This window comes from Thalassophryne amazonica, chromosome 3 (genome assembly GCF_902500255.1).
Source record: "Thalassophryne amazonica chromosome 3, fThaAma1.1, whole genome shotgun sequence".
Classification (NCBI taxonomy): Eukaryota; Metazoa; Chordata; class Actinopteri; order Batrachoidiformes; family Batrachoididae; genus Thalassophryne; species Thalassophryne amazonica.
In genome coordinates, this window is record NC_047105.1 from 100,676,112 (window position 1) to 100,748,200 (window position 72,089).

Here is a 72,089-nt window from a genome sequence, read left to right on the forward strand (position 1 = left end):
GGTTCAAGCATGTCTGACGTAAAAACATATGAATGAAATCCATATAGTTTTTGAAAAAAATAAAAAAGACCTATACTTTATTGAGAGACCTCGTAGTTGAGGGTTTAATACGACGCTGCAGTAGTAGACAAGGTTGTTGTTCCACTAAACGTGGCAGCGTAAATGTAAACCTGATAAGTGAATGGTCAGAGACTATAGATGCGAGAGGCAAAATGTCAATATTTGTGACAGCAAACCCACGTGCAAGAACCAGATCCAGGGTATTTCCACAAATGTGTGTCGGGTCCTGAATGCATTGCTGGAATCCTAAAGCATCCACAATTGCATAAATTATTTGCTAAGGGGATCAGAGGGCTTATTTATATGAATGTTAAAGTCACCAATAATCAAAATGTTGTCTGCACTAGTTGACAAACTAGAGATGAATGCACCAAATTCATCTAAGAAGTCAGAATATGGGCCAGGGGGCCTATAAACAGTGACAAAATAACATAGCTGAGCTCCAGTTTTATGACCCTGACAGTACTCAGCATCATGGGCGTAACGGAGAGTCAGATGCTCAAAGGAATTATATTTGTGACCCCCAACAGCTAATAAAGAAAACCTAGATTTGTAAATAAAAGCCACACCCCCGCCTTGCTTCACACCATGAGACACGTGACTAAATGTGTACGCTGGTGGACAGGCCTCATTCAAAGGAAGGAGAGTTGTGGGTTTGAGCCAGGTTTCACATAAGCCAATCGTATCTAAATGATGATCCATGATTAAATCATTAATCAACAATGATTTCGAGGACAGTGATCTGATGTTCAGGAGACCCAGGGTGAGGACCTCAGTGGGGATGACAGTCTCACTATTTGGAACCCGGCGAAGCAAGCCCAGGTTCTTAGAGCGCCACTGGCGCACATCAATCCGGTGAAGACGTGAACGGCCGGGCCGACAGTCCTCAGAGCCGACCAGCGGCACCACACAGACTCTAACCGGATCCACAAGGCGCCAGGGCAGCACAGATCCTGCCAGAATTTTGTGCACAGCTCGTCCGGAAGCCAAACAGCAGGCCAAACAGAGCTTCAGCTTCACCAGATGTCCACTCCGTCTCCTGCGGCGAAAACTGCGCTTTCGGCCTCAAGGCAGCGCAGGAGCACGGCACAGAAAAGCCGGCACCTCTGATAAAAATGGGGCCGGAAAGTTCTGTCCACCCGCCGATAACCACACCACACCACGAACCAGGGGCTGGAGATCCAGCAGAGTTGGGCGATCATACACCCACAGTGCCTCTGATTCAAAAACAGCATAACTTAAAAACAATAAAAATAACAAACAGACTGGAGAGCAGCAGACAAGCAGCCAGACACAATGGCGCAATCTTGGCTCTCCCTCCAAGATACAATACAATACGAATAATAATAGTAATAATAATAATAGTCAATAATAATAGACTAATAATGTTATAATACAGTTTTAGAGAAAGAGACAAAAAGAACCTGATGAAACAAAACACAACAGAAAAGATAAAACCATGTAACAATGAAAATAAATAAATACATATAGAAATAAATAACTGTTTCCTGTGAACACCTAGTGAGTATCCTACTCTTGTTTAGGTTTTGAAACCTTGTTTCTGAAGTGTTTTTGTGTGATGTGCACAATTTTCAGTATCTTGACTAATACTACCAGTCATTTACAAGCCTGGATAAAATTTTATTAAAAAAAAAAAAAATCAGTCCGTTTTTGATTATTAACATTTACTTGTACTTTTACTTTCAATACTTGAGAACATTTAGTTGTACATTGCTTGTCATACTTAAGTACAATAAATACTAGATACTTTAAGACTTTTACTTGAGTAGTATGTAAATCAGTGACTTGAACTACCAAAGTCATTTTTTTAATGGGTATCCGTACATTTACTTAAGTGTGATTTTCCGGTACTTTATACAACACTGCACTTTAGTATTTCTTCTGTTTTTCTTGTTGTTTAATGCTGGCAAATTATACTGTATTTCTTGTCTTTCTGACGCCTGATTCTGTTTCTCTGTTTAAGGTGCAGCTCCACCCAGAGATGGGAGTTGTATTTGTGCTGGTGATCCTCCTGTCCTGTGCACCAACAGTGTCTTCTTTTTGTGAATTGTTCTGTGAATTGTTCTGTAATTTATGTCTATAGCATAGCCCAAGTAGAGGGTCACCCCTTTGAGTCTGGTCTGCTTGAGGTTTCTTCCTCAGAGGGAGTTTTTCCTTACCACTGTTGCTCTGGGGGTTAGTAAGGTTAGACCTTACTTGTGTGAAGCACCTTGAGGCAACTCTGTTGTGATTTGGCGCCATATAAATGAAAATAAATTGAAATTTACAGCACTAATGAGAAGTCCACCCATTATGTTTCCCATGGTAATGTTTGTCAATATATTGTCAATAAGTGTTGATGAATTCCTAGTTATCCTCGATGGGTGAGTAATTACTGGATACAATCCCATACAAAATACAGAATTGATAAATTTATCTATATGTGATTGACTATGAGGATTGAGGAAATCCATATTAAAGTCTCCACAGATAAACAAAAGCTTTATTTTTAAAGGTGTTGTATGTCTGTCTTTTTGTCTCTTCTTGAAACTGAATGGCAATCAGCAATATCAGTACTATTAATGTGGATGTCCTTGTAAGAAAAAAACTGAACAACCTGTTGCTCCAGGGAATGAGTTTCTTCTCAGCAGCGGCCCGAGCGTATGTCCAATGCTTAATGTTCAGTCCTGAAACAATTACTTCCTCCATCCTCATTTGTTGCTCAAGGTCATCAACATGATTTTCCAATGATCTAATTTTATGTTTTTTCTCTTGCAAGATTTTTTTTGAGAACACAAACCTCCTTCAATAAACCAAGCAGTTCAGTTATTTTTTTAATGACCCCATTGAGTTCTTCTGACATGAAATCAGGGAGCTTTTGATCTCATACAGATCTTCACTACTTAATGGCCCGGTCCCACTGGGGAGAGGATTAATTGCGCATGAATTGAGTATCCAAATTTTGGGAGTTCGTTGTCATCCGCAACAAAATTGGCCAAAAATGACAAATTTCTCAGTATGAATTACGGATTTATTAATAATGTATAGCAAATATATAATGAACAATCACAGATGTATAACGCATGTTTTGAGGAAACGGATCGGACGCATTGCGATTATCACATAAGTATTACGGATGTATTGAGAATGCGTTGCGCATGTGTTGCGGAAACAACGGTTGCATTGCGCATGTGCAGCATCCGCACTGCGGTCATAAAAGAAGCGCACTTGGGCCACTATTCACACCAACACCACAGCGGCATGTTTACACGACCGGCATCAAAGAAGCAGGGGAGGAAGAAGCAGAAGGCTGCTGCTGATGCAGAAGAGAGGGCTCCATCTCCCACCCCACCACCTCCAGCAACAGATAGGCTCCATAACTACATCTGTACTTCTCCACAGCTGGACTGGCAGTGACTGGCAAATATGTCGATTTCTGCCGCATTTATATAGTACTTTGGGTTGACGTGAAGTGTTTGTTATGTATTTGCAAATTGTTTGCAAATCAGATACAAAGCACACGTAATACAAACACTGTATTCATGGCCAATCTGTATGCATTTGCTAAAATTATTTTAGTTCGTGATGTGGACGTCTTATTGGCACATTATATATCCATTTTGCACACTGTCCCAGTCCGCTGCCAGGCCGCCATACCCCGTCAGTTGCGGATATCAGTGGATAACAGCGGATATACAGCGCATAGATCGAGTATGTATTGAGTATGTATTGAGTATGTATTGCATATGTAAGGCGGATGTCATCCACAACCAAAATTTTGTGCAGCTCAAAAATCCTGGCAATGTGCCTCTGTGGATAATTGCAGATGTGTGCAAATGTTGGCCGACACATACAAGCATGTTTCAAGAATATTGTAGATGTTTAGCAAATATAAACCAATTTTGTGCGCAATTCATACGCAAATCTTCCTAAACACCAGTGGGACCAGGCCTTAAGGTTTTTTTGGCATTCTGTACAGTTAGGAAAAGAAGGTTGTACCTTATAGGCAGTAACTCCACTGATTAACTGCGGGGGGCTCGTCCCCGATGTTGCGCCGCCTCTGGATAGTGGCTGTACAAACCTAGCCAGAGCCCAGGCCTGCCGGTAGATGAGTGCAGCCACTGTCGGCGCTCGTCCACTCCGCGGCTGATGCTTCAGGAAGCCCCTCCATCAGCACTCGTCAGTTCACCGTCGAGGCCCATCTGCTCCGTGGCTGCTGCTGCTGGAAGCCCTCTGTCTGCGCTCGTCAGCCCACCTTCGAGGCCCGTCAGCTCCGCGGCTGCTGCTACTGGAACCCCTCCGTCGGCGCTCGTTAGCCCGCTGTCGCGGCCCATCCGCTCCGTGGCTGCTGCTGCTGGAACCCCTCTGTCGGCACTCGTCAGCCCGCCTTCGAGGCACGTCAGCTCCGCGGCTGCCGCTGCAGCTGGAAACCCCTCCGTCTGCGTTCGTCAGTCCACCGTCGAGGCCTGTCCTCTCCGCGGACTGATTAACATCACTTTGTGCAGATGGGATGAGTTAATCAGTGAAATCACCTGCTGGAGTCAGTGGTTGCAAAGAAAACCTGTACACTCTTGGCCCTTTCTGGAATGTCTTTGGAGACCACTGGGTTAGAGTTAAAAAATGACATATCCAACACTCAAGAAGAAATGTCATCACAAAAAGTACACTAAACTATTGGTTTGTGATACTGTCACAAAAAGCACCACATTTTCATGATGGCAGCATGAATTCCTTTCGTGATGGAAGCATGAAATGCAGGGTGATGCAGGGGGGACTGTGAGTGTTATGGTTAGGGGCAGGCTTAGAAATAGTAAAATAATAATAATAACTAGGACTGCAAGCAGTCATATACGGGCCCTCGTTCCGCGTGACCGCCTACCCAGGCCAGTGGGTGCCATTGTGACTACATATGGGTATGTGCATGCAGGGGCAACCAACCTATGACAAAACCAAAGCCGTCAAAAGGAAGAACGTTATTTCATGGCGATTGGGCAATATTCGGCACGCCACCACACGGATGCTGTTACTCCTAACTTCACGGCGATCATCGCCTACGTTCACCAAGTTGATCTGCATGTTTTAGAAGTGGAAGGAAGTTGATGGGGTTAAATATGTGACTTCAGTACCTGTTTAAGTATAATGTTCATATGGCGAAGGGTCAAAATGGCGGCACCATAGCGGCCACACCCTTCGACATACAGAAAAGCTTTCGATAAGTTTTGGTCAGTATCATCTCTGGGTGATCTGGATGAAATTTGAAGTGCATTGGACAAAATCCCTAGGAGGAGTTCGTTCAAATACAACATGTGGAAATCACGCCAAAATGAGAAGAAAATTCAAAATGGCCGACTTCCTGTTTGGAGTAGACCCATGTTGCAAGAGACTTTTTTGTACGGCTATGCAAGTCACACATGTGTCCCAATTTTCATCTCCCTACTCCAAAAAAACCCCTATGGGGAGGGGGTTTTGAAAGTTTCAAGGGGGCGCTATTGAGGCATTTTGCCCCGCCCATGGGTGACGCCCCTATGAATTGTAAGAGGTTGTCGTGCTCGACCTGTGTATCAATTTTCATGATGATGTGCCAAAATTAAAGCCATCAAAAGGAAGAATGTAATTACATGGCGAAAGGGCAATATTCGGTACGCCGCCACACGGACGCCGTTACTCGTAACTTCACGGCGTTTATCACCTATGTTCACCAATTTGTTTTGCATGTTTTAAAAGTGGAATGAAGTTGATTGGGTTAAGTATGTGACATCAGGACCTCTTAAAGTAAAAATAGGACATTTCCCGCCACCACCAGGGGGCGCTATGGCGCAGGTGGGAACTTAGATATGTAAGAGGCCGAAATTTCGATTTCAAGAGTGAGAATAATAATAATAATAATAATAATAATAAACAGCGCAATTACAATAGGGTCCTCGTAGGACGTTGCCTACTCTGGCCCTAATAATAATAATAATAATAAATAATAATAATAATAATAATAATAATAATAAACAGCGCAATTACAATAGGGTCCTCATAGGACGTTGCCTACTCGGGCCCTAATAATAATAATAATAATAAATAATAATAATAATAATAAACAGCGCAATTACAATAGGGTCCTCGTAGGACGTTGCCTACTCGGGCCCTAATAATAATAATAATAATAATAATAATAAACAGCGCAATTACAATAGGGTCCTCGTAGGACGTTGCCTACTCGGGCCCTAATAATAATAAACAGCGCAATTACAATAGGGTCCTCGTAGGACGTTGCCTACTCGGGCCCTAATAATAATAATAATAATAATAATAATAAACAGCGCAATTACAATAGGGTCTTCGTAGGACGTTGCCTACTCGGGCCCTAATAATAATAATAATAATAATAATAATAATAAACAGCGCAATTACAATAGGGTCCTTGTAGGACGTTGCCTACTCGGGCCCTAATAATAATAAACAGCGCAATTACAATAGGGTCCTCGTAGGACGTTGCCTACTCGGGCCCTAATAATAATAATAATAATAATAATAAACAGCGCAATTACAATAGGGTCCTCGTAGGACGTTGCCTACTCGGGCCCTAATAATAATAATAACAATAATAATAATAATAAACAGCGCAATTACAATAGGGTCTTCGTAGGACGTTGCCTACTCGGGCCCTAATAAAAGTATCACAAAAATGTGACTCAATTCATTACGAGAGCATGAACAAAAGCATGAGACTGGGCTGATAGGGGCAGGCTTACAGAGAGCAGACAGGCTGCTTAGTGCTGGAGATCTGTGGCGGGCTGATAATGAGTCACAGAGTGAACAGTTTTTAATACACTCTGTGACTCCTGCAACTCGAAAATTTGGCAAGGTTGGAGGGAAAAACATAGATTGTCAGGAGAAATATGGCATATCAAGAAAAAGAGAGGAGCAGCTCTGGTACTGAAATCTGGAAAGCAGTCCTTGTAAAGCACATCCTACATACAAAAACAGACTTTTCTTTTAATCTGCATTCAGAGCTGTGGAACACTTGCTCACAACGATGTAGATGAGGCAAAGATGCAAATTGTGCTTATCAAACGGATCTTTTTACTCACTTCCGTGACAGGTCATAAGCAGCGGAAAATTTCTTTTACAAAGACACTTATTCACTCATTACCATCATCACCAAAAGCACCTCACTGCACAGCTCTCCACTAGATTTACAGAGTCACACGGCCTCATCATTAAGTGGGTGCAATTTGTTGAAAGACATTGCAGAACTTGAAACTGTAAAACAGGCTGCCGGAGAAAAAGCTGGTAAAACTCTGAAAAGCAAATCTCAACCACTTGTCCACCTCAGCTGAGTGTGAGAGGATTTTCGGCATGAATGTTACTGACAACAAGCATCATAACATATTATGTGAACAAAGCCTCTCCTCGCTTTTGTCCGTAGACTTAAGTGACCTTTGCTGAGTGATTTGAACCTCTGCATTTTGTTTCATCAGGATTAAATCCGGCCACTGACCCTCAACATCATGAGTGACAGAAAGGAGAACAGCAAAGGCAATAGACCCCAGGCTGTTGTGGTCACTCCTGACTTAAGGTCAGAATCAGTGAAATAATTGTTTGAGTTGAGTGTTTGTGAGGACTGGCCCTTGTCCTATTTGTGACTTGTGTTTTTTTATGATTTACTGACATGAGTATGTTTCCAAACTAAGTTCCAACTGATCCATAAAGGGCTGTTCTGCAGGGCACCGCTTCACTCAGCTCGCCCACGATCCAAAAAACTGCAAAACACTTTCCTTTAATTCTCATATTAAGGAGGTCAATAGAATCAGCTTGTTTCATTTGAGAAAGATTGCTAAGGGCCCCTTCACACATAACACGATTGAAGCCGACTGGCACACAAAGGAGGAATCGTATGCCACTTGTGAAAAATTGGAGCCACCTCGAATGCCTTGTACAGTAGTCGCCACAACCATTCGGGCATAGCACATGCACTTTACATTTGTGTGCCATTCATGGCAGAAACCCATTTGAATGGCTTGCAAGATGAGGTCACACTGCCATCTGATTGTGTTTGCAGCAGTCGCACGGCGTGTTGAACGCACTGGCCGGACATGGCCTCGACGAACGGCACGATCGAGGCAGTCTTCTCACCTGAGGCCAAATGTTGGCACATCCCGGATGAATGGCCATTTGACCCACTCTCGGCCGGATTTGGCCAAAGTTCAGGTGTCACCCATGAACATCCAACACCACTCGCGGGGCACACAGAAAAGGTGGGGCTATTCCCGCAGCTGGCATGAGAGTAGAGTGCAGGTGACCACATTCAACCTGGCTGTGCAAATGGCCCCACATTTTCTAAGTGCTCCAGGTGTGTACTGTTACCAAGCAACACATATGTCATGCAAGTGTGCTCCCCTGCAACACGTGGCATGCAAGTGTGTCACGCCCGCCCCCACAACACAAATGGTGTGAGGAGTGTGTTGCTCCCACCCCCCCCCCCCACACCATGATCCAACATTGTCAGATGCGCCTGAGGTCACCGGAGTGCACATCTGGACATCTGTAATGTCCAGCTGGAACAGCTGACCGCTGTGTACTCGCAACTCAGCTGGAGAACATATGTTGTGCCATGAACAACACTCCACGCAATGCACATGTGTGTGCGTGCTGTCATGCTCTCATGACATGCTGATAATTACGGTCACATAGGGACCGGCCAGCCATGTCTGAGTGCGCATGGCACAGTGTGAACTTTGTCAGCCGGCCAGCCAGGCTAATGAACCTTCCACAATGTAAATTGTAGTCCACATGACAGACAGAAAGAGTGGAAAATAAATAAAACACGGGGAAAGGCGTGAACTCATTCATATGTGATTGCTTTGCTCTTAGCGTTGTTGTCGCACGGTGCCTCTCAGCTGATCACCGGCCAGCAACTCACTGTCAGTGGCTCAGTGCACACAATGTGTTAAATTAAAAGCACAGAGAACAGAGTCAGGACAAACTACATACATAATTACATAACAAATACATAAATAATCACAGAACAAAGGAATAGAGAATAAGACTTTTTACTTTGAGCTGAGTTCGTTCGCTGAGGTGGGCATGTTGGCTGCAAGCAGCAGCTGTTGGGATCTGTGGGCTCGCAAGTCACAGCTGGAGAACACATACATGCCATGAAGGATATCACCTGACAACACTCCATCATGAGGCACGTGCATGGGCATACTGTCCTCATGTGGAATTACAATAAAACACATACTGCCTTCTCTACATGGCCAGCGGCGAGCGCGTCAGAGTACAAATCATCAGCAGCTGCCACATGTGAACATATCAGTCCGACCATGTGAACAAGCAGCTGGCAATCAGACTGTCGCGTCCACCATGTTTGGTTATGGGCCACATGACGCGGTGTCCTTCAGTTGCCACTCGCTGGACACGCAGCACCGGCTGATGTGTCTACGATATGAGTGCACTACTTCATTCATGTCAGTCCATCAGTGTGTTTTTTCCAAGATGGCCACCAATCGAACTGGTTTTTAAGCTTGTTTTACCTATATATTAATTGAATAACCATATCTGGAAGATGTAGCAATGGAAATATATGATTGGAGCCTAGAAAATACAATTATGCAGTCAAAAAAAACAAAAAATATTGAAAAATCAGGTAATTTTATATAAATGAACACTCGTTCAGGGCAGCACGGTGGCTTAGTTGTTAACACTGTTGCCTCACAGCGAGAAGGTCGTGGGTTCAATTCCCGTGGCCTTTCCATGTGGAGTTTGCATGTTCTCCCCGTGTTTGCGTGGGTTTCCTCTGGGTGCTCCGGTTTCCTCCCACATCCAAAGACATGCGGGTTAGGTGGATTGGAATCTTTAAAAAATTGTCCGTAGGTGTATGTGTGGGTGTGTCTGTGTTTGTTTGTCTATTTGTGGCCCTGCGACAGACTGGCGTCCTGTCCTGGTGTACCCCGCCTCACGCTCTATGACTGCTGGGATAGGCTCCAGCCCCCTGCGACCCTTAATTGGACTAAGCGGTAGAAGATGAATGAATGAATGAATGAACACTCGTTCAATGATGTTTGCAATCTGCTAAATTTCCAAAAACATAACACCAATGATTACATGTTTGTTGCTTGGTATGAACAAAGTCTCTGTTGATGTACAGTTTGCATAAGTTCTTTTCCGTCATCACATTGCAGGACATAACTGTGTACACTGAGGCTGAAGCGACAGCATTTGCAACTTCTTCGGCAGTCCAGTCTTGCATACACATTTGTCAATTGCTGGCAACTCTCTGCAATTGCGGAAGCTTTGACCACAGAAACTTTCCAGATCTCACCATCTTTTATCCAACCCCAGTTGGCAGGGCTTTCAATTTGCATTTCACACACAGTAGCCTGGCCCCATATACAGGCAGCTTGGAAGGCAGACCGTTTTACATGCTCGAAGAGGGATGCACTTGTCGGTGGAATGGCATCATACAGTCTCTGTTTCCAAGCAAACAAGTCCAGTCTTGCCTTGTTTGCAGTGCTGTTCTTGTCATACATAATGATGACAAACTTCTCAAGAATGTTCAAGTCAACATCTTCTATGACTGGTGGATATTTACTGAGCTTATTAAAGACATGGGTCACTTCAGGACAAAAGTACCATGCTTGCCACACTGTTTTCTTGCCTTTGCCACGGAAAGATGATACAACATCGCAGCCAGTGAAGGCATAGAAGAACAGCATACCATTGGACTTCTCTGGGCCAAGATTCAACACAATGTCATGGATTGGCAACCACCTGATGGAATGACCATGGCCAAACTCAATCCACAGCATTTCAAATCCTGCATCCTGGAGAGTTGCAAAATTGCTGACTGCAACAATAAGAATATCTGTATCACTTGCCTTAACTAACACAGATTTTGCCTTTTGCTTGGCTGCATCAAGAGCATGTGTGAAGATTCTGGTGTCAGCTTCTTCATGGTTGCATGGGCTCAAGCTCTCCAGACTGATGGGTTTGTTGGACAGAGCATCTTTGCCTTTGGTCACAATTACAACAATTACAATTCTGGCATGATCTAGTTTGCAATTACTGAACATTTGATGACAATTTGGGTGATATTTTGCACTGTTTTGCCTTAGTGTGTCCTCAATACCACCTCCTTCATCCAATCTTGATTAATCTAACTGATAGGCAGCAGGTTGATTTCTTGAAAGAGTGGTATGTTTGTGGCTATCATGGAATAGCCATCAGAACTACACTTATAATGAGTAGGGGGAGATTTCAGCTTCTCTTTTGTATCTGTCTGACAGAGGCAGCACTTCTTCCAGTCTGTTCTAGTACTGCAACTCAATGGATTTTTTGTAGACATCTTGCGTAATACGGTTAAAGGCCGAGGGGCTATCCTTTTACCACCCAACCGTACGAAATATCAAAGCACATTGAGGTATGGGATACAACAAGGTTCAGGCATCTTGTGCCCTACACCTAGCCCGATCATTCATCCAGTGCCATTTAAGTCCCGTGCGATCTGTACACCATCCGGGTAACTGATGCCCCATTACCCTTGGCTCGGCTCTCCCGCACTGGCACATCCTGTCGATTCAGGTGCAGCTATCTAACTATTATTCTACAACTAACAAAATTTCTAGTTAAGCTATATACAGGGGCTTATTAGATAGCATTTGGGACACTGAAATACTGAAAACTGTAGTGAGTATACTACTACAATAGTTAGTAAACTACAACTACGGCTACTGTACTACAAGCCGACACTGAATCCCATGCTGAGTCTCACAGCAGTGATGCCACCAGTGTGCCCTGGTTGTGCTATGGCATCACTCTGATTCATAATATTGAAAACAAGAGCTAGTTAACACTGTATTACAACAATGATGGCAAGGTTTTGTATGTAATATGTAATAACGTGATCAGACAGCTGGATGTGTCATAAATATGCATTTTCAGTCATGAAATGGCTGCCATTTTTAAAAATGGTGGCCATTTTGGAATGACATTGATACTGTTAACTTCTCTTGGTCAGAATACATACATTTTGATATTTTCATTACTCAGATGTTTTGATTCCTTGACATTCTGAGCTGAAAACACCCTTTTTCACCTTTAATGTGGTGGCCATCTTGAAAAAATGTCGGCCATTTTGTTTTTTCACCTGGATAGCGACCTTTTCTAAGAGAGTAGATCCTGAAGTAGTTATGTACCAAATTTGGTGCTTGTATCACCAAGTGAAAGCTAGAGAACTGACGGGGACTAAAAGGAGAGAGCATATCTCACCCATATTGGCCTCTCTTCATTGGCTTCCTGTTAATTCTAGAATAGAATTTAAAATTCTTCTTCTTACTTATAAGGTTTTGAATAATCAGGTCCCATCTTATCTTAGGGACCTCGTAGTACCATATCACCCCAATACAGCGCTTCGCTCTCAGACTGCAGGCTTACTTGTAGTTCCTAGGGTTTGTAAGAGTAGAATGGGAGGCAGAGCCTTCAGCTTTCAGGCTCCTCTCCTGTGGAACCAGCTCCCAATTCAGATCAGGGAGACAGACACCCTCTCTACTTTTAAGATTAGGCTTAAAACTTTCCTTTTTGCTAAAGCTTATAGTTAGGGCTGGATCAGGTGACCCTGAACCATCCCTTAGTTATGCTGCTATAGACGTAGACTGCTGGGGGGTTCCCATGATGCACTGTTTCTTTCTCTTTTTGCTCTGTATGCACCACTCTGCATTTAATCATTAGTGATCGATCTCTGCTCCCCTCCACAGCATGTCTTTTTCCTGGTTCTCTCCCTCAGCCCCAACCAGTCCCAGCAGAAGACTGCCCCTCCCTGAGCCTGGTTCTGCTGGAGGTTTCTTCCTGTTAAAAGGGAGTTTTTCCTTCCCACTGTAGCCAAGTGCTTGCTCACAGGGGGTCGTTTTGACCGTTGGGGTTTTACATAATTATTGTATGGCCTTGCCTTACAATATAAAGCGCCTTGGGGCAACTGTTTGTTGTGATTTGGCGCTATATAAAAAAATTGATTGATTGATTGATTGATTGATTGAAAGATTCTTATGTTATATTGACTTAAGCTGCCTCACTATGATTTTAACTTTGCTCTTAACTTATTTTGAATTATTTGTTGTCCCTCACTTTAATAGAAGGTGCAGTACAAATAAATTATTGGTATTATTAAAAATGGGATGAAATGGCTTAATCCATCTTACATCCTAACAAAGTGCAAACTTGGCAACTGGCTGAGTTCTAAAATGCAGACCTGTCAACCTGCCTGAAAATTTAAAAAAGGAGCTGCACCCTCAGCCAGACATGAACAATCCGAAACAATCACTGCTTCGGCTTCAACTTTTACCCGATGGAGCATGATCAAACACGTTTCAATCCGTAGTCACTAGGAATATCCTGTTTAAAGAAGTTTGAAGATGATTGAACCCATTAAGACTACAAATACCTGGAAATTATCACATACTGTCAATGATTTGAGAATCAGGATAACAATAGGATTAACAAATGGAATAGTTCTAACTGTGCTGAATGTTTGGTCTCCAAAGTAAAGGTCAAACAATGTCGACGTCCACATGTGACATATGTTACCTGTAACATCATAACTAACCATGACACATGGCACAATCTATTCCTTTTTAAAATACTACTAACTCAACCAATAATTTGCATCATGTTTTACCATAATTGGAGTTTTTATGTTCGTTAACTCTGAGAAGGCGGCGACCATTTCAGGTGCAGCAAGGAAAAGTTGATTGTGTGCCGCTTGCTCTTGCAAAAATGTGCTGCTTGCTCTGCATGCCTGGACTGCCCATGAACTGAAAAAATAAGTCCTGAATTTTAAACAAAAACTCTGCCTTGTTCTCTAGTGATGATTCCTCTATTTCAGATGAACACTCATCCTCCAGATCTTCCCACTCAGTGTCATTGTCTAGTGGCGTGCGAGAGGGTTGCAGTTATTGCTCAGGGTGCTTCAACCAGTCAGACAACCTCTCTGCAGCAAATAAGTTGTCTAGCTCTTCAAGGTCCGGGAAAAGGCTGTAAAGCCAGGTGTTTGCGTCTATCACTTCCCAAGCCTGATCAAGGTATTCAAATTTCTCTCTTGGGGAGTAGGTGTGGTGGAAACAGCTAAAAAAGAAGGAGATGTCGGTGAATACCTCTTTAATTGCTGACATATTCAGTTCTGGATCTGAGACCGCGGCCTCCTGGTACTGGCCAATTGTTCTGTCAGGGCTCGTGATGGACTGACACAGGAAACAAGTGGAGACCAATGCAGACTCTTAGACATGGTAGGTTGTGATGAATAAAAGGCTTTATCTTGTAACCAGGCAGTAGATTCGGTACACAGGTAGTCAGATAATGAAGCAGAGGTATCAGACTATGAAGGGTCAAAGTGATCAAAATTAATTGAAATATTGAATGTGGTAAATATGAACGCAGTAAAACAGATTGTGGTAAAAATGAAAGCAGTAAAACTTTGAATGTGGTAAAAATGAAAGCAGTAAAACTTTGAATGTGGTAAAAATGAAAGCAGTAAAACAGATTGTGGTAAAAATGAAAGCAGTAAAACAATTAATGTGGTTAAAAGTGAAAGCAGTAAATATTGAATATGGTTAAAAAATCAAAGGGGTAAAACTGGACTCGATAAAAAATGGAAGGTATGAAGTGCTAAACATAAAAATGAGTGACGTAAAAAACATCTGATTAATAATGGCCCTTTGAAACTTAGAATCGTTAAATTTGGATGCCATTAAAATCACATTATGGTAAATATTAATCTTACAAATATTATGTCTTAAAAATATAACATTGGCTAATTTAATTCACTGTCTCGATTTTAGTACCTCTACTTTACACACTTCAATTGTATCATTTGCTGTACAGTACTCGATTTAATGTTGAATGTTTTCATTCACTGCCTCAATTTTAGCAGGTCCGCTTTACACACTTCAGTTTTATCATTCACCGCATCAACTGTGCAATTTTGCTCACTTCCGCTGGATCGGAATACGGCAGCAGCCACTGTTGTGACAGTGGAAATTTGTAGTCCAGAGCCACTGCGCATGTCACTGACGTGGGGTGGCGCCATTGGGAGTTGCACGTGAAGAGCACCCAAATCTAAAAGCGCTTTTCTACTTCACAAAAGTAGCACTACTCGGCTCGACTCTACTCGGTTTTTTGCTTTTCTATTAGGATTAGTACCTGGTACTGAGTGCTTTTTTTAGTACCTGCTCAGAAGCGGTTCCAAGCGAGCTGAGCCGATACTAAAATGTGACGTCAACAGGCTGCTGATTGGACAGAGAATGTCGTCACTGGACAAGGGGGCGGCGCAAGATCGCGACTCCGTAAGACATCTGCACTCGAGCTCCACTGGAAAATTCAAATTTTAAGCCAATTACAAGGTCTTTTTCATTGAAAAAATACATTACGTACTCTTTTTGCCATCATGCCTAAACCTGATACCAAGAGGAAGGAGCGTGAATCGTCCTCTGTAACCCATATGGAGATTCACAACTATGCTAGCTCCTCGGCTAACATGGAAGGGCTCATGGAGGCAGGAGATTTCGCACTCACTCCGCTGCCGGACTCTCCGCTTCATTCTCCAGTCTCCAAGAAAGGCAAGCCCGTGGTTGACGGTGAGGACTCAAACGGTATTGTAGCCAAACTTTCTGCCCTTATCAACTCCCGAGCTGATTCACTGGAGAAAATGGTCACTATGAAAATCGAGGGGCTCAAGAAAACTATTGACTTTGTGTCGGAGGAGGTGAAAGATATGAAAACCAAGTTAAAGGAGGTTGACGCTAAATCCAAAATGGAGGAAAATCTTGTGAAGAGCTATGAAACCCGCATCGCTGAGCTTGAACGTTACTCTTGTAGATGGAACCTGAGGTTGGCTGGAGTCCCTGAAAATGACGTGGAGAATATTAAAGCCAAGGTTATTGACATCTGTCAGAAACTGGTTGCTAATGAGAACATAAAAGTGGCTGAGGGCATTGATATAGTGCATCGGCTGGGGAAACAGGACCACAAGAAGAGATCACTGCGAAACGTCATTATCAGGTTTCTGTCTCGCTCCCTGAGAGATACAGTGTGGAGAGCTGCTAAAAACTCTGCATTCCTGAGAAACAACCTCCTGCACTTTGCTGAAGATATCACCACCAAAGATGAAGAGAAACGTCACATTCTTTGGCCAAAAGTACAAGAGGCTCGCGCACAACAGAAAGTGGCTTATTTCGTCGCTGGACTTGCTTTTGTCAGCGGAGCTGAAATCTTCCCACCCTCTGCACCATGATCACCTCGGCTGACTTCAGGTCAGAGAAGGCCCCCTGACCACCCTGTCTCCTTTGGAAATGGTTTCTTCGTCTTCAGGGAGTCAACATTGGCTCTTCTTTCTTTGTTATAAATAGTGTTCTGAAATGCCATTTGGTATACAGTTACTTTTTTTGGCTTAATTAGTTATTGCTTCAATTGGTGGAGCTTGAGTTCAATTCAGTCTTTACTCAAGACCTTCTACTGTCTTTGTAATTGTTCTCTGTTGAGAATTTGTTCCTTTTTGCATGTCTCTTTCATTTCTTACATTCAGTGCCTGGGGTCTAAGAAACAACTTGAAGCGTAAAGCTGTTTTTTTGTTTATTAAGAAATTTAAATGTGATTTTTATTTTATACAGGAGTCTCACAGTACTAAAGAAGATTTGTCCTTTTGGAAAAGTCAGTGGGGTAAGGAATTATGGGCAGCACATGGTTCTGAGAAAACGGCTGGTGTCTTAGTACTTATAGACCAATTTGATGGAAAAGTCTTGAGCTCTTATTGTGACCCCCAAAGGGCACTTAATTATTATGGTTTTGTCGATCTCTCACTGTATAGTGATTTTAACTAATATTTATGGCTATAACTCTCATTCTGACAACCGAAAGCTTTTTGATCAATGGGATGAAAAAATATCATTTTGGTTAGCTAAATATCCTGACGCTTACTTAATATTTGGTGGTGACTTCAGTGTTGTATATGACAATAACTTAGATCGTTATCCGGGTAGTGTGAACATTTCTAACAGTTATTTATCCGATTTTACAGATAAATTTGATGTTGTGGATGTCTTTAGGCGTAAATTCCCTGCACTAATCCTTTACTTGGAGCACAAGTGATCTATCTAAAATGTCTCGTATTGACTATTGGTTGGTTTCTAATAAGATTAATCATAACAATTCAAATGTGGTTATTCACACAGCACCTTTCTCAGATCGCAAAATTGTGAGCCTTGAGTTGAGGCTTCTGCCTAAAATTAACATCCCCAGAGCTATATGTTGGAAGATCAATAACAGCCTTTTGTACACATGTCTCTGTTACTGAAACTATTAGAAGTCTTATTTCCTCACACTGGCATGACGCATGTAAAAACAATTCTTTCGGTCCATCCTAGGGAATTACTGAAATACAACATTGGGAAGTTTATGAGATCTTACAGTAGTAACCTAGCAAAGCTCAGAAGACAAGAAGAAGATGATCTCTGCTCTCAGACTGCATCTTTATCTATTATGAATTGTGAGAATATGTCTGAGGATGAGGTACTCCACCTTGTGGATTGCCAAAACAAACTTGATGACATTATAAGAGGAAAGCTCATGGTGCAGTTTGTCAGATCATGAGCAAGATGGTTAGAGGAGGGTGAGCAATGCTCTTCTTACTTTTTTGGTTTAGAAAAATCAAAACTTATCAGTACCTTAGACTCAATCAAAATTAACAATGAAATCGTAACCGATTTCCAATCTGTAGCTTCTTTTTGTTCAGATTTTTACAACAATCTCTACTCGTCTAGCTATTCTGATCAAAAAAAGTAGTCAGTTTTTGAATTATATTACCAACTGCAAAATTATCTCTGAAGCTGATAAGAATTTTTGTGATTCATATTTATCCTTAAGGAAGTGCAAGAAGCTATAAGGTGTCTAAAAAATAATAAGTCCCCTGGCAGTGATGGATTATCAAGTGAATTTTATAAGACATTTGAAAGTGAACTCTCCCACTTTATTCTAAAAACTCTTTCTGAAAGCATTGCGCTAGGCAAATTGCCAACTACCCTTACACAAGGCATTATTACCCTTATCCCAAAGTCTAATAAGGATCATCTGTTTATTGAGAACTGGCGACCAATTTGTTTACTTAATAATGATTCCAAAATCTTAGCTATAATTTTGGCAAATAGAATAAAAAACACTCTATCTACAATTATTGATGAATCACAGTCAGGGATTTATTAACCCATAGACACATAACGAACAATATACGGCTTGTTTTGGACATGCTTGACTATTCTGACCTCATAAATGAAGACAGCTTTTATCATGTTCTTGGATTTCTATAAGGCATTTGACACTTTGGAACACAGGGTTCATTTTCCAATCCTTGGAGAAATTTGGTTTTGGTCATTTCTTTGTGAAATCAATTCAAACACTTTTTGCTAACGCAAACTGTTGTCTTAAACTTAAATATGGGACTACTCCGAGATTTCAACTGGCCAGGGGAGTGCGCCAGGGGTGTCCAGTTTCTCCGTATCTTTTCTTGATTGCAGCGCAAATTCTTGCAACTTACATCTCAGACAGTAACATTCGCGGCATCTCAATTCGCTGATAGAGAAGTTAGTATTAGTCAGGTGGCTGATGACACCACTCTGTTCTTGCGTGACTCTGACCAAATTCCTATCGCTATAGGTCTCATAAAGAATTTCTCTGAAGCCTCAGGTCTTAAACTTAATGTAAATAAATGTGAGCTCCTTCCTATTAAGTAGCTGTTGTCAATCATCGTTTTACTCTATTCCTGTCAAGTCTCAAGTAACCTACCTTGGAGTTATTATCTCCAAAAACATAGAAGAAAGATGCAATCTGAACTTCGATCCTGTCATTGATAAAACCAAAAAGAAACTGAATCATTGGCTTCAAAGAGACTTATCCTTTAAGAGGTAGAATTCTGTTATCTAGAGCAGAGGGTATTTCTAGATTGACCTATGCAGCTCTCTCTTTGAACGTCAATGCTTCAAAGTGTAAAATCATTGATAAATTGCTCTATAGATTTGTTTGGAAAAACAAGACCCACTTTATAAAAGACAGTGTGCTAATGAATTCTTAGACTCTGGAGGTTTAAACTTTTTAGATTTCACCTCCTTAAACTACACTTTTAAAATTAATTGGCTCAAAAAGTTCTTCTTAAATCCAAATTCCATGTGGAATTTCATTCCAAATTTTATTTTCTCAAAAATAGGTGGTCTCCCATTTCTTTTAAAATCACACTACAAAATTGACAAATTACCCATAAAATTGGCCAATTTTCATAAACAAATGCTTCTAGCCTGGTCACTGTTGTATAAACACTCATTCTCTCCCCACACTTTTCAAATTTGGAACAATAGTTATATACTGTATAAAAACAAATCTCTATTTTTCCTTAACTGGTACAATAACAATATCATTTTTGTTTGGCAACTTTTCAATAATCAGGGGCTTCTGATGTCTTACTCTGAATTTTTATCATCTTATAAGATTCCAGTTACCCCAAAGGAATACGCTGTTGTTATGGATGCAATCCCCCAAGGTGTGTTGATGCTGTTTAAGGGAGGGGTGCTATCTTCTGCGAGGCCCCCTGATTTGCAAATTTCTGGGCAAAATATGTTTTTCTTCCAACCCTTCCATGAGAAACAAAATAGTTAGATCTTTATTCCAGAAAAACATTGCTACTATTCCTTATGTTATTCATTATTGGAAGCAGTTTGTGCCTGATATTAACTGGACTACTGTATGGACTTTATCTCATAAATTCTTGATTACTAACAAAGTTCGAGATGTGTGCTTCAAACCTTCTCCACAGATGCTACCCTGCAAAAAAGTCTCTTCACAAGGACATGGACTGCAGCTGCTCTTTTTGTTCTCAGGCCAATGTAAACTGTCATCCTTCTCTTTTGGACATGCCCTCTAACTGCTGCATTTTGGAAAGATGTCATTGACTTTATACAGTCTAATATTCTTGATAGCTTCTGTCTAATGTACTCTGATGTGCTCTTTGGTTTCTATAATGTATGTAACTCTAAAAGAAAGAATTTTATCTCATAATATTTCTTAATTATATTTGCTAAATTTCATATTCAGAAATGTAAATGTTCAGGAAAAAACCCCCTGTTCAAAAAAAAAAAAAATGTCGTCACTGGACAAGTCATGAGCGCGCCGTCCGAGACGAGAATCAAACCCGCCATTTTTAAATAGTCACAGTGGCGTTACAGAATCCGGGGTTTTTCTTTCGTTTCACAGCAAGGTTTTTTTTTTACTCGCACTGGTCCGTGGATGAGTTGCGGACGTTTGTATTTGGTGGTGGAGGAGAGAATACAGAGCGGTGGATGAAGCGACCCGAAATGAGAAAATCTCCCAGTCTTTGGCTGGTTTCATGTATGCAGACACAGTGAGCTAGCTGACTGCTAACTAGCGAGCTAGCTAACTCTGTGCTCCACTTTAAAGTATTAACTTCTGACAGAAAAACACCTAAAGTCAGCATGACAACAAACATTTACATCTAATTTAGTGCCATTACTGTATTTTTTAAACATGTCGTGATTTTGTGTTTTTGTTGAAGAATCCAGTTCATAAGTGAGGAGGGTTCGACCATCAACGTCCAGCACCACAGCAACGTGTTATCACTGGGAAGAACAATGTCTCATATCACGTAGCTTTTAGCTCCAAAATGTATTTCCCAAATATGGTGTATATATACGAGGTCTGTCAATAAAGTATGTCCTTTTTATTTTTTTCAAAAACTATATGGATTTCATTCATATGTTTTTACGTCAGACATGCTTGAACCCTCATGCGCATTTCGGTGTCGGTGACGTCGGTGACGTCATTCGCCTGTGAGCACTCCTTGTGGGAGGAGTCGTCCAGCCCCTCCTTGGAATTCCTTTGTCTGAGAAGTTGCTGAGAGACTGGTGCTTTGTTTGATCAAAATTTTTCTAAACCTGTGAGGCACATCGAAGTGGACACGGTTCGAAAAATTAAGCTGGTTTTCGGTGAAAATTTTAACAGCTGATGAGAGATTTTGAGGTGATACTGTCGCTTTAAGGACTTCCCACGGTGCGAGACGTCGCGCAGCACTCTCAGGCGCCGTCGTCAGCCTGGTTCAAGCTGAAAACCTCCACATTTCAGGCTCTATTGATCCAGGATGTCGTGCGAGAACAGAGAAGTTTCAGAAGAAGTCGGTTTCAGCATTTTATCCGGATATTCCACTGTTAAAGGAGATTTTTTTAATGAAAGACGTGCGGGCGGATTGCAGCATCGGCTCGCAGCTGCTGCGACGCTCCGCCACAGGAAAAACACCTCTGTTGGAAGCCTTAAGGACAAGTTGGAACATGTCCAGCTGTTAAACAATTTCTCATATACTCACTCCACTGAAAGCCATCAAAAGCCGCCTGGATTTTACAAATGGTTATCAACACGGAGGTGTTTTTCCTGTGCCGCGGCACCGCGCCGGCTGCATCCCGACGCGCGGACCCGTCCGCACGTCTTTCATTAAAAAAATCTCCTTTAACAGTGGAATATCCGGATAAAATGCTGAAACCGACTTCTTCTGAAACTTCTCTGTTCTCTCACGACATCCTGGATCAATAGAGCCTGAAATGTGGAGGTTTTCAGCTTGAAACAGGCTGACGACGGCGCCTGAGAGTGCTGCGCGACGTCTCGCACAGTGGGAAGTCCTTAAAGCGACAGTATCACCTCAAAATCTCTCATCGGCCGTTAAAAGTTTCACCGAAAACCAGCTTAATTTTTTTAACCATGTCCACTTCGATGTGTCTCACAGGTTTAGAAAAAATTTTGATCAAACAAAGCGCCAGTCTCTCAGCAACTTCTCAGACAAAGGAATTCCGATGAGGGGCTGGACGACTCCTCCCACAAGGAGTGCTCACAGGCGAATGACGTCACCGACAGGCGTGGAAAAACTCACGCATGCGCACGAGGGTTCAAGCATGTCTGACGTAAAAACATATGAATGAAATCCATATAGTTTTTGAAAAAAATAAAAAGGACCTATACTTTATTGACAGCCCTCGTATATATATATATAATATATATATATATATATATATACACACACACACACACACACACACACACACACACACACACACACACACACACACACACACACACACACAGAGGGTGACTCCCCCCCCCCCCCCCCCAAAAAGAAAAGAAAGCCATAAAATATTGTAAAACCTTCCCCAAAGTTTCAGTTATCTTAGTTGCTTTGCATAAAAGTCATGTTCTTTCAAATTATGCTCCAAATGGTCTGATTTGTTGGAGCAAAATGTTGAAAAAAAAACATAACTTTTATGCAAAGAGACCAAGATAACTGAAAGTCTGGAGAATGATCATATAGAAACTGAAATGTTTTTTTTTAATTGTAATTCTTGTTTTGTTTTGTTTTTTTGTTTTTTTTTGGGGGGGGGGGTGTCACTCTGTATATATATATATATATATATATATATATATATATATATATATATATATATATATATATATATATATATATGTATATATATATATATATTAAACTTGCTTTTGTTAATCACTTCCCATTTCTACCTTCATTATTGTCCAGGTAGGAGAAAAAGGAGCCTGTTCCAGCAGGAGAATCTATCTATCCTGACTGATGTTAAGGTTGAAGCTGAACTGGGTTCAGTGTGATCGACACATCCAACTGATCCTCGAAGAAACAACGCACGTGGAAGCTGCGTCTAATCGGGCAATCCTTGACGTGCTGGGTGAGCTTATCCATGCGATGCATGACCGGGGCGTGTGTCTTGCGCCCCCACCCCAGGACTATAGACACATGGAACTTTTGTACAGTCTGTTCTTGCACAGATTTATTTATTTATTTATTTATTTTGTACGGGGTGGGAGGGGGGGGGGGGAGGGATATTTGCTCTTCTTTTAGTTGCAGTAAACAATTTGACTTATGTGATTGTATCATAACTTGTCATTTCTGGCTGAGTCAACAGTAAAAAACATTTTGTTGTTGACGTTTTGGTACGATGAAGGTTCATTTCTAAGAATTTTAATTTGGGATTTGCTACTCCAGAAGACACTGCACATTACACCTGGCTGAATCTTTACAAAGATGCTGGAATAATCATGTCGAAACTGAGATTTTAGCAAATGGTATTTAACATGAAAAGGTTTAGTCACTTCAGTGAAGGCACCATTACATCAAGGAATTCTGGCTATACGAGGTTTAGGGTTTGATGTGATGTAACATTTTACCACAAACTATTGTACTGTGGTGTATAATTCTGCTGGATGACTGATACCAGTTTTACTGTCTGTTTACTTCCATTTACATTTATGACCCCATTAAATGTAAAACTTATTTTACTACTGGATTTTGCTTAAACAGCTTTTCAAACTGTTAGCATTTAATTTAAATCAGTAAACCTTGGTAACTTTACAAATCAAATTGATGTTGAGTGGAGACATTTTAGCAAAAAGTACAAAAGTTTATTAAAAATTCACAGTGAAACATAACCGGTGTATAACGTGTAGGCAAATGACAGGTATCCCATTCTGTGGCATGAACTTGGCATGAGCGGTGTCTCTGAGAAAACCATCTGAAACACACACATACAGCAAACATATTTTAATTAGTGCTGTCAGGTTATTAAAAACAATGTAATTGATTACAGGGTTTGTGATTAGTTAATCTAAATGAATCATTTAATTGCAGGTATATTTAAAAAAAAATCTGTGTGTGTTTGGGGCATTTAATAATCTGGTAAACGGTGTGGGTTATTTCTGTTACACATCAAGCAGGTATTAAGATGTAAATTGATCTTAAATTGGGAGAAGTGTCTAACTGTAATTTGGATGGGTTAAATGCAGACAAATGACATTGTATTTATGTGTACAATGACAATAAAAGGCTGTATTATAAAGAATGCCTATAAAACAGAATTGTGGGAGTTTGGAAGCTGATTCTTTCTGCACAATATGATGCCTTTAATAATTATCTTATGAGATTTCATATTTAAATTTGTCCATTGAACATTAAAATCTAGATGAAAAACAAACGTTTTTAATGCGTTTTAACCTGGTCGAGTTCAGTGACGACGTTAATTAACGGTCATTAAAACTGAATTAACATTTTGTGCATAAATGTCAGTAAACGCACAAACTCCCACGTTTGATTTTTAACAATAGTTATCAAAGTAAGTTATTTTGGTATGAAAAGTATTGACATCTAACACATTTATTGCTCTCAGAAACGTGTCTTCCTTTACAGACCAAGTCACTCACGTCAAATCAAAACAGAGCAAAGTGTGACTGAAGGTGTGATAAGTGCTGTAATTAATTCATCTAAATTAACACTTTATTTTGACAACCACAATTTTAATACTTAATAGCGACAGCCTGCAGTTATTACTTATTTATTATTTCAATATTTACTGCTTTCACTTTTAACCACATTAATTGTTTTACTGCTTTCATTTTTACCACAATCTATGTTTTACTGCGTTCATATTTACCACATTCAATATTTCAATTCATTTTGATCACTTTGACCCTTCATATCAGACAGGGTACAGGCTGGAACGTGGTCAATAATACGAGCTGAGGTCATACAAATGGTGTCGAGGAGTATCACAAGCAAAAACAGAGTTAGAGTCAAAATACAAGCTGAGTTCAGGATTAAAGCAAGGCAGAGGTCGGAGCAAACAAGTAAGGTCAAAACACTGAGAAGCAAACAGGACATGAACTGAAGTCGAGAGAGTGAACAAAGTCAATAATCGGGCAGTGAGCTGTGGAACTTTGAGGGCTTAAATAAGGAGCAGACTAATCAAGGTGATGTGAAGCAGGTGTGTGGAAGTCTCTGGCAGGGGGTGTGACCAGGGAAGACAAAGATTGTGCACAGTGCAAGATAGTGAAGGAAGGAAAACACAGAGTGTAGTGATGAAAGAGACAAAGACACGTGAGCAGGTGCAAGAGCAGGAGTGGATGAAATCACAGAGTAGAAGGAGTCCCAGTGAGAGACGAAGACACAAGAGCTGGTGCAGGGGCAATCAGATAAGATGCGGCAAAAAATGAGAACAAAGATAAATCAGAAAACCGAGGACAGAATACAACTATGGCCAGGAACAAACTAAGCATGAACAAATGAACTGAAAAATGAATCACCAGAATAAAAACAAAATTATAATGGAAACTAATCATGGCTGAAGGAAGAAATAAAATGGAACATAATCAGACAAGCAAGGTTGGGTAGGATTACTTTGAAAGAATACATGTGGATTACATGTATGTATGTACATACATTTGGATTACTTGTAATCTGATTACTTTTGGATTACATTTCAAAGTAATCCTACCCAACCTTGCAGATAAGCAACACAGAAGATAAATAATAACAAAAACCTGTGACTAAAGCCTAATACAATAAATGTGATAAACAGAACTAAACTAAGACTGAAGTAACTTAAAGGACCATGAGTGAAAGAATACTATAACCAACTGCAGGTTGTTTCTCTCTTATTTCAATGTGAATCGCTTCCTGTTCATTTCCTTCTGGTGGAAAGTGAAGTTTGCTCACTAACTGTCATGCTTGGCCCCAGCTCAGGGTTTAGGTCCTAATGCTTTATTTCATTTCCTCTATGGTTTTCTGGTTTTAATTTTTCATTAGTTTTTACTTTATCATGTAAGTTTGGTTTGGTTCTGTGTATTGCTTTGCTTTGTTTACTATTTAGTCACTGGTTCACTCTCTGATATACATTAATCTACGTCACATAGCACAAATTCATTGTAATTCATTCCGTGATGGCTGTATGAAATTAAAAGAGAAGGGGGGGAGTAGGGTTAGGCTATGGTTAAGGTTAGGGTTGGGGGTAGGAGTAGGGTTAGTGGTGAGTTAAAAAAAAACCCAGTTACAAAATTTGACTCATTTCGTGACGGGAGGATGAAAAAAAGTGAGACTGGGCTGTTTTTGGATGTCTGTGTTCTTTCTTTGTAATGTTGGCATCTTTGTAAATGATGGTCACCCTGAATGATCCAAGAATGTTAAAAACAACACAGAAAAAGTAAAATCCCAATGCCATCTCTCATAAATAAAACAAAACATCTCTCAAATTATGCAATTACAAAGCATAACGCAGCATCAAACTGTTTATGAGAGAATTTCACATTGTAAAGATCCTGTTGGAACCTGACATGCATAAATCTTAAGTAATTCTGATATGAAATATAACATACCAGAAGAGGACAGGTTAGCCTGCCATAATAAGTAATAATTCCATGTCTTCTGTGCCATAGTGCATCCTTCTGTGCAAAACAGCCAAATAAATAAATGACTGAACAACACACACTCAAAATGTCAACAGATTCAAAATGTTAGTGAGACAGAAAAGAAAAGTGGTCATCCTTGCGCAGGGAAAGGATGGCCCAGGTACTCACCTACATGAACTGCCTTAGAGTTTGGATATGGAAAATACCTTGCAGTGGACAACCTCTCAGCACCAGACCACCCACCACCCTCCAAAAACAACATCCTTGATGCTCTCCTGTGATATGTTCTTGCCAAGAGATAATGCCCCACATTGCTTTCCTCTATCCCCATCATAGTGCTCTACCGTTTCATGGAAGGCAGCTGTAAAATTACTCCTACTGGGTGCAGATACAAGAATTTTACTTTTCAGGCAGTGAGCTTTATGAGATATTTCTTGTCTTCGGAGTGTTTTCAAGTACAGCTGGAATGAGTCAAATGAGAGGTTACTTCAGATGATTCAGGTCTCACAGCAGGTCATGATGGCATTACGAAAAGTCGATTAATCTATGGGTTTGTGATATTGTCATGAAAATGGGGTGCTTTTCATGATGGGAGGCATGAATTCCTTTTGTGATGGGGTGATGGGGGGATCTGGGGGGAGCGGGTTATGGTTATGGTTAGGGGAAGGGAGACACTTACCTTATGGTTAGAGTTCAGAGAAGGGATAGGATTATAAATAGTGAAATAAAAGTAAGTAAGTCCCTTCGGCTGCTCCCTTGTTTGCACTCGGGGTCGCCACAGCAAATCCAAGGTGGATCTGCATATTGAATTGGCACAGGTTTTACGCCGGATGCCCTTCCTGACGCAACTCCACATTACATGGAGAAATGTGGCAGGGGGGGATTTGAACCCGGAACCTTCTGCACTGAAACCAAGCGTATTAACCACTTGGCCACCACTTTAAAAACCCGTCACGAAAAGTACCCCACACGAAAAAAGCATGACATTGGGCTGGGAATATCATAGCACCGTAAGGGAACTTCAGTTATGACACTTTACTGTGTGGCACTTTTCTCTCTGTGTGATCCTGCAAACAGATGCCACAGTGTTTAGGACCCATGCAACTGCAGAATGCCAAGGGGGTGCCCGCATTTCACCTGACTGCTGCAAGTAGATGACTACTTTTGAGAAGTGGGGATGTATTGGCCTTGGTGGTTGCCATCCAAGACCTAGCTCTGTTCTATGCTGCCAGACCTGACTTGTTTTGCCAATGTAGGCAACAGGACAGGTTAATAGTCTTGACATGTCCCTCAGGAATTCTGTGCCATAAGGGGGAATGGAAAATGATCCTAAAACAATTGTTCTAAATCAACAATTTTGAGAAGTTATTTTTTCAAATCAGAACATTCTGTTCTTCTATTTGTACCTTTTGTCATATTTTTTTAAACGTTTTTTTTTAAAACATTGAAACATCTCTGTGTTTTTAAATGTCTTTGGCATAACTAACATATTGTAACATAAATAATATTAATTCAACTTTACAGGGATGGGTATTGATTTTATAATTGATTGATTATAATTATAATTGTAATTGATTTTATAAGATTTTATCGATATCGATGCCATTATCAATTCCGCTTATCGATCCAATTCCTCATCGATTCCCTTATCAATACCTCCTGTGAATTTTCTGTGTACTAAAATTACCGTAGGCTTTACAGGTTTTCTATGACATCAACATTTTATTGAGTCTTAAGGTAAATAAATATGAAATTGGTCACTGGATTCTTGATCTCTGGACATAAATAAAAATAAAATCTGTAGTTTTTCTCAAAAGCATTTCCTTTCAGACATTAATGGCATCAGTGTCTCTCCATACATCTGAGTTCAGCTCAGCCGGCTGTGCTACACGTCAACATCAATATAATTCATAAAGAATGCAAGATGTCTCATTTTGGCAGGAAAAAAACATTTTAGTCTGTTGTAGTTTGTTGTCTGTGTTACAATGTTTGGAAAGAGGTGTCATTTGATTTAAAACGGTGATTCGCTTTGAAGTTATTAATTCCGACCGGACTGTAACTTGACTTGGAAGAGAACGGCACAGCGTTTGGAGCTGTGAGAATGGAACAGATGACAATTCGCGTTTCTTGCCCGCAACAAGACAAAAGTCCCAGTTAGTGACTTTAATCTGCACAAATGTGACTCACATTCTGACATTTTAAAATGGCTTTGAGAGGGGTGAAGAAGCGAACTTTCCACTTCTGAAAAGCAGTGAAGCAATGAACCAATGAAGCAGTCGTCTGGAGCAAGGCTTCGTTGCTTCAAGCTTCAAGAACAGCAGCTGCAAAAGCGGTTGATTACAGACCCGTTGCAGGGCCTGTAATCTTAAGCAAAAAGGCTATTGATGTCGGTGGAACGGATAATTTAACGATTCTTGAAAAGAACTGGTTCTCGATACTCATCCCTTGCGCCCCCTTTGAAGGTTTTCACAGTTTGAAAACCACTGTTCTAGATCATATCGGTGAAGGTGCCAGTTCTGGGTCTTCTGATCTTGCCCTAATCTTTGATGCTTGTTCTGCCCCTCTTAAATTTGAATTTTTAACTGTAGCAGAAGACGGGCCATCCTCCCCTCATGTCATTACCATGTCCTCATGGATGTCCTTCAGAGACCTTCTCTTTTTTGCATAATACTGATACTGTCCATTTTGCTAATCTCACTCGCCCACTTCACTGAAATATTGTTTCTGCAACATTGTATCCAGTGAGTCAAAATTTGACACATTCTTAAGAGAAATGTTGGGTACTCAGAATGCAGAAAACCATGCCCTATTTTTTCTGGGTCAAGCTCAAAACCTTTCAATCACCCCTCATAGTACTTGAAAAGAATGGCAACAAACCAATATAATAAAAAAAATGTGACCCAGAATTTTGCAGGCCCTATTTGACAATGACATAGAAACATGTGCTGACTTATGAAACTGTCTGTCTCGCCAGATCTGTTCTCTTGGCAGGGATACACTCTGAGACTCCTGCATTACGGGGTGTTATAGCCCTGCAGAAGGGCAGATTAAACAGGCTTTCTCTTCCTCACACAATGGAAAACTCTCAACCTCAACAGCATGAAATGGTGACATCTGGCATGCTGGCTTCAAAAGATGGCCACTTTTCATTTCAGGTTTCGGTATCACACACAGCATGGCTCACTGCAATGGGGACCAAGGAATTCATAACCCAAACAAAGTGTAAACACTACCTGAGAAAAACACAGACAGGCATAGACACTACAATAAAATACCATCTTACTTACCCACCAAAACCACAGTGGTAAGGCGAGTGGGCGCTGACAAAAAAGCTTCGATGTGTATATGAGGGAGTAAGAAGGGCCAGACGTCTTCACAAGCTTCTCGGCCCATGCTGTGCCACCTTCGTCACCACAGAACAATGGGGTCATACTTTCAAAATTTTAGCTACCTTTCATTCCTCTTTCAATCCTCCAGCATCACCACCCTCCTTGTGACCTTAAAGAAACAGCAGGATGCTTCTCATCCATTCTCTGAAAGCATTTTTCCTTCACGCGGAGAAGCTGGATTGAAGACAGACAGGGCGATGTCGGCCAGCTTTTACATCTCCCTTAATGTAAAATAAGCATGTTACGTATGGAGTTCCAAGGACATGTGAGGTGACAGGTAAGGATTTGTTTTTTTTTCTGAGTATTACTGTTCTGTACGTTCCTCAACAGGTATAAGAAGTGTATGCAGAGGTAGGAAGGGCGGAAATGTCAATAGAGGCATCAAAGCAATCCAGCTGGTGCTGGAGGAGACGTTGGGGTGATAAATCATGCTGTTTCTGCCTGACGGAGGTCACGGATGAGGGAAGCGGAAGGCACTGGTGAAGAGAGAAGGTGCGGTGTGTTCACCCGAAGACCCGCTCGGAGACACATTTCATTCGAGGGTGCGAGTCAGAGTGTCAGTTTTGATGCAAAGTCATTTGTGACATATTGACCTTCGGAGGCCCTTGCATTCTCAGTGTGTTATTCTTTGATTTAAACTTTCTGCTACTGCCTCTCTCGCTCTCCCTCGGGACGTGAAGACAGATACACCCATGGGGTCCAGATTAGCTCAACAGGACATTATTGCCTACACCAGAAAAACTGTTACACTGCAAGATCGCTGATGGATGAGAGTTTCTAAAATGGTTTTCTGGCTGAAATGATATCCAAATAAATTTTTTGAAGGAGCAAAATGCTTTTCATTGTTGCAGTTTCTGCTTACTGACACGGGATGATTAAACTTTGTGGTTTTCTCCTCATAATACAGCTGGAAATAAGAGTTGGTTGTTTTCCATACTGCCATTTCCCATTGCCAGCTGAACTATTGCTTAAATAATGCAATGACCGCCAGCAGATGTGAATGTCATCTCAAGAGCTAATACCTACAGTTCATACTCCCTAGGCAGCCCTACCACCTTAAAGGCTGATGAATAACTAAAACAGAGATGGCGTATATGTGGGTGCATGCGAATGAGGGAAAGGGAAGACAGAAGTTATCTGAGGTTCCATTAACCTTGTTTGTGTACAGACACCAGCACTATCCCAAGCCCACATCATGTAGGGAACCTCAGGGGACCCTCCACTAATTAACCTTGTGGAGACACCCTCAGTAGATGGAGGCTCCAGCCAGAATAATAAGGAGGCCTTTGCCAAGCCATTAGCAGGAAGATTAACACATCCAACTTTCAAGTAGCTTTTGACACAAAACCAATATTTGTCTGCACTGGCTTGGTTCTGGGTGTGACCATGCTGAATTCTAAGTGACGCATACGTTTCAACCCTTTTGCAATGCACACACATCATGCTGCCGTTTTCTTGGCAGCTCTATTACAATAAAGATATGGGCTTTATCGAAACTGTAAATAGAGGCCGAACTATAAAGATATATCCTTATTGGTTTCAACATATTACTGTTTTCTTGGTAATGCTGCAGCACATTCTCATTCGGAGGTATCAAATAAGATTTTGCCAGGTCCCACTTTGTCTCACTGTAAGCACACAAGAGTGACTGTTGGCTATGATATACACTGATCAACCATAACATTGTGACCACCTGCTTAATAATTGTGGAGGTCCCCTTTTGCCACCAACACAGCACCTGACCCATTGAGGCATTGTCTCCAGGAGACTTCTGAAGGTGTGCTGTGGCATATGGTACCAAGGTCTTAGCAGCAAATCCTTCTGCTGGATCGAACCACAAGGGCAGCCTTCATTCTACACGTGCATCAGTGAGCCTTGAAGTTGCCCATGATCTTGTTGCCAGTTCACCAATTTTCCTTCCTTGAACTACTTTCAGCAGATACTAACCACTACAGACCAAGATGGCCCAGTTGGCCATCACAATTTGGCAAAGTTGCTGAATTCTTAATGCATCCTGCTTGCTACACAAGTCCAAGGGCAAAAGGTTAACTTGCTGCCTACTACATCCTGTCTGCTAGCGGGTGCAGTTGTAATGAGATAATCATAGTATTCACATCACCTGCCATTGATGTTATTGCTAATCGGTGCAGCAATCAGCAGAGAATTGAATTTTCTGTAAAAAGTGTAAATTAAAGCTGTGCTTCTCTTACTACCAGTTAATCAGTCAATCTGCATGGAACATGTAGTTATGCAAGCACTGTAGATAATGTTTGGTATCCAGGCTCTGATCTCATTATACATTTAAGCTGACACAGAGGGAGATCAAGGAGTGAACAGGTACTGAAGCAAATTCTCAATCCCTTTGCCCTTGGCTTTGCTGACTGGATGATACACAGAGTATACTTTTTCGAGTTTGAGGAGTTTCAGCTGAACTGGCTGAAGATATAAGGTGGCAGACATGCTGCCATGTTGTGAGGGACATATATTTTCTCCAATAACATTTGTTATATTTTGATTATTCTTCATCAATATTCATGAAATATAACTTATCGATGACAAAAAATTGTAATATATTAAAATAAGTTGAATTGCCATAATTCAGTTAGTTTGGAGTGATGGAGTGGTGATGGATTAGTGGATTTACTGTGTTTGATACGTGTTTCTTATAGTCCAGACATATGTCAACCAATCAGGGTGACAACTGCTGTTCCTTGTACACAGTGCTGTCAAGCAAGGAGCCTGAAGTGAAAGGATTTCTGGGAACAACACTAACCCATCAGAGCACACAGCAGTGGAGTGTAGCAGCAAGTTTGGGTTCATTTATTTATTTATTTTTGCTGTTATAAGTGTTTTTCTTATTTCATCCAGTGGTTGGTTTTCAGTTTAGTTTTGCTGTGTATTTTATGTACTGTATATAATATACCTGTCTGAGAGAGGCAGACAGACAGACAGAAAGACAGTTCTCTTGCATATATTTCTTCTTTTTTTTTCTTTTTCTACAGTGGCCAAAATGTGCCTTCATATAATTATGGTAATTTTGCAGGTGACTGGTTATGTCATGTACAGGGATGCAGAGTGTGCATGTGGTGTGAAGCTGCTTATGTTAGGGCCCCTTCACATGTTGCTTGAATAAGTAGGAATCAGGGCAAATCAGCCTGAATGAGCAAACCCCGAAAACATCGAGCCGATGTTGGGAGGGACATACGGTTGGGCTGGCGTGAACGATCCTACTGTGATGGTTTTGTGCACACAGTGCGAGCAACTGGAGTGTGTGGAACCACATCATGCTGTTGCTGTGGCAACCTGGTCTCACAGCAAGTCGTGATTCAACAGCACAAAATATACATTAATATATTGGTTCGTGATATTGTGATGAGAAGTGCCTCATTTTTGTCACGGAAGCACGAATCATTCTAATTCATTCTGTGATGGCTGCACGAATTTAAAAGTGAAGCGGGGGGGGGGGGGGGGGGGGGGCTCAGGGGTGGTTATGGTTTGGGTGGGCGGGGAAAGAGTAAGAGTAGGTTATAGTTAAGGTTAGGGTCTGGGTAGGAGTAGGGTTAGAAATAGTGAGTTAAAAAACCCCGTCACAAAAATTTGATTCATTTCTTCAAGGGAGCAAGAAAAACAAAATGTGAGACTGGGGTGGCTGTGGAGATAAACAAACAAACAAACAAAAAATAAAACAGCTGGAATGTGTGGAACCACATTGTGCAACTGATGTGGAGAAAAAAAAAACAGTCAGAATGTGTGGAACCTCATTGTGCCGCTGATGTGGAGAAACAAACAACAACACCAGCAACAACAACAACAACAAAAACAGCTGAAACGCATGGAACCTCATCGTGCGACATCAGTGGCGCCCACATAATCCTGCTCAGAAATGCACACAAAAATTAAAAACCAGCTGGAATGTGTGGAACCACATTGCGCCGCTGCTGTGGAGAAACAAAAAATAAAAACTACACACCATAAAAACGTCGCAATATCCAATATTTAATCCCTCTTATCAAGCGGACAATACAACTATGATCCCTCTGTGCCTTTGTATATGACCCATGGTCACAGAGTAAAGTCTTGAAATGACTGTACATCTGTGACCATGAAATGACATGAATGAAGCAGTGTGCTCTCTTTATGTCTTACTATGTCCAGCGGGTATATAAATATTTACTACAATGACCGGACACAGATAGATTAGATACTGGTGTATAATTAGTGAAAATCCACTGGGTTCATATAATAATAAATAAGAGGGGATCCAATACAGAACCCTGCGGTTAAATAACCCTGGTTAAATAAAAAAAATAAATGCCACTGTGTGATTCAAACCTGCAGTTTACAAAAAACTCAACAGACAGAAAACTTTACCACTGCACTCAACCACTGTCTTATAACAGGAGCATAAAATGCTTAAAATCAACAAGGAGATAAAAGTATTTTATAAAAAAGAGAAATTAGATGATGTAAAGAAGAGGACATTTTCATAGTTTTAATTATGGTGAAAAAAGCGCCATATAACTGACAAAACGATGTTTGTTGGGGAGTAGTTTTGGTGATATGTGACTGAAAGTGGCGTATTTGTTGCACTGTTGGCTTTTCATAGTCCTGCAGCGCGCCACTCACAGGACACCCATATCGGGCGGGACACGAGCACGGGCCGGCCCGACATACCTCTTGCATGCCACATGATCTGACAGCCCGTTTCACATGGAGCAACCTGCTGAGGTGTGCTGTGTGCGGCTGCTGCAGCCTACTGCAAAGGCGAAGATGCTTATGTATTTCCATGTCGGACAGCAAGCAGAGATATGCACCTCACGGAGGACAGTTTAAGGTCATGTCCTTCAAAACACGGTATGTGTTCCCCAGCTGTGACGTCCAGAAGCAGAGATCTCAACAGCTGCTGCCGTTAGGGCCACGCCCCCTGTCCATTCAGCACCCAGACCAAAGTGTCACAGTCTGTTTCTGTGTTATGTGTTCATATTCTTTTAGTTATTTGGCATACAATTGTGTATGTAGTTATTGTCATTATTATTTACATATCTGTTCTGGTGGTGATCTCTGTTTGTAATATTACACGTCATGTGCACTGAGCTGTCAACTGTCAGTGTGCTGCGATCTGCTGAGAGGTGCCTCACCGTGCTGTGTGCGTTGAGACGTGGGCTGTACCGGCCCCTATGTGATCATGTCTGCACATACATAAGCAGCATTTCATGCAAGTGTGCCCCCACCCCGTACACCACATGTGTTGGTGGAGCAGGGTATGTGAAACACATGGCATGCCACTTGTTGCGGGGGGGGGGCACGACACACGCACACGTGATACACACGCATGCCACGTGTGTGTTGCTTTGCAACATCACACTCATGGGTGCATTTAGACAGATTTCGCTGCCAGCTCTAAAGGGATTGGCTGCTCACTATTTTCATGTTGACAGCATGAATGGGACCCACATTTTCTAAGTGTCCAGTGAGCGGTGTCGGATGTTCGTGTGTGTCACCCTGGAATTTGGCCAACACCTGCCGTGAGAGGGAATCGAATGGGCTCATACAGGGCACTCTCTGTCTTTCGGCCACTGGTGTGCGTGAATAGTTGTAGCGACAGGTGGATAAGGCATTAGAGGTGACTCTAATTTATCAGAAATGGCATGCAATTCCTCCTTCGTGCGCTAGTCAGCTTCAATCGTGTTATGTGTGAAGGGGCCCTTAAGAATGCCAAACTCTTGTGATCTTTACATAGAGCTAGAGACTATTGGATTTTGTGTGTGAACTTTTGATTAGGATTTCTGGTGACAGACCATAAACACTTCATCTCTGTGCCTAACCACATTTAAAACAACAACAACAACAAAACAGACACTGATGTGAGCACAAGTGGTATTGTTATTTTAAGGATGCTGTCGCTGGGCACAAAAATGATGACCTGCACCTGGTGCAAACTAGCAATGACAAGTAGCCAACCAATTAGCTGGGTAGTACACAGGCACATCTGTTCCAAACACAGACTGAAATACCAAAGTCCAAGTGAGAACACCACCAACAGTGCTTGAAAATTGTAGAGCTATTAGATAAATGGGACATTAAGTTCTAAACCAAACAGACATAGTGATGTTTATGAGGTGCAGAAAAGGCAGTTGTGGTACATGTGGCAAATCACAATATCAGGAAGAAAATGCATGTGAATGTGATGAGTTACAAGTTGAATAAAGAACGATAAAGTGTGGAATGTAAAGGCACCAGTAGTCCCAGTGGTAATAGGAGCTCAAAGGCCTGCGACCCCCATACTGGGAAAATGATTCCAGCAGTTTCTTGGTAAACATCTTATTTCTGTGCCCAAAACATAATCCTGCTCAGAAATGTACAGTCCTCAGAACATTTAAAGGCCCGTCACCTTAGTACATACAATGAGCAGGAATCACGCAGAATCAGATGGAATGGGGAAAAAAAGCCAAAAATTGAGACACGTTTGGGAGGGACAGATATTCCGACAGCTGTGTAGGAATGCCTTACGAATGCTTAGAATGAGGGCGTAACCCGCCTCAAATAATTAGGTGCACATTCCATGTGTAACCTCTCAAATACAGTTCGAATATAGTTGGAACACAGTAGGAATACTTATAATGCTGTCAAAATGCAGTAACAATAATAAGAATGCACATCAAATGTGGTACGGGTGCGGATGGATGGATGGATGATGCATCATCTCACATCACTCCCAGGATCACAGGGAAAATATCACAGGTTGCAGCCTGTTGGTGTGCGTTTTGCGGTGGGAGCCACATGGAGTCATTCCAAAGGTGGTGATCTATTTTATTTAGCTTGGTAATACTGTTGCAACATCATTCCTTCATATGAGTTGGATGTTGTATCTGTATGATATGATTTTCATTGTTACGCAGATGATACCCAGCTTTATCTATCCATGAAGCCAGAGGACACACACCAATTAGTTAAACTGCAGGAATGTCTTTCAGACATGAAGACATGGATGACCTCTAATTTCCTGCTTTTAAATTCAGATAAAACTGAAGTTATTGTACTTGGCCCCACAAATCTTAGAAACATGGTGTAAAGTACGAAGTCTGATGGTTTGTTTTAAACCAGATCCTTTCTTGGATGGCATTATCCTGACCTCCAGGAATACTGAGAAATCTTGGAGTCATTTTTGATCAGGATATGTCCTTCAATGCACATATTAAGCAAATATGTAGGACTGCTTTTTTGCATTTGCGCAATATCTCTAAAGTTAGAAAGGTCTTGTCTCAGAGTGATGCCGAAAAGCTAATTCATGAATTTATTTCTTCTAGGCTGGACTACTGTAATTCATTATTACCAGGTTGTCCTAAAAGTTCCCTGAAAAGCCTTCAGTTAATTCAAAATGCTGCAGCTAGAGTGCTGACAGGGACTAGAAGGAGAGAACATATTTCACCCATATTGTTGGGAAGGTGTCGTAACACGGACCCGCAACAGGGGGCGCAAATGAACGGACAATGGATAAGACAAAGAGTAACAATTTAATGTTGTGAAACGCACAACTGAATACAGACAAAGATAATGCCAATTGAAAACAAGGTGACGTGCGGGCAGGCTCGAAGATAGGAGACCTCTGGCGATCGGAGAGCCGGGACCCACACAGCTTCCACCACCAACGGCTTGAAGAACACCGGAGCCGCCAAGACCTGAGTCCCCAGGTGGTCACCGTCTTCTGTTGCAGACCCTGGTACTGCTGGCAGAAGATGAAAAAACAGTTAATGGTGAGTGTGTATCCACACCCAGTAATCCTTTTTCTACAGATCTTCAAGGAGGGAAAACCTCCACCTCCAGACACAATTTCATCCGTGCAGCTCCTGTTAGTCTCTTCCCTGGATGGAGTAAGAGGCGAAGAACGTCGCACTCCCACTATCCGCCAATCCAGCTTCAGACTCAATCCACAGGAATACGGCTGCACACAGAACAATGTTAGATACAACGATAATTCAGCAGAGAAGGTTACCTTCACGGTAGTTGATTTCTCGGCGAGGAGGTGGATGATGCAGGTGATTGGTGACAGCTGGTGTAAATGAGTGACAGCTGTCACTCTCTGTCTCGGCGCCCTCTCATGCTTGAAGCCCGCACTCCAAGCAGGGCGCCGACTGGTGGTGGGGCCAGCAGTACCTCCTCTTCAGCGGCCCACACAACACATATTGGCCTCTCTTCATTGGCTCCCTGTTAATTCCAGAATAGAATTTAAAATTCTTCTTCTTACTTATAAGGTTTTGAATAATCAGGTCCCATCTTATCTTAGGGACCTCTTAGTACCATATCACCCCAATAGAGCACTTCGCTCTCAGACTGCAGGCTTAAGCCCCGTTTACACATTGACGGTAAGAGCTCCCAGAAGGGTCCCGGAAGAGTTTTTGGCCATTTTAAGGATCAAACGCTGTTGTCAACGCCGGCACTAGGGGGCGTGGCTTAGTTCTGGCTTTACCGGGAATCGTCGAAAAAATTATTCAACATGTCGAATAATTCCGGGAGAGCTCCCGGAGAATTCGCGTGACGATGGAGACAACGCGAACAACGGCGTTTGATACTTTTTAATCGCCATTTCATCCTGTCCCTTCCTGTAGTGCCGCAGTTTACACCGCCGTAATTGGCGGCCGGCATTTTGTCCCTAACCAACGGCGTGTAAACGACGATAGAGCCCACATCGGCATCCTCAAAGGCATTTTAACCGGTGACAGAGGCAGACAAAACGGCGGTGCTATCGGACAGTACGTCGTTCTAAACACCATCCCCGGTTAACGGCATTCCAAACGGCCGATAGGCGACGGTCAATATAAAAACGCTAGCGCGCTGCATGCAGGCCTCTCACTCGCGGCCAGCTCCAGACATTTTTGCAGAGAAGCTCCAGTATGTCTCCTAAAAGAAAATTGGCAGCGGCAAGGACTTACCAAGAGGTCTGGTTCAGAAGCAGAGGAGAGCCCTGTAGTGGAGATGAGCAACACGTTGAGGAGGGGAACAGGAAAGGAGAATAAAAGGCTGAGAGATGAGCTCCCTCCCCATCAGTGACAGCTGCTTCAGCCTATTATACTCTGGGGCGGTGCCTATATGCAAAAGTTCCTGGAGTAACGCAGGATTTGCCTGGATAAATCCAGTGGTACACAGGGCATTATCGGCGGCAGCAGAACACCTCCGTTCTCATGCGCGTCTTAACCTGCGATTGTAAAGGATAGAACTGGGTATTAACCCCCGTTGCCTGACGTGTGGGATGCTACAGCGTCAAAACGCCGCTTTATTCGGCGGATTTAGTGGCATTTTATCCGCGCATTTGCGGCTAGTACTGCGCTCAAAACTCCGGCGAAATGCTCCGCCCCTTTCCATTGCGAAAACAGCCGGAACTACCGCGAACTTCGGTCTACGTACTGCCCGCCGACAAAACCGTCTATGTGTAACCTGGGCTTTACTTGTAGTTCCTAGGGTTTGTAAGAGTAGAATGGGAGGCAGAGCCTTCAGGTTTCAGGCTCCTCTCCTGTGGAACCAGCTCCCAATTCGGATTAGGGAGACAGACACCCTCTCTACTTTTAAGATTAAGCTTCAAACTTTCCTTTTTGAAAAAGCTTATAGTTAGGGTTGGATCAGGTGAAACTGAACCATCCCTTAGTTATGCTGCTATAGACTTAGACAGCGGGGGTTTCCCATGATGTACCCAGTGTTTCTTTTTATTCACCTCTTTTTGCTCTGTATGCACCACTCTGCTTTTAATCATTGGTGATTGATCTCTGCTCTCTTCCACAGCATGTCTTCTTCCTGATTCTCTCCCCTCAGCCCCAACCAGTCCCAGCAGAAGACTGCCCCTCCCTGAGCCTGGTTCTGCTGGAGTTTTCTTCCTGTTAAAAGGGAGTTTTTCCTTCCCACTGTCGCCAAGTGCTTGCTCATAGGGGGTCATTTTGACCGTTGGGGTTTTTCTGTAATATTGTATGGCTTTTGCCTTACAATATAAAGCGCTTTGGGGCAACTGTTTGTTGTGATTTGGCGCTATATAAATAAAATTGATTTGATTTGATGTGTATTACAGCTGTGACAGCTTGTTCAATGTGTGTGCTGTTCCATGCCTCTGTGACACTGACTCACAGCGTGTCTGAATGGGGTGTTAAAGCCATGATAACATAATATTACAGATAACTGTCATTCCCTCTTATGGGTTAGATGATGTATCTGTAATATCATGTTTATTGTGGATGTAACACCCCATTCAAATTCAGAGATGCATTGACTGACAGTGATATACAATGTTTTAGTTTGACTGCGCAATGTTCACATCTATTTCACAAAATTAATGTGTGCCACCATTGTTGCCAAAGTAACTTTGAAAAGTTACTTTATTAGTTACTTTTTTAGTTGCTTTATACAATTACTTTATTGTTGGCAGTTTCCTCGCTTGCGAGGATAGTGGGAAGGCCTTTTTTTTTTTTTTTAGTTTATTTTCTACAAGCCCTCTGGTGGCTGAAAAGTCCAATGCGGGATGCACAAGACCTGTTACACTTGGGGCAAATGAACACTTGAGTAGGCTGGGCTTGTGCTGCTGCCCACTCTTTCTGTCTTTGACACTTCTGGCGTGAGGCCTCACTTCTTTCTGCCTCAAACTTCAGGCTGGCGGATTTGATGCTGGAACACCAGCTGAGTCTATCTGTAGCTAGATGCTGCCATGACTGATGCTGAATGCCTGCAAGGGAGAGCTGTTTCTTCAGCTGGTCCTTATAGTGCTTTTTGGGGGCCCCTTGGTTTCGTCTCCCTTCCTTGAGCTCGCCAAAGAGAATTAATTTCGGCATGCGTGTATCATCCATCCTGGCTACGTGACCTGCCCAACGAAGCTGTTGTTTGAGTATAATAGACTCCATGCTGGGCAATTTGGTTCTGGTAAGGATGTCCTCATTTGAGACGCAGTCCTCCCACTTGATCCCGAAGATGTTTCAGAGACAACGCTGATGAAAGCGTTCCAGTAATCTGATCTGCTGGCGATACAGAACCCAGGTTTCAGCTCCATACAGGAGGGTAGGGACCACAATGGCTCTTTAGACCTGCACTTTTGTGGAAAGGCACAGTGCATGATTCTGCCAGACTTTCTTAGAGAGTTGACCAAAAGAACTGCTGGCCTTGGCAAGGCGACTGTCTAGGTCCTTGGCAACAGATGCGTCGTTTGAGATAACACTACCGAGATACGTGAAGTGCTCTACTGCATTCAGGCTGGTACCCTCGATGTTGATTTGGGGTGGGGTATATGCTGTATGGGGACCGGTTGATATAGCACTTCTGTCTTTCTCAGGCTGATGGTGAGGCCGAAGGCTCTTGCTGCTTCAGCAAAACAGTTGACAATGTGCTGCAAGGCTTGCTCCGTATGTGCGATGAGGCGCAGTCACCTGCGAAGAGCAGCTCCATGATTAGCTGTTCTGTGATCTTAGTGTGGGACAGAAGGTGCTGCAAGTTAAACAGACTTCCATCAGTTCTGAAGCGGATGTAGATGCCGTCTGTCAAGTCTTCTTTGGCCTCACGAAGCATCATGCTGAAGAAGATGGAGAACAGAGTGGGCGCGAGGATGCAACCTTATTTGACGCCATTTGAGATGGGGAAGCTGCCGGACAGAGTCCCGTTGTACTTCACTTGTCCCATCTGGCCTTCTTGCAGCTGGATGATGGTGAGGAGCTTTGGAGGGCAGCCAAGGCGTGCAAGAATCTTCCACAAACCCTCACAACTGACCGTGTCAAAAGCCTTGGTTAGGTCTATGAAGGCTGCATAAAGGGCCATGTTCTCCCCTGTTGGCCCAAAATCCGCACTGACTCTCGGGAGTATTTTCATGCGCTATGGTAGGGGTAAGCCTGTTGAGCAGCACTCGAGCCAAAGTCTTACCTGCTATTGAGAGGAGAGTGATGCCCCAGTAATTAGAACAGTCGGACTTGTCGCCCTTGTTCTTGTACAGGGAGACAATGACCGCATCCCGAAGGTCATGTGGAACCATTCCCTTTTCCCAGCAACTGGAGAAGAGAATCTGAAGCTTGTCGAGGACTGCCTCACCTCCATTTTGGTACACCTCTGCTGGGATGCCATCTATGCCAGGAGACTTCCCTGGATTCAGCTGCATAGTGGCCTTTCAGATCTCTTCAAGTGTTGGGGGGTCATCAAGTTCCCATTTCACCTCCACCTGGGGAATCTTCGCGATTGATGACTCTTGCACAGTACGCTTGTCACTGAAGAGGTTTTCAAAGTGTTCAGACCAACGCTGCATAATGGTTTCCTTGTCCGTCAGAAAGGTGGAGCCGTCTGAGGAGCGCAGGGGTGTTTGCAATTGATGTGCTGGCCCATAGATGGTCTTAAGGGCTTCATAAAAGGAGCGCATGTCTCCGGCATCGCCATGTTGTTGTGTCTTCTCTGCAAAAGCTAGCCACCAGTCGTTCTGCAGTATGCGGAGCTTGCTTTGCAGTGTGGAGCAGGCATTTCTGTAAGCTGTCTTGGCAGAGTGGTTATCAGGTTTAGCTAAAAGAGTCTTGTGGCATGCACATTTCTTTTCTAGTAGTTCCTGGATCTGTGCATCAGACTCATCAAACCAGTCTTTATTTTTCCTGGCTGAGAAGCCCACTACTTCTGCTGCCGTCTCCTGAAGGATGGTCTTTAATCTCATCCACTGTTGTTCAGGGTCGTCAGGCAGGCCTTCTTCTCCACCCAGTCTCTCCTCTAGTTTGGCCTGGAACTCCATTTTTGTGTCTATGTCTTGCAGCTTGTGGACTTGTAGCTTCTTAAACTGTGGGCCTTTCTTCTTAGGAGGGGGCTTGAAAGTGAAAGCAATCTTGGAACGGACCAAGCGATGATCCATATAGCAAGCCGCACTAGGCATCACCCTGGTATGTAGTACGTCTCTTCTATCATGCTGTCGCGTCAGAAGTAGTCCAGAAGGTGCCAGTGTTTGGAGCGTGGGTGTCTCCAGGTTGCTTTGAATCTCTCTTTCTGTTGGAACACTGTTGGTGATCGTCAAGTCATGTGCAGAGCAGAACTCCAGCAGTAGGCGGCCATTGTTGTTACAGTTGCCTATGCCATGTTTCCCTAGCACGTCCTTCCATACATCAGAGTCGCAGCCCACTCTGGCGTTGAAATCTCCCATGATGAGGAGCTTGTCCTGGGTGTCAACGCGCTGTAGAAGGTTGTGCAGATCGCTATAGAAAGCCTCCTTAACTCCAATGTCGGCCTGCATGATTTGGGCATACACACTAACAATAGTGGCAAAATCCTTGTTGTTGATGGGGAGCCGGAGTGACATGAGTCGGTCAGAATGTCCAACTGGCAAACTGTGTAACCTATGTGCTATGGCGCTCTTAATCATGAACCCGACCCCTGAGAGTCGACGATCTTCTTTAGCCTTCCCTGACCAGAACAGTGTGTAGCCTGTGCCTTCCTCTGTGAGTGACCCTTGGTCTGCAAAGCGCACCTCGCTGAGTGCAGCAATGTCTATGTCAAGCCTTGCTAGCTCTTTGGCGACTAAGGCTGAGCGTCTTCGAGGACGATCGCTATTGTCTGAGTCCATCATTGTGCGTACATTCCAGCACGCAATTTTCAGGTTCTTTTTTTTTCTTTTCGCACCGCGTGTAGTGATGCCCGTTGGCAGTGGTGAGCCAACCGGGTCTAGTGAGACAAGCCATGTTTAGACCACCTTTTCTAGGTCTGTCTCCATGTGGAGCAAGCAAGGCTATCCCTAAACAGGGCTGCTTGGTCACCCAGGGCCCTGCCGGATGATGCTGTTGTCTTGGGTCAGCAATCAAACGACCATAGCTCCTGAGCCACCTGCATGCAGGATCGAGACTGCAGCTCCCAGTGCCATCATGCACCTGCTGTTTTCGCCTCTTCCCATCGCTGCAGGGCTTTCCTTCCCGCCTGCGCTCGTTGCTTAAAGTGGGGATCAGCTCGCGCACACCAATTCCACTCTTTAGGTAAGGTGGCACTCCACAGTGGCACAGACAAGCTGAGATGGCTGTGGCGACCACCAGGCTGTAGGTTTTACATCAGAGTGACCTTCTCCTATTCTCTGGCTAAAGAACCTTCCTCAGAGGCACGGGGGCAGTAACCCAGGCTGGGGGTTTAACATCAGGGTTTTCCTTCCCCTAGGTGGACCGCCTTAACAGGACTAATGAGTCCCATCTACCCACTGCTATAACCCAGTCAGCTGGGAGGCTCGTGATGCGGGAGCGCCTAGATCCCGTATAGGTCATGGACCTACCACTGCCATACTTGAATAAACAATATCTGTGTTGTAAAACAACAACAAAAACACAAAGCCAACCTAATCAAAACCAAAGTGAGGAAAACCTACCTGAAACAATCTAAAACTGACTGAAAATAAATCTGACTCAATCTAAACCGAAAACAATTCATCTAGCACAACGTAACTATAGCTTGTAAGATAACAAACGGATTATCAAAACAAATCAAATCAAATCAAATTTATTTATTTATTTATATAGTGCCAAGTCACAACAAACAGTCGCCCCAAGGCGCTTTATATTGTAAGGCAAGAGCCATACAACAATTACAGAAAAACCCCAACAGTCAAAATGACCCCCTGTGAGCAAGCACTTGGCGACAGTGGGAAGGAAAAACTCCCTTTTAACAGGAAGAAACCTCCAGCAGAACCAGGCTCAGGGAGGGGCAGTCTTTGCTGGGACTGGTTGGGGCTGAGGGAATATAAAGCTAACCAAATCTAAATGCACTTAAAACAATCACAGTCGAAACCTTTATCACTATGAAAACAGATAAGTGTGTATAAAGCTAACTGAATCTGAAATTAACTGAAAAACAGGTAACTGAACATAAATTAATGCAAAGATATGCAAATTGTTAAATGAATATAAAGCTAGCAATCTAAAATGTACTTAAAATCACACTATCTGAATCTAAAAATGTATTTATTACTATGAAAACAATTAAGTGTATATAAAACTGAAAAACAGCTAACTGAACATAAATTCATGCAAAGCTATGTGACTAGCTAAATGAATATAAAGCTAGCAATCTAAAATTTACTTAAAATAACACTATATGAATCTAAAAATGTATTTATCACTATGAAAACAGTTAAATGTATATAAAGCTAACTGAAAATATAAATTCATGCAAAGCTATGCAAATAGCTAAATGAATATAAAGATAGCAATCTAAAATTTACTTAAAATAACTATCTGAATCTAAAAATGTATTTATCGCTATGAAAACAGTTAAATGTATATAAAGCTAACTGAAAAAACAGCTAACTGAACATAACTGCTGCTCTGGGAGCTAGTAAGGTTAGACCTTAGTTGTGTGAAGTGCCTTGAGGCAACTCTGTTGTGATTTGGTGCTATATAAATGAAAATACATTGAAATTGAAGGTGTCAATATGTTGGCAACGATTGAGCAGCAACAGTGTCAGGTTTGAGTTGGTATTTTTATCAATACGTCTATTATTATTTCTAAGTATGATTTTTTGTAAGTATGTAAGTATGATTTTTTTTCTACTTCTCTAACTCTCTATTTGCATAGCTTTGCATGAATTTATATGTTCAGTTAACAATTACTTTATACAGTTACTGCATTAGCAGCTTTATGCAATTACTTTATTACAAGTAGAAGCTGCAGACAACTTGCAACTAATAAGTAATGTAACTAATAAGGTAACAAGTACTCTAATTTGGTTACTCTTAAATTGAGTAATCAGCAAAGTAACTAATCAGCAAAGTAACTAATAGTTACTTTTCTGAGTACTAAATCTTAAAAATAACCAAGTTAGATTACGAGTTACTTTATTAGGTACATTCGCAGCTGGTAATTAAGTGTAACTGTAAAATAGAACTGTATAATGTACCTAATAAAGTAACTTTTCAAAGTGTGTGGCACAGACTTTGCACATTACAATATTTCCTTTGTGCATCCCAAACGGGATGCACTGGAGGTGCTATCTGCAACTCTGTGCCACATTTGGCACGTGCCGGCAGGAGTTGGTGCACCTGACCTTGGCGGATTTCCCTCGAAGGCGATCAGACTGTGTTGAATGCTGTTATGACACTGTGAGAATATTTAGAACGCAGTCAGAATGCAGGCCAGTTCCACATCACTGGCCTGTGAGGATCTGCAGATGGAGCTGCATGCAGGAGAACCTGCACCCGTCTCAGTCGTGGTGCCCAGCAGACAGACAGGACTCAGACTGTGTGGCACCAATCACACCAGATCACTACAAAGACTTTCATCTTGAATGGCTTCTTCTCGACCCGTGCTCTGTACTTTCTCCTGTTAACGAAGACCTGGCTGAACAGGTGAAAATAGCCCCCCCGCTGTTCATTTCTCAGCTCCCTGCGAGCATCAGGTCGATGCGGTGGTCTGGCTGCTGTCTTCAAAGAGAACTTTAAATGCCAGTTATTATGTCCAATGATTACTCCACTTTTGAACTACAACTGTTTTGTGATGGAGTTTGCCTGTCCTGTGCTCTGTACTGTTGTTTATCATCCACCAAAATTTAATATGGATTTTATTCAGGAGTTTTCTGAGTTTTTGGCAGATTTTATCCCAACACAAATATTTTAATTTCGAGTTTGTTGTTGGTCTAATCAGCCGGCTGATGATTTTGAACTCTTTTGGTCTTACACACATCAGTGGATGGACCAACACATCATCTTGGACACACTTTGAACCTTGTTATCTCATGGGCCTCAGTTTCCCTTTATGACATATCAGACATTGTTATTTCAGATCACTGTCCTGATATTTTTGAATTTATTGCTAATCCTCTGCTGGTAAGCCACCTTGTTCCTGTCTCTTGCCACTGTTTGGTCACCTCCTTGATGGTGGGGGTCATGACAGTCATAAATGGACTGGTGTGTCCTTACTCCCAGAAAATATACTCTCTTCTTTCCACTCCACATGTGCATCAATTCTGGACACTCTTGCCCCTTTGCGCTGAAAATCCAGTTAATCAAGATCTGAACCCTGGTTAAATGCCACGACCTGTGCCCTCGGCAACGCTGCAGACAGACTGAGAGAAGGTTGAAAAGGACAAACTACAGGTGTCTCTGGGTATTCTGAGGGACAGTCTAACTGACTACTAGAAGGCTGTGAAGAAGGCAAAATGCAATATCTGTTTTGTATTATTTCCCAGTTGTCATCATCCCACAGTGTTATTTCAGACTATAAACTCAGTTGTGAATCCATGTACTTTGTTTTGACAGATGCTACAACCACAACCTGTGAGCATTTCCTTCAGTTTTTTTAATTGACAAAGTCTCATCAGTTAGACAGAATGCTGATCAGAAATGCAATGTTGAATTGTTTGGTTCTCGTGCACATTCTGCTGTAATCGAGCATTTGAGCCCGTTTCTATATCATCCCTCAGTGAAGTAGAAACACACAAAACCTACAGGCTGTCCTTTAGATGTTGTTATAGCTAAGGTGCTGAAGGAGGTCTTTAATACTGTTGGGGCAGGTCTCCTAACTTTTATCAACATGTGTAAGCTCAGGGTCTGTTCTGGCTGCTTTTAAACATGCTGTGGTTCGACCCCTTCTTAAAAAACCTCACCGTACTCATCAGTTTTATCCAGTTTAGACCTGTCTCATCTGCCATTCTTTCTAAGGTTTTAGAAAATGTGGTATTTATATAGTACAGTCATTTTTAGAAGACAATCACATCTTTTAAAAATTCCAATCTGGATTAGATTGAAAACAGCACTGAGTCAGTACTTTTAAAAGTTCACAATGCCATCACTCTGTTGGTAAATGCAGAGAATCCTGCTGTGCTGCTCCTATTGGACCTCACACCAGCCTTTGATACTATGGATCACACAGTACTTGTTTCCTGGTTAGAACATCTTATTGGCATTCAAGGTACTGCACTAAGTGGTTTAAATCGTATTTAGCTGAAAGGAGTTTTTCTATTAGATTCATGACCTCTCCTCATCACCCATTCCCCTGTGTCGTGGAGTGCTACAGGTTCAGTTCTTGGGCCAATTAATCCATCCCACCCCACAGGTGTAGCATATCATGATGCTGATTCGACAGCATGATTATTGCAAAGGTGTGTCTTAGGCTGGCCACAATAAAGGCCACTCTAAAATGTGCAGTTTGAGCACACAACACAATGCCACACATGTTGCAAGTTTTGAGTGAGCATGCAAGTGGCATGCTGACTGCAAAAATGTCCACCACAGATGTTGCCTGTGAATTGAATGTTCATTTCTCTACCATAAGCTGTCTCCAAAGGCGTTTCAAAGAATTTGGCAGTACATCCAACTGGCCTCACAACAGCAGACCACGTGCACCCACCAGCCCAGGACCTCCACATCCAGCATGTTCACCACCAAGATCATCTGAGACCAGCCACCCAGACAGCTGCTGCAACAATTACTTTTTAGAACCAAAGAATTTCTGCACAAACTGTCAAAACCATTTCAGTGAAGCTCATCTGCATCTCATTGTAATCGGGGCTCGACCTGCCTGTAGTTTATCATCATAATTGACTTGCGTGGGCAATGCTCACATTCAATGGCATCTGGCTGCTGCACCTGTATGCGAAGGAGATGTGTTGCACTGCGTAAGGCAAATGGTGGTAACACCAGATACTGACTGGCTTTCTGACACCCCCCAATAAAGTAAAACTCCACATTTCAGAGTGGCCTTTTATTGTGGCCAACCTAAGGCACACCTGTGCATTAATCATGCTGTCTAATCAGAGTCTTGATATGTGATATGATAATGAAAATCCGACGAGGGGGCGGGACCACTCCTTCCACAAGGCGTGCTCACAGGCGAATGACATCACCGACAGTCGTGGAAAAACTCACGCATGCGCACGAGGGCTCAAGCATGTCTGACGTCAAAACTATGAATGAAATCCATATAGTTTTTGAAAAAAATAAAAGGTACGATACTTTACGGACAGACCTCGTATTTAGTTTAATTTCATTTTTATTCTTTTTTCGGTTCAGTTTGTTCTAGTTTGATGATGAGAAAGAATTTGAGCAGTGTACACACATTGTAAACATGCATGTATGGTGCATCTGAATATTACAGAAAAAACTGCCTGCAACACTGTATTTTGACTTCAACTCAGTAGGTGCACAGATGAGCTGAATTTCATCAACCATCATCCATCCATCCATCCATCCATCCATCCATCCATCCATCCATCCATCCATCCATCCATCCATCCATCCATCCATCCATCCATCCATCCATCCATCCATCCTCATCCATCCACTTTCTAAACCACTTATTCCAGTTATATATACAATGACTGTAAGTAGCCAGTCTGCTCTGTGTCAGCCCGATCCTATCAGATCTCACAAGCTAAGCAGTGTGGGGCCTAATTGGCTGGGTGACCTCTTCAGAACACCAAGGGCTATGTGTGTTTCTCCTGGAAACCTGGAGTTGCGTCAGCAAGGGCATCTGTGTAAAACCTGTGCCAAATATTAATGCGAATCTGGCTGTATTCACTGTGGTGACCCTGAACAAACAGGAGCAGCCGAAAGGACAACGACAACATATAAAATGACTGTGAATATTAAGTATGAAGTGCACACACACGGTCAAATGTGCTTTCACAAATACCATTTGATCAGCCTAGTACCTAATATGGCAAAGCATTTACTTGAGAAAAAACGGTTGCTTCATAGTTACAATTGCTGCCTCACAGCAAGAAGGTCGTGCAGTCGCTTCCTGCCTGATTCCTTCTGTGTGGAGTTTGCATGTTCTCCCCGTGTCTGTGTGGGTTTTCACCGGACTCTCTGGTTTCTTCCCACAATCAAAACATGCTTATTCAGGGTCTGCTCCTTTCTCTGCCTCTGACCAAGGCACTGACTATACGAGGTCTGTGAGAAAAGAAGCGGACCTTTTATTTTTTTCAAAAACTATATGGATTTGAATCACGTGCGATTACATCAGCCAACCTTGAACCCTCGTGCGCATGCGTGAGTTTTTTCACGCCTGTCGGTTACGTCATTCGCCTGTGGGCAGGCTTTGAGTGAGGAGTGGTCCACCCCTCCCGTCAGAATCCCTTTGTCTGACAACTTCCTTAAGGCTTCCAATGGAGTGTTTTTCCTGTGGCGGCGCGCTGCGCCGGCTGCCTGCCAACGCGCCAATCCGTCCGCACATCTTTCATTACAAAATCTCCTTTAACAGTGGAATGTCCGGATAATCTGCTGATCCCGACCTCTTCTGAAAGTTCTCTGTTCCTCACAACGTCCTGGGTCAACAGAGGCTTAAATTTGGAGGTTTTCAGCTTGAAACAAGCTGAAGACGGCGGCTCGGAGCGCGGTGCGACGTCCCGCTCCATGGGAAGTCCTTAAAGCAACAGTAACACTCCATAATCTCTCATCAGCCGTTAAAATTTTCACCGAAAACCTGCTGAATTTCTTGAAAGGTGTCCACTTCGATCTGCCTCACAGGTTCTGAAAAAATTTTGATAAAGCAAAGCGCCAGTTTCTCAGGAAGTTGTCAGACAAAGGGATTCCGACGGGAGGGGTGGACCACTCCTCACTCAAAGCCTGCCCACAGGCGAATGACGTAACCGACAGGCGTGAAAAAACTCTCACATGCCCACGAGGGTTCAAGCTTGTCTGATGTAATCGCACGTGATTCAAATCCATATAGTTTTTGAAAAATAAAAAGGTCCGTTACTTTTCTCACAGACCTCGTACATCTGGAGTTGGGTACTCAACTATGGCTGCCCACTGCTGCTAGTGGTTGGATTGTGTCAAACTGTAAGTTGGATGGGTTAAATACAGAGGGCAAATTTTGTTGTATATATGTACAATGACAATAAAGTAGCAGAGTACACCCTGGGCAGACCACTAGTCTGTGCCAGAGCCAACGCATATACAATAAACAAACACAATCACACCCCCACCTACAGTTCATTTAGAGTCACCAATTCACCTAAGGCTGGGTATACACTGTACGATATTTTCAATCGTCGTACTTGGCTCCAGCTCAAACTGTGTGACAAAACCGCAGGGGTTAAAAGTTCAGAGCGCACGATTTATGTTCTCACACTGTACGGCCCGATGCTCTGATGCGATCTGACTGCTGACATTGTACGTTCAAAAACCACACGTCGGAAGCTTTTTTTTCTTTAACAAAAAAATTATTTCATGCCTATCAGCGCGCACAGTGAGTGAAATCAGGTGGGGAAGACTGAACGCATATGCGCGCGCACACACACAGCCGACAGCAACATGATCCATGAAAGGACAGTAAAAAAAGAAAACAAACATTCATAACAGGTGTTGCTACTTACACTGTTGTATAAATAAACTATATTTCATACGGAGTCATACAGCTGTGCAAGGTGTAGCAACTCCCTCATCTGTCGTAAATCCTGTTGTTGTCTGCTGTGTGTTCGCGTTAGCGCATATGTTCAGTCTCCCACCACCTGATTCCACTCACTGTGTGCGCTGATAGGCATGAACTTTAATATGATATTAGGTTATTGTGAAGGAACACAAAAAATAAAAATAAAAAAATAAAATAAAATAAGACTTTACATGAGAGAACTGTTTGTTCTCTCCGGTGTTTGCTCATGGACAGTGCGCGAGATAATCAGCGCGTAGACGCTTGTAGCGCTGCTGCAGCAGCACGGAACCCTCATGAGCCACGACGGCCGACCAAAATATCAAACTGGTTTGATTTTCATCCGACCATACGATTCCTGATCAGGAGGTGGTCGTGAGATGTTAAACGCAACTCGTTACTCCATGTAGACTGCACAATGCAGGACGCACGATTAAGCTGAAACTCGGCACGATCCAAAAAATTCTTGTACGAGTGAAAATCGGCTGAAAAAGGGTCAAAACTCGCACAGTGTAAGCCCGCCTTAACCTGCATGTCTTTGGAAGTGGGAGGAAAGGAAAAAATGTAAATTACACACACATTTAGTATTTAAATAACGTAAGGATTGAGTATAAAAATGACAACTATGACAGCTGGAACGTAGCAATGACACATGCTCTGCTCTGTGTGCTGTGCTCTGCATTCCATTACAGGGGTAAGTGATACATTTAAAATGAATAAAAAAATGATAATAATAAAAAGCTGTTTGAAAGTATTTACTGCAGAGCATACAGCCATTCAGTTTTAACTCTAATCTATTTAGTGTATACAGGCAAAATCCTAGATTCCTGTTTCAGAGTAGCAAAACTTACTCAAGGGAGTGCAAACAGGCTTAAGCCAAGACTCCTGTTTCATAATGCCTCATAACTTACTTGAGGCTATAAGTCTGATAGTTGTGTCAATCTCTGTGCACATGAGTTCATAGACAGAGTTGAGGATATTAGAAATGTGACGCCTCTGTTTACCTCTGAGGCATTGTCTATCACAGAATCTGACTAAAGACATTGTTTTACAGAATTTGATAGTATTTCTCTTCAGAATTGATCCAAACTGGTTACGGGTGCAAAATTTACGACTTGCTTTCTTGATCAGTTACCAACCAGGCTTGTCAAAGATCTGTGGCAGTTTCTGGGACTCACTGTGCTGAATGTTGTTAACACTGTCTACTAGAACTGTTTCCGCTTACTTTAATATTCTTGAGAAGGTCATCAATTGCATTTATTACTACAGTTTTATGTAAAAGTTTGGGCACCCCTGATGATTTCCATGATTTTCCTTTATAAATCACTGGTTGTTTGGATTAGCAATTTCAGTTAAATATGTCATACAACAGATGAACACAGTGATATTTGAGAAGCAAAATGAAGTTTCTAGGATTTACAGAAAGTGTGGAATAATTCTTTAACCCTCTGGGGTCCGAGGGCATTTTTTGGACAGTTCACTTGCCTGGCATAAATATTTTATTATTGCTGTTAACAGCTCTCCCTGCATCCCACAATCAAGTTTATGTCTCTTTTTTCAGGACAACACGTTCTTTTATAATATATGTTCTTTTGTTGTGTTTTATAAGTGTAATAAAGGTTTACAATCAGTAATAACAAAGATAAAAGTAAAGCGGAAAATAATTTTCTACACACTTATTCAAAACACACTGCAAACTATAATAAACAACTGTTTTGACACTTTATAAAGGTAATTTGAGGTCTTGTGTGAAAGACTGTACAAAAAAAGTAAAAAAAAATCACAAATCCACATTTTGAACAATATATACAAAATGGTCTATGTGTTTATGCTCCAGTCTGAGGAGCGGCCCCTCTCCTCACCCCATTGATATGATAAACAGTGCTTTACACCAGAAGGAGAGAGCCACAGAGTAATCCAGTAACATTCAAATGCAAACTAGTGGAGCAATCCTGATAGTTACACACTCTTTGTTTGAGCACATGAGATTGTCATGCGAGACTCTCTGTCTGCTTTCACTTTTGCTGTGCGCAGTGGCGCAGGGCCTTTTGGAGGTGTTGAGGGGCTATTGAAACGGGCCAACTAGTAAGATATCACTCCTGAAAACGATCTTTGGTTTATCACGTGAGGTAAATCTGCCCTATGATTGGATTTTGGAAAACCATATGACGGTGAACCAATTCAGATTTGACACTCACATTACGTTACGCACATCATTGCACAGCTTCTAATATATATATATATATATATATATATATATATATATATATATGAGGTCTGTCAGAAAAGTATTGGACCTTTCTATTTTTTGCAAAAACCTGATGGATTTGAATCACGTGTGCTTGCATGAGCAAACCTTGAACCTTCGTGCGCATGCGTGAATTTTTTCACGCCGTTCAATTGCGTTATTTGCTGGTAAGCAGCCCTTGTGTGAGGACATGTGTAGTGCGCTCGGCGGATTTTCATTACAAGGAAAATGGCAGAACGACTGGAGCAGCGCTACTGCATCAAATTTTGCCAGAAACTGGGCGACAGCCAGGTGGAAACCATTTGGAAGATTCAGACGGCTTTCGGTGACAATCCTATGGGCATCACACAGATTAAGGAGCGGTACAACCGGTTTAAAGACATCCGCACAACTCACAGTGTGGTTGGTACACCACAAAAAAAGAAAAACGAGCACTGCACAAAGTTGTCCGCTCGGCCAGCAGGATTGTAGTGTGGAGCTGCCCGATCTGGAGGACATTTATAAAAAGACTTCTTTCTTTGGCATTATCGATCATTAATGACCCATCTCATTATCCGGCCAGTGACTTTTTTGACCTGCTTCCCTCTGGCAGAAGGTATTGTGCCATTAAATGCACAACATCCCGCCATAGCAGATTTTTTTTTCCCACAGGCTGTGAAAATTTTAAACAATGCACTATAGTAAAGCACTTTGGATCTGCACGGGCACTTAAGTGTTGATATTTTAAACTACTATTTATTGACTTTGAATACCTTCTTTTGATATTTTTATGTGGCTTGGGGTTTTAATCATGCTGTACATGTTGAATGAATGGCTTGTGTTTGTGTGTTTGATGTGCACTGAGATCTGCTCGCAATTTTTAATTCCAATGTGTTTTTTTCTACTGCAAATGGCAATAAACTGAAACTGAACTGAAATGTTATCCGCATCCAGATTTTTGAACAGCTCAAAAATCCTGGTTGCGGACATGCGTGCCTCTGTGGATGATCATGGACGTGTTCGGATGACGGCCGACTCATACAGGCATGTTACACGGATAATGCGGATGTTTGGCGAATATGGGCCAATTTTGTGCGCAATGCATACGCAAATCCTCCTAAACAACAGTGGGACAGGGCCCTAAGTAGCTCGCTATCCAGTCATGTGCCAATCCCCTGATACCATACTTCTGTAATTTGTCCAGTAGCAAGGTATGATCTATATCAAATGCTTTTGTAAATAAAAAACCCCCTACAGTATATTGCTGAATTTCAACTGCGTTAGAAATTTGTTTGACGAAATCCATCACAGCCAGTGAAGTAGTGCGATTCTTTCTAAACCGTATTGCTGCTCGCTAAGGATATGATGTTTAGTTAAAAAAAAAAATCATTTAACCTAATTTCAAATACCTTTTCCAAAATTTTAGAAAATTGCGGTAAGAGGGAAATTGGCCTATAAATTGATAAAACATGCTTGTCACCAGATTTGAACAATGGTATCACTTTAGCTATTTTCATTTTGAAGGGAAATTTCCCAGTCACTAATGACAAATTACAGATATATGTTAAAGGCTTAACAATGCAATCAATAATATTTCTAACCAAACACATAGCAAAACGGTCACTATCAGTTGATTTTTTTCCACGTAAGTTTATGAACTATGTCAATAATTTATTTTTCATCCATTCCTCTAATGAACATTGAATCAAGAACTGTTTCTATTGTTTTGCTGTGATCCAAGGAGCACGTTTTAGAAGACACAATTGAATTTGCTAAGTTTTCGCACCAGACCCGGCACCAGAAAAAAATATTAAGGGGCGATGAGTTTATCACAGGGGGCGGAGTCGCTCCCCCCCCCCCCCCCCCAAAAAATGCGCACCGGAGGGGACGTGCCTCTGAGCGTGCGTAATGAATTGGGTGCGCTCCTGGAAAGCTCGTGTATTTAGGCTACACCGTTGTAAGAGAGTGACTGAGTAAGAGTAAAGATGATGACAGTATTTTTTTTAATTATTATTTGAACGTATAGACCCTCGGTCAAGTGATCTCCTGCATACCACACAGAGCCGGTGTTCTGTCGAGATGAGGTGCGTCAAAACATTAAGGTCGGGCACATGGCAGGATAATTAGGCCGATATCGGACCCGATCTTCCCCTTCCGACAATCTTAAGGGTGCCCCGACAATCATGATGACGCTAAAGATAATCTTATCAGATATTCCTGCCGTGTGTGGTGTGTTCAGAGCGCTCTGATCTGCTCGGAAGGGCGTCAGGAACGCTCCGATCGCAAATCGGGGATATTCAACATGTTGGATTTTTTTGGCCCGATATCGCAGTGTGTTGTGTCCTCCGACCACAAACGAGCACACAGCCTGCTGAATGTGACATGCAGCCAATCAGAAAGCGAGGTGATGGATGTACGGAGCGGAAAATAAAATCAAAACAGCTGTTCTGACTTACCAGAAAGTCCGGTGGTCGCGCTGTCTCCACTTCTTTAAAGAGCCCCTTTTTCTTTTTGTATCGTTTTTTTTCCCTCTGTTGTAAATAGTCCACAAAGTACCTCCGTTTGTTTACTCTGAAGTCACGTTTAATCTCGAGAGATTTTGCGAGATTTCCTGTCTGAACTGTAAATGTTCGTGTGTGAAATCTGTTTGTGTGTGTTGTTGTCCTTATCGTATGGCTGCACATCACACACTGTACGACCAAACCTGTTAGACCCATGATTTTTTATCTTCACGTGTGTGGTCTTTCAGGTTTGGAAACCTACAGATCATTTTAAAATCCTGTCGTGTGAACCAGGCTTTAACGTGTGACAGAACTGCTCATTTATGGAACAGTTTTCTGAAGAAAACCATTGGAAATGTTTTTTTTTTGTTGTTTGTTACCTCAAAATAAAATAAATCAATAAATGGTTCTTTAGAACCACCTGTTATTTCAGATTAGATATTTCTTGTTTAACATAAGGAACCTTGGACATTTATTTTTAAACAAATAAAATAACATGGAAATTTGTACATTTTTAAAGTCTGGTCGATTATTTATCTCATTTCAACCAGAAAAACAGACACTGTAAATAAATACAAATGTTTATTATAAATACAACAGGAAATAATTTAACAATGACTGCAGTGTGATTGTAAAGTAGGATTTCTGTGACATAAACCTCATGATGTTTTTTTAATATAGTCATTTCAACTAGTAATTTCATCAAAATATGTAATTGCCTTTAATGTTATCAGCACACAGTCATTTCTAAAATATGAGTTTGAGCGCAATAAGTGGACAGCTTCTACCTGTGCAAATGTCTTTTGACTTTGATTCGTGGACATTTTTAATGATCTGTTCATTTATTGTTAAAATATAAAATGAAACAGCTTTTTAAATAATAAAAATAATAAAAGTTGCTGTTGAAAGAGCCTTTTATTTAGAAGCAGGTGATGTTATGCTGGATTCTTGGGACCATGAAGGTCTCTTCTGCAGCTTTGAACTCTGGTGTGTGCTGAAGACACTTTTGTCCTATTTTGAAGAGCAGAGATGTTTTCTTTCGACTGGACTTCGTGGTGTTCAGCTCATCAGTGGAAGTTTGGTTGTCTGCACAGCAAATCTTCTTTGTGGTTCAGGCATTTCTTTTTCTTTCTTTTTTCTTTTTATTTTTAATAACTCTAACATCCGAGGGGGCAAGATTGATGACGTGAGGGGGCGTCGCCCCCAAACGCCCCCTCGTGGCGCCGGGTCCATTACGCACGTTAACAAAATAATTATTAAAATGATCTGCTATAGCTTTGTTTTCTTTAACAATTGTGTCAGTTTTGTATAAAAAGGCAGGATATTATTTATTCTTTCTTTTTTTATTTATCATTTCATTTAAAAATCTCCAAGTACTCTTTATATTCATTTTATTTTCTTTCCAGTAAATCACTATAATACTGCCTTTTACACAATCGCATAATGTATGTTAGTTTGTTTTTATATGTCTTATATCTTATCTCAGCTTCAATTGTTCTAGATTTTAAAAACTGCTTGTACAAAAAATTTTTCTTTTCACATGCATTCTGAAGTCCCTTAGTGATCCAAGGTTTATCTTTGCTTAGCTTATTTCCATCTTTTAACACACAAGGGCAATGTCTATCATATAAATTGGAAATAATAGAAATGAATGATTCGTTAGATTGATCTACATCCTCAATGTAATGTCACTCCAGTTTTGCTGTATTAAATCTTTTCTAAACTTTTCCATAGTTTCCTTTGTTATTTTCCTTGTGAAGTTTGTAATGTTAATATGTTCAATTTTACTGACTAATAAATTGAAAGCAACAAAAACAGGCAGATGGTTACTGATCCATGCATTTATCTCTTCTAGATTGGACTACTGCAATGTTTTATTTTCTGGTTTACCGCAGTCTAGCATTAGGGCTCTCCAACTGGTTCAAACTGCTGCAGCCAGACTTCTGACACAAAGCAGAAAGTACAACCACATTACACCCATTTTGGCATCCCTTCACTGGCTTTCTGTCCCAGTGAGATCAGATTTTAAGGTTCTGCTACTAACCTATAAAATTATTCATGGACTGGCACCTCCCTACCTAGCTGACTTAATTAAACCTTACGTACCGGCCCGGGCTTTACATTCTCAGGGTGCAGGACTACTTTGTCCCTAAGGTGACTAAGAAGTCTGCAGGTCACAGAGCTTTCTCTTATCTTGCCCCTGTTCTGTGGAATGATCTCCCTGCGTCAATAAAACAGTCAGATTCTGTGGAGACTTTCAAGTCCAGACTTAAGACGCACTTATTTTCACTTTTGTATGGCTAGCATACTGGTACAGTTTTGTTTTAAGCTTTTTACTCTTAATTCATTTTATTAGGAAATGGAGTGTGCCACGGCCTCAACTTTACCTAAATTCTGGGTGTTTTAGTGAAGCGTAGGGCTCGTGGCCGGTGATCACCTTAGCAGTGTTGTATAGTAACGAAGTAAAAACTTCACTATTGTACTTAAGTACGTTTTGGGAGACTTTGTACTTTACTTGAGTTTTTTTAATTCAGCTTACTTTCACTTTTACTTCACTACATTTCCGACCTTAATTGCATACTTCTACTCCGATACATTTTCTATGCGCCATGCTGTTACTCGCTACAAAAAAAAAATAAAAACACAGAAACACACACGCACACACACACACCACACGAAAAAAGTTGTGTTTTTCACCCAGAGGCACCACTGATTACTAGTGACCGCAACAAAGGTCAGGCCCGATTGTCATGAGGCCATGGTCTGGTAGGCTTTTTTGCAGTTGGGCACTTGGGGGGTGTTTGTCAGGAAAATGATAATTTTCTCTACATTGATACAGAACTGCAGCGGGTCTGTAACCAACTTTCTGCAGCGTGGCTTTGCTTGAACCTTGAAACCAATCGAGGCGGGTTGAAGCAGTGATTCGCAGTCGAAGCGTGACTTTCGATCTAGGCTTCGTGGATTTTATTTCGCTTTATCCTAATTTTTCCCGCTAAAACCCTGAAGAGATGTTTTGTCGGTAATATTTAATATTTTTATGTTAAACCGACCTGTTATGGTCTTCTGAAACAGTTAATAGATGTATTTTTATAACTTAAAAACAGGACCAATGCTAATGTGTTTAGCATGTCTATGGCATTTTCAATGTTAAAGTTAGCATTAAGCTGTTCGCATCAAGCACGTTTGTGTTGATTTGTTTTCTGTATAAGTAATGGTTTCAGCGTTTGTTGTCATAAAAGAGTCAAATTGTAATTTTTTAAATTTATTTTTATTCATATATTATAGCAACAACAATAATAGTCTACATAATAGACAATAATAATTTAATTTAAATTAATTTAAGTTAGCTTATAATGCGCCAAATCACAGCAAAAGCCGTCTCAAGGCGCCTTACATAAAACAAGTCAACATAAAATTGAATAAATAATTAAAAATGAATAAAAAAAATTCAAATACATAAATAAAAACAGAAGTAAAAGAATAAAATAAATAAAAATAAAAACTATCCATAAGAAGAGAATAAAAATAGGTTTTGAGTCTTGACTTAAAAATGTCCACACACTCAGACTGCCTCACGGTTGCAGGAAGACTGTTCCACAGGGTGGGTGCACAATATGAAAAGGCTCTTTGAGCTGCTGACATCTTCTTCACCCTGGGGAACACAGAGAAGTTCCACATCCTGCGACCGCAAGCCCGGGCCGGTACGTAGAGTTCCACCACATCAGCCAGATAAGATGGCGCCAGTCCATGAATAACCTTATAAGTCAATAACAAAACATTAAAATCTGCTGTCACAGAGACAGGGCGCCAGTGCAAAGATGCCAAAATGGGTGTGATATGTTCAGACCTTCTGCTACGTGTCAGAAGTCTGGCGGCAGCGTTCTGAACCAGCTGAAGACCCCTAATGCTGGACTGTGGTAACCCTGAAAATAGAACATTACAATAATCTAGTCTAGAAGAAACAAAAGCATGAATCAGGGTCTCAGCATCAGCCATGGACAGGATGGGGCGGATCCTCGCTATATTTCTCAAATGGAAAAAAGCAGTCCTAGTAACATCCTGATGTGGAGGTCAAAACACAATGTGGGATCAAAAATTACCCCAAGGTTCCTCATTATGTCCGTATGATGTATGACACAGGAACCCAGGCTGAGCGCAAGCTGGTCAAACTAATGCCGATGTCTTGCTGGACCAAGAACCATCATTTCAGTCTTATCAAAGTTTAAAAGTAAGAAGTTACTAGACATCCATCTTCTCACTGATAGAAGACAGTCCTCCAGGGATTTTATGGGAGTGAGATTTCCCGCAGTTATCGGCATGTACAACTGAGTATCATCAGCATAACAATGAAAGGCAATCCCAAAACTCCGCAGTATATGCCCAAGGGGTGCCACATACAGGGAGAAAAGCAAGGGGCCTAAAACAGATCCCTGTGGAACCCCAAATCTCATGTCAGCAAGGTCAGAGGTAGTGCCATTATACAAGACATTAAGAACGATTGGACAGATATGACGTCAACCAGCAAGGGCACTTCCAGTAATCCCAAAAAAATTCTCCAACCTACTGAGCAAAATATGATGATCCACGGTATCAAACACAGCACCGAGATCTAACAACACCAAAACTGTAGTGGTGTCTGAGTCCATTGGTCGCAGAAGATCATTCACAACTTTATTGAGCGCTGTCTCTGTGGAGTGATATTTCCTAAAAGCAGACTGCAGCGGCTCAAAAAGATCATTCTCAGTGAGGTGGTCTATGAGCTGCCGTGAAACCACCTTTTCTAAAATTTTGGAACAGAATGATAGATTTGATATCGGCCTGTAATTTTTCAATACACTAGGGTCAAGATTAGATTTCTTAAGTAATTGTTGGGAAAGTGTAGTGACACGGACCCACAACAGGGGGCGCAAATGAACGGACAATGAATAAGCCAAAAAGTAACAATTTAATGTTGTGATAATACACAACTAAATTCACAGAAATTTGCAAAGTCAATTGACACCAGGTGACGTGTGGGCAGGCTCGAAGATAGAAGACCCCCGACGAGAGAGAAGCCGCGTCCCACACGGCTTCCACCACCAACGGTCTGAAGAACACCGGAGCCGCCAAGTCCCGAGTCCCCAGGTGGCCTCTGTCTTCGGCTGTCGACCCTGGTACTGCTGGCAGAAAGCAGAGATAAGATGAATGAGTGTGAGTCCGCACACTCAGTAATCCACAGTCTGTACACAGTTAGGAGGGAGCACCCCCACCTCCAATCATACACACACTCGTGCAGCTCCTGGTTAACCACTTATTTGGGTTGGGGTGTGAGGCGAAGCCATCGCTGTCACACCAAACGCCAATCCCACAGACAAGGCAACACTCCAGGAAAACGGCTGCAACAGAAGTTCAGATTATTACACAAAGTGTCAGTCAGCAGAGAAATTACCTCTTCAGTAGTTGTGATTTCTCGGCGAGGAGGTGGAGTTGCAGTCCGGCTTTTATGGTGGTGATGATGATGATGAACGAGTGACAGCTGGTGCAGAGGATGAATGACAGCTGTCACTTCTTCTGGGTCTGGCGCCCTCTCGTGCTTGGAGCCCGCACTCCAAGCAGGGCGCCCTCTGGTGGTGGTGGGCCAGCAGTACCTCCTCTTCAGCGGCCCACATAAACAATTTAATGTTGTGAAGGTGCACAACGAATATACAGACAATCTCAGAATCTGATAACAGTCAATCCACAAAGGTGACGTGTGGGCAGGCTCGAGGATAGAAGACGTCTGTCCTGAGAAGAGCCGGAACCACATGATTTCCGCCGCCACCGAACCTGGTGAATACTGGAGCCGCCAAGTCCCGAAGTCCCAGGTGATCACCGTCCCCGACTGTCGGATCTGGTACTGCTGGCGAAGAGCAAATACAGTCAAGTGTGGGTGTGTGTATACCCCGTAACAACAACGGTGGGAATGCCACCTCCACCTTTAACACACACTCGTGCAGCGTCTGTTTAACCACTTATCTGACGGGACGTAGGACGAAACAGTCGCGACCCACGCTGGTCCTCTGGTTGACAGCTGCAACACAATAGCTCTTGGAATCACTTAATGCTGGCAGAGAATATTACCTCCATAGAAGTACGATATCTCGGCGATGAGGTGGAGATGACGTCTGGGTTTTATGGAGTGAGATGATGAAGAATGAGTGACAGCTGTCAGGAAATAATGAGTGACAGCTGTCACTCCCGGCTGTGTCCGTGGCGGCAGCGCCGTCTCGTGCCTGAAGCCCGCACTTCAGGCAGGGCGCCCTCTGGTGGTGGGCCAGCAGTACCTCCTCTTCTGGCGGCCCACACAACAGTAATGGTTTAATCATTGCTGATTTAAAACACTTCGGAACAGATCCAGAGGTTAATGACAGATTAATAATTTCCAGCACAGTCGGCCCAAGAGTGGGCCACAGGTCCTTAAACAATTTTGTTGGTATGGGATCAAATAAACAGGTTGTGCTTTTTGTAGACGCCACAAGTTTCGTCAGCACGCCCAATGAAATACTATTAAATTCTGTCAATCTAGGTAACACCTCAATGGTAGCGCCCACCTCCATAGCAGGTTTTAATGGCTGGGCCGAGGCATGCTGAGATATGCTCAGCCTAATATCTTCTATTTTCTTCTCAAAATAATCCAAGAAATCTTGTGCTGAAAAGGGAGAATGACACCCATGCGCACGAGGGTTCAAGCATGTCTGACGTAAAAACATATGAATGAAATCCATATAGTTTTTGAAAAAAATAAAAAAGACCTATACTTTATTGAGAGACCTCGTAGTTGAGGGTTTAATACGACGCTGCAGTAGTAGACAAGGTTGTTGTTCCACTAAACGTGGCAGCGTAAATGTAAACCTGATAAGTGAATGGTCAGAGACTATAGATGCGAGAGGCAAAATGTCAATATTTGTGACAGCAAACCCACGTGCAAGAACCAGATCCAGGGTATTTCCACAAATGTGTGTCGGGTCCTGAATGCATTGCTGGAATCCTAAAGCATCCACAATTTGCATAAATTATTTGCTAAGGGGATCAGAGGGCTTATTTATATGAATGTTAAAGTCACCAATAATCAAAATGTTGTCTGCACTAGTTGACAAACTAGAGATGAATGCACCAAATTCATCTAAGAAGTCAGAATATGGGCCAGGGGGCCTATAAACAGTGACAAAATAACATAGCTGAGCTCCAGTTTTATGACCCTGACAGTACTCAGCATCATGGGCGTAACGGAGAGTCAGATGCTCAAAGGAATTATATTGTGACCCCCAACAGCTAATAAAGAAAACCTAGATTTGTAAATAAAAGCCACACCCCCGCCTTGCTTCACACCATGAGACACGTGACTAAATGTGTACGCTGGTGGACAGGCCTCATTCAAAGGAAGGAGAGTTGTGGGTTTGAGCCAGGTTTCACATAAGCCAATCGTATCTAAATGATGATCCATGATTAAATCATTAATCAACAATGATTTCGAGGACAGTGATCTGATGTTCAGGAGACCCAGGGTGAGGACCTCAGTGGGGATGACAGTCTCACTATTTGGAACCCGGCGAAGCAAGCCCAGGTTCTTAGAGCGCCACTGGCGCACATCAATCCGGTGAAGACGTGAACGGCCGGGCCGACAGTCCTCAGAGCCGACCAGCGGCACCACACAGACTCTAACCGGATCCACAAGGCGCCAGGGCAGCACAGATCCTGCCAGAATTTTGTGCACAGCTCGTCCGGAAGCCAAACAGCAGGCCAAACAGAGCTTCAGCTTCACCAGATGTCCACTCCGTCTCCTGCGGCGAAAACTGCGCTTTCGGCCTCAAGGCAGCGCAGGAGCACGGCACAGAAAAGCCGGCACCTCTGATAAAAATGGGGCCGGAAAGTTCTGTCCACCCGCCGATAACCACACCACACCACGAACCAGGGGCTGGAGATCCAGCAGAGTTGGGCGATCATACACCCACAGTGCCTCTGATTCAAAAACAGCATAACTTAAAAACAATAAAAATAACAAACAGACTGGAGAGCAGCAGACAAGCAGCCAGACACAATGGCGCAATCTTGGCTCTCCCTCCAAGATACAATACAATACGAATAATAATAGTAATAATAATAATAGTCAATAATAATAGACTAATAATGTTATAATACAGTTTTAGAGAAAGAGACAAAAAGAACCTGATGAAACAAAACACAACAGAAAAGATAAAACCATGTAACAATGAAAATAAATAAATACATATAGAAATAAATAACTGTTTCCTGTGAACACCTAGTGAGTATCCTACTCTTGTTTAGGTTTTGAAACCTTGTTTCTGAAGTGTTTTTGTGTGATGTGCACAATTTTCAGTATCTTGACTAATACTACCAGTCATTTACAAGCCTGGATAAAATTTTATTAAAAAAAAAAAAAATCAGTCCGTTTTTGATTATTAACATTTACTTGTACTTTTACTTTCAATACTTGAGAACATTAGTTGTACATTGCTTGTCATACTTAAGTACAATAAATACTAGATACTTTAAGACTTTTACTTGAGTAGTATGTAAATCAGTGACTTGAACTACCAAAGTCATTTTTTTAATGGGTATCCGTACATTTACTTAAGTGTGATTTTCCGGTACTTTATACAACACTGCACTTTAGTATTTCTTCTGTTTTTCTTGTTGTTTAATGCTGGCAAATTATACTGTATTTCTTGTCTTTCTGACGCCTGATTCTGTTTCTCTGTTTAAGGTGCAGCTCCACCCAGAGATGGGAGTTGTATTTGTGCTGGTGATCCTCCTGTCCTGTGCACCAACAGTGTCTTCTTTTTGTGAATTGTTCTGTGAATTGTTCTGTAATTTATGTCTATAGCATAGCCCAAGTAGAGGGTCACCCCTTTGAGTCTGGTCTGCTTGAGGTTTCTTCCTCAGAGGGAGTTTTTCCTTACCACTGTTGCTCTGGGGGTTAGTAAGGTTAGACCTTACTTGTGTGAAGCACCTTGAGGCAACTCTGTTGTGATTTGGCGCCATATAAATGAAAATAAATTGAAATTTACAGCACTAATGAGAAGTCCACCCATTATGTTTCCCATGGTAATGTTTGTCAATATATTGTCAATAAGTGTTGATGAATTCCTAGTTATCCTCGATGGGTGAGTAATTACTGGATACAATCCCATACAAAATACAGAATTGATAAATTTATCTATATGTGATTGACTATGAGGATTGAGGAAATCCATATTAAAGTCTCCACAGATAAACAAAAGCTTTATTTTTAAAGGTGTTGTATGTCTGTCTTTTTGTCTCTTCTTGAAACTGAATGGCAATCAGCAATATCAGTACTATTAATGTGGATGTCCTTGTAAGAAAAAAACTGAACAACCTGTTGCTCCAGGGAATGAGTTTCTTCTCAGCAGCGGCCCGAGCGTATGTCCAATGCTTAATGTTCAGTCCTGAAACAATTACTTCCTCCATCCTCATTTGTTGCTCAAGGTCATCAACATGATTTTCCAATGATCTAATTTTATGTTTTTTCTCTTGCAAGATTTTTTTTGAGAACACAAACCTCCTTCAATAAACCAAGCAGTTCAGTTATTTTTTTAATGACCCCATTGAGTTCTTCTGACATGAAATCAGGGAGCTTTTGATCTCATACAGATCTTCACTACTTAATGGCCCGGTCCCACTGGGGAGAGGATTAATTGCGCATGAATTGAGTATCCAAATTTTGGGAGTTCGTTGTCATCCGCAACAAAATTGGCCAAAAATGACAAATTTCTCAGTATGAATTACGGATTTATTAATAATGTATAGCAAATATATAATGAACAATCACAGATGTATAACGCATGTTTTGAGGAAACGGATCGGACGCATTGCGATTATCACATAAGTATTACGGATGTATTGAGAATGCGTTGCGCATGTGTTGCGGAAACAACGGTTGCATTGCGCATGTGCAGCATCCGCACTGCGGTCATAAAAGAAGCGCACTTGGGCCACTATTCACACCAACACCACAGCGGCATGTTTACACGACCGGCATCAAAGAAGCAGGGGAGGAAGAAGCAGAAGGCTGCTGCTGATGCAGAAGAGAGGGCTCCATCTCCCACCCCACCACCTCCAGCAACAGATAGGCTCCATAACTACATCTGTACTTCTCCACAGCTGGACTGGCAGTGACTGGCAAATATGTCGATTTCTGCCGCATTTATATAGTACTTTGGGTTGACGTGAAGTGTTTGTTATGTATTTGCAAATTGTTTGCAAATCAGATACAAAGCACACGTAATACAAACACTGTATTCATGGCCAATCTGTATGCATTTGCTAAAATTATTTTAGTTCGTGATGTGGACGTCTTATTGGCACATTATATATCCATTTTGCACACTGTCCCAGTCCGCTGCCAGGCCGCCATACCCCGTCAGTTGCGGATATCAGTGGATAACAGCGGATATACAGCGCATAGATCGAGTATGTATTGAGTATGTATTGAGTATGTATTGCATATGTAAGGCGGATGTCATCCACAACCAAAATTTTGTGCAGCTCAAAAATCCTGGCAATGTGCCTCTGTGGATAATTGCAGATGTGTGCAAATGTTGGCCGACACATACAAGCATGTTTCAAGAATATTGTAGATGTTTAGCAAATATAAACCAATTTTGTGCGCAATTCATACGCAAATCTTCCTAAACACCAGTGGGACCAGGCCTTAAGGTTTTTTTGGCATTCTGTACAGTTAGGAAAGAAGGTTGTACTTATAGGCAGTAACTCCACTGATTAACTGCGGGGGGCTCGTCCCCGATGTTGCGCCGCCTCTGGATAGTGGCTGTACAAACCTAGCCAGAGCCCAGGCCTGCCGGTAGATGAGTGCAGCCACTGTCGGCGCTCGTCCACTCCGCGGCTGATGCTTCAGGAAGCCCCTCCATCAGCACTCGTCAGTTCACCGTCGAGGCCCATCTGCTCCGTGGCTGCTGCTGCTGGAAGCCCTCTGTCTGCGCTCGTCAGCCCACCTTCGAGGCCCGTCAGCTCCGCGGCTGCTGCTACTGGAACCCCTCCGTCGGCGCTCGTTAGCCCGCTGTCGCGGCCCATCCGCTCCGTGGCTGCTGCTGCTGGAACCCCTCTGTCGGCACTCGTCAGCCCGCCTTCGAGGCACGTCAGCTCCGCGGCTGCCGCTGCAGCTGGAAACCCCTCCGTCTGCGTTCGTCAGTCCACCGTCGAGGCCTGTCCTCTCCGCGGACTGATTAACATCACTTTGTGCAGATGGGATGAGTTAATCAGTGAAATCACCTGCTGGAGTCAGTGGTTGCAAAGAAAACCTGTACACTCTTGGCCCTTTCTGGAATGTCTTTGGAGACCACTGGGTTAGAGTTAAAAAATGACATATCCAACACTCAAGAAGAAATGTCATCACAAAAAGTACACTAAACTATTGGTTTGTGATACTGTCACAAAAAGCACCACATTTTCATGATGGCAGCATGAATTCCTTTCGTGATGGAAGCATGAAATGCAGGGTGATGCAGGGGGGACTGTGAGTGTTATGGTTAGGGGCAGGCTTAGAAATAGTAAAATAATAATAATAACTAGGACTGCAAGCAGTCATATACGGGCCCTCGTTCCGCGTGACCGCCTACCCAGGCCAGTGGGTGCCATTGTGACTACATATGGGTATGTGCATGCAGGGGCAACCAACCTATGACAAAACCAAAGCCGTCAAAAGGAAGAACGTTATTTCATGGCGATTGGGCAATATTCGGCACGCCACCACACGGATGCTGTTACTCCTAACTTCACGGGCGATCATCGCCTACGTTCACCAAGTTGATCTGCATGTTTTAGAAGTGGAAGGAAGTTGGATGGGGTTAAATATGTGACTTCAGTACCTGTTTAAGTATATGTTCATATGGCGAAGGGTCAAATGGCGGCACCATAGCGGCCACACCCTTCGACATACAGAAAAGCTTTCGATAAGTTTTGGTCAGTAATCATCTCTGGGTGATCTGGATGAAATTTGAAGTGCATTGGACAAAATCCCTAGGAGGAGTTCGTTCAAATACAACATGTGGAAATCACGCCAAAATGAGAAGAAAAATTCAAAATGGCCGACTTCCTGTTTGGAGTAGACCCATGTTGCAAGAGACTTTTTTGTACGGCTATGCAAGTCACACATGTGTCCCAATTTTCATCTCCCTACTCCAAAAAAAACCCCTATGGGGAGGGGGTTTTGAAAGTTTCAAGGGGGCGCTATTGAGGCATTTTGCCCCCCATGGGTGACGCCCCTATGAATTGTAAGAGGTTGTCGTGCTCGACCTGTGTATCAATTTTCATGATTGATGTGCCAAAATTAAAGCCATCAAAAGGAGAATGTAATTACATGGCGAAAGGGCAATATTCGTACGCCGCCACACGGACGCCGTTACTCGTAACTTCACGGCGTTTATCACCTATGTTCACCAATTTGTTTTGCATGTTTTAAAAGTGGAATGAAGTTGATTGGGTTAAGTATGTGACATCAGGACCTCTTAAAGTAAAAATAGGACATTTCCCGCCACCACCAGGGGGCGCTATGGCGCAGGTGGGAACTTAGATATGTAAGAGGCCGAAATTTCGATTCAAGAGTGGATAATAATAATAATAATAATAATAATAACAGCGCAATTACAATAGGGTCCTCGTAGGACGTTGCCTACTCTGGCCCTATAATAATAATAATATAAATAATAATAATAATAATAATAATAATAATAAACAGCGCAATTACAATAGGGTCCTCATAGGACGTTGCCTACTCGGGCCCTAATAATAATAATAATAATAAATAATAATAATAATAATAAACAGCGCAATTACAATAGGGTCCTCGTAGGACGTTGCCTACTCGGGCCCTAATAATAATAATAATAATACTAATAATAAACAGCGCAATTACAATAGGGTCCTCGTAGGACGTTGCCTACTCGGGCCCTAATAATAATAAACAGCGCAATTACATAGGGTCCTCGTAGGCGTTGCCTACTCGGCCCTAATAATAATAATAATAATAATAATAATAATAAACAGCGCAATTACAATAGGGTCTTCGTAGGACGTTGCCTACTCGGGCCCATAATATAATAATAATAATAATAATAATAATAATAAACAGCGCAATTACAATAGGGTCCTCGTAGGACGTTGCCTACTCGGGCCCTAATAATAATAAACAGCGCAATTACAATAGGGTCCTCGTAGGACGTTGCCTACTCGGGCCCTAATAATAATAATAATAATAATAATAAACAGCGCAATTACAATAGGTCCTCGTAGGACGTTGCCTACTCGGGCCCTAATAATAATAATAACAATAATAATAATAATAAACAGCGCAATTACAATAGGGTCTTCGTAGGACGTTGCCTACTCGGGCCCTAATAAAAGTATCACAAAAATGTGACTCAATTCATTACGAGAGCATGAACAAAAGCATGAGACTGGGCTGATAGGGGCAGGCTTACAGAGAGCAGACAGGCTGCTTAGTGCTGGAGATCTGTGGCGGGCTGATAATGAGTCACAGAGTGAACAGTTTTTAAATACACTCTGCGACTCCTGCAACTCGAAAATTTGGCAAGGTTGGAGGGAAAAACATAGATTGTCAGGAGAAATATGGCATATCAAGAAAAAGAGAGGAGCAGCTCTGGTACTGAAATCTGGAAAGCAGTCCTTGTAAAGCACATCCTACATACAAAAACAGACTTTTCTTTTAATCTGCATTCAGAGCTGTGGAACACTTGCTCACAACGATGTAGATGAGGCAAAGATGCAAATTGTGCTTATCAAACGGATCTTTTTACTCACTTCCGTGACAGGTCATAAGCAGCGGAAAATTTCTTTTACAAAGACACTTATTCACTCATTACCATCATCACCAAAAGCACCTCACTGCACAGCTCTCCACTAGATTTACAGAGTCACACGGCCTCATCATTAAGTGGGTGCAATTTGTTGAAAAGACATTGCAGAACTTGAAACTGTAAAACAGGCTGCCGGAGAAAAAGCTGGTAAAACTCTGAAAAGCAAATCTCAACCATTGTCCACCTCAGCTGAGTGTGAGAGGATTTCGGCATGAATGTTACTGACAACAAGCATCATAACTATTATGTGAACAAAGCCTCTCCTCGCTTTTGTCCGTAGACTTAAGTGACCTTTGCTGAGTGATTTGAACCTCTGCATTTTGTTTCATCAGGATTAAATCCGGCCACTGACCCTCAACATCATGAGTGACAGAAAGGAGAACAGCAAAGGCAATAGACCCCAGGCTGTTGTGGTCACTCCTGACTTAAGGTCAGAATCAGTGAAATAATTGTTTGAGTTGAGTGTTTGTGAGGACTGCCCTTGTCCTATTTGTGACTTGTGGTTTTTTATGATTTACTGACATGAGTATGTTTCCAAACTAAGTTCCAACTGATCCTAAAGGGCTGTTCTGCAGGGCACCGCTTCACTCAGCTCGCCCACGATCCAAAAAACTGCAAAACACTTTCCTTTAATTCTCATATTAAGGAGGTCAATAGAATCACTTGTTTCATTTGAGAAAGATTGCTAAGGGCCCCTTCACACATAACACGATTGAAGCCGACTGGCACACAAAGGAGGAATCGTATGCCACTTGTGAAAAATTGGAGCCACCTCGAATGCCTTGTACAGTAGTCGCCACAACCATTCGGGCATAGCACATGCACTTTACATTTGTGTGCCATTCATGGCAGAAACCCATTGAATGGCTTGCAAGATGAGGTCACACTGCCATCTGATTGTGTTTGCAGCAGTCGCACGGCGTGTTGAACGCACTGGCCGGACATGGCCTCGACGAACGGCACGATCGAGGCAGTCTTCTCACCTGAGGCCAAATGTTGGCACATCCGGATGAATGGCCATTTGACCCACTCTCTGCCGATTTGGCCAAAGTTCAGGGGTCACCCATGAACATCCAACACCACTCGCGGGGCCCACAGAAAAGGTGGGGCTATTCCCGCAGCTGGCATGAGAGTAGAGTGCAGGTGACCACATTCAACCTGGCTGTGCAAATGGCCCCACATTTTCTAAGTGCTCCAGGTGTGTACTGTTACCAAGCAACACATATGTCATGCAAGTGTGCTCCCCTGCAACACGTGGCATGCAAGTGTGTCACGCCCGCCCCCCACACACAATGGTGTGAGGAGTGTGTTGCTCCCACCCCTCCCCCCCACACCATGAATCCAACATTGTCAGATGCCGCCTGAGGTCACCGGAGTGCACATCTGGACATCTGTAATGTCCAGCTGGAACAGCTGACCGCTGTGTACTCGCAACTCAGCTGGAGAACATATGTTGGCCATGACAACACTCCACGCATGCACATTGTGTGCGTGCTGTCATGCTCTCATGACATGCTGATAATTACGGTCACATAGGGACCGGCCAGCCATGTCTGAGTGCGCATGGCACAGTGTGAACTTTGTCAGCCGGCCAGCCAGGCTAATGAACCTTCCACAATGTAAATTGTAGTCCACATGACAGACAGAAAGAGTGGAAAATAAATAAAACACGGGGAAAGGCGTGAACTCATTCATATGTGATTGCTTTGCTCTTAGCGTTGTTGTCGCACGGTGCCTCTCAGCTGATCACCGGCCAGCAACTCACTGTCAGTGGCTCAGTGCACACAATGTGTTAAATTAAAAGCACAGAGAACAGAGTCAGGACAAACTACATACATAATTACATAACAAATACATAAATAATCACAGAACAAAGGAATAGAGAATAGACTTTTTACTTTGACTGAGTTCGTTCGCTGAGGTGGGCATGTTGGCTGCAAGCAGCAGCTGTTGGGATCTGTGGGCTCGCAAGTCACAGCTGGAGAACACATACATGCCATGAAGGATATCACCTGACAACACTCCATCATGAGGCACGTGCATGGGCATACTGTCCTCATGTGGAATTACAATAAAACACATACTGCCTTCTCTACATGGCCAGCGGCGAGCGCGTCAGAGTACAAATCATCAGCAGGCTGCCACATGTGAACATATCAGTCCGACCATGTGAACAAGCAGCTGGCAATCAGACTGTCGCGTCCACCATGTTGGTTATGGGCCACATGACGCGGTGTCCTTCAGTTGCCACTCGCTGGACACGCAGCACCGGCTGATGTGTCTACGATATGAGTGCACTACTTCATTCATGTCAGTCCATCAGTGTGTTTTTTCCAAGATGGCCACCAATCGAACTGGTTTTTAAGCTTGTTTTACCTATATATTAATTGAATAACCATATCTGGAA